At 35.4% G+C, this 72,089-nt stretch overlaps 2 protein-coding genes across 2 annotated transcripts in view; both read left to right on the top strand.

Annotated features, from left to right (window-relative positions):
* Positions 1-466, top strand: part of LOC145679488 (serine protease 3-like) — an 11,925-nt gene extending 11,459 nt beyond the window's left edge. The window contains exon 3 of the mRNA XM_081750067.1: positions 302-466. Coding sequence (XP_081606193.1) covers positions 302-466 — 165 coding nt within the window. The remainder of the gene's footprint in view (positions 1-301) is intronic.
* A 30,419-nt stretch (positions 467-30,885) lies between these two features.
* Positions 30,886-51,405, top strand: LOC145679839 (brachyurin-like). Its single transcript, XM_081750358.1, has 7 exons — positions 30,886-31,144; positions 33,394-33,445; positions 37,091-37,262; positions 40,255-40,427; positions 42,897-42,989; positions 46,678-46,817; positions 49,788-51,405. Exons 1-7 carry the CDS (start codon positions 31,100-31,102, stop codon positions 49,950-49,952), a joined length of 840 nt encoding a protein of 279 aa, XP_081606484.1. The 5' UTR covers positions 30,886-31,099; the 3' UTR covers positions 49,953-51,405.
* Positions 51,406-72,089: the final 20,684 nt, after the last annotated feature.

Here is a 72,089-nt window from a genome sequence, read left to right as displayed (position 1 = left end):
TTAATATTAACTGTTAATTTATGATAAATGCTTAAGTTCTCTTTCATGCAGACAAATAGCTATCGTGAAAAATTAAATTTAAAGCTCTAACGTACCTTGTATTCCTATACTTTCCATGATGTAGATCTCTATGCTTCTCTTCAACATCTACTAAAAGAGTTGTGTAATAGACATTTAGTATCAGCATATAAATTTGAAGTTTTCAGTACTACTAAATATCAAAAGAAGTCTATAGGTATTTGAAATTTTGAGGACTTTTCTTAACACAAAATCAAAAATACTTGTAAATATATATTTGCAGGGAGACAGTGGTGGTCCTCTCCTAGTGAATGAAGGAGATAGATATATTCAAATTGGAGTTTACGCCTGGTATGATGGGAACTGTCCTCCAGTTGCACCTCAGGGCTATATGCGCCTTACTAATTACCTGGACTGGATATCAAACACAACAGGAATACAAGAGTAAAGGAGTGCATTACACCGGACATAATATTACAGCATATTAATATTCTTGTTAAATCAAATGAATAAAGAAACATTTTAATTTACTTCATAGTAGAAAATGAATTATTAATATTTCACTTCAAGGAGCAAAATCTTCATACGAGAGTCACTACGAAAGTTTTGAGATGTGAAATAACTTACATACTTGAAATCAATTTAACACATTTTCTCAAAGTATTCACCATTACACTGTACACACTTTTTCATCCTCGAAAACCACTTTTGGCAGCAGTGTTGCCAGTCTTTTTCTTCAAGTGTTGAAAGATCATTCTCGTAAGCCACTACAGCTTCTTCAGGGCTGCAAAATCTCTTCCCACGCATGCGATCTTTGATCCTGGGGAACAGAAAAAGTCACACAGGGCCAGGTCAGGACTATACGGCGGATGAGTCATAAGTATGACCTCCTTAGATTCTAAAAACTGAATTGTGATGTTGGCCGTGTGTGCGGACGCGTTGTCATGATGAAGCATGATCCCAAGGAATCCAGTTCTTGGACGCCGTTTCCGAAGCTTCTGGAACACTTTTGTTAGGAAAACAGTGGTGTACCACTAAGCAGTAACAGTCTTTGTTCTTCAAGTAGAATAGTTGCAACATGACCAGATTTGGAGGAGAAAGTTGCGACCATCTTCTTCCCCACATTTCGCGGTCGCTTCACTTTCGTGGATGAATTTTCGTCTAGAAAGGTCCAAACTGTAGACTGGCGTTTATTTTCAGGGTCACATTGATAGATCTAAGTCTCATCATCAGTAACAATGTCAAAGACGCATCGAGAATTGCCTCCATCAAATCTTACAAGCATTTCTTCACACCATTCCACACGCATGCGCTTCTGCTGTTCAGTCAAAGTGTGAGGCACCTAATGAGATGAAACATTCCTGAGCCGAAGATGATCATGAAGAACTTTTGTTACTGTTGGCGATCCAATGTTCACTATAGATTCAATGTCCTTGAAAGTTGTTCGAGGATTTTCTCGAATCATTTGTTCCACAGCGGCAATGTTTTCATCTGACACATTTGTTGCCGGACGTCCAGCTCTCTCTTCATCTTTAAGCGATGTCCGGCCTCTTCTGAATTCACCAAACCACCGAAAATTGTAGCACGGAAAGGAGCAAGGTCCCCAAATGCTCCCTGCAAACGGTCAAGGCTTTGTGTCTCGTTCAAACCACCTTTCAAATCGTAAAGGATCATTGCCCGAAAATGTTCCCTTTCGAGCTCCATTCTAGACAGCCAAATACTGCTCACATCAATAAACAAGTGAAGGCGATACAGCCACGCCGATGAGCGAGGGGAGTTGAAACTTGCTTCGCTATTTCGCTCTGGATACCACTACCGATCTCAATTGTTGGAATTCAAATACTATGCCACAACAATGCGTATCTCAAAACATTTGCAGTGACCCTCGTATTAATAGTGCTTACTGTTATATTGGAGGAACGGTCATGCTATATTTCATTTACTATTCCAATGGTTCTCGACCTATTCAGAATCAGAAACCTCATTTTATCACATCCTCTTGCCAGCGACCATCTTCTAGTTTGTAATAAACTTTTGTGGGATTTTTTTATATACTTATTGCGGAGATCTCACGATATCCATCTATTTCTTTAATAGTAGAATCCATTTCTTGTAAATAGTGGATGGAGTAACTTCCCTAAAAGCAAATGGATTAGAATCAAATTTGATTAGTTCATTCATATTAGAAATATCGAATCTGATTTGTCATACTGTTTGAAAATTTGGAAACTTTAAACTCCCATAGTTTTTGGTCGTATGATAAAAAACATAAATAGATTTCTAATTTTGATTTAAAACTAAACTTGGACAATCGTTAAAAAGTTATTTCGTATTTTAAATGAAATTATAATGTGCGTTATGAAGATTGAACCAGACATTGCCGCAGTAGTGAAATCACATCATGCTCAGGTACCTCATTAGCTTTCAATTTTAATTTTGTTTCAGTATACAAGTTTTGTTGCATTTGTACAGTATTTTTCTGGTATATCAATATGCAGTTCTCATTAGTTTCATATCGTACCTCTTTCATTTAAATTGATTTTTAGACAACTATTCACCTGTTGAAAATGTTTAGCAGATGTAGTTTTCGTTGTACTTAATAGTATGCATAAACATAAAAATGTACTTATCAGAACAAAATCCAAATTAATATTTAAAAATATTTTCCGGTATTAGATTCTAATTATATTTATCTATTGCGCTCATCTTCACGATTCTCATGAAACCCTCACGCGATTCCCTAGGTGGTCGCAACCCGCAAGTTGAAAAGCCCTGTCCTATACTAATGTCATATCGTTGAAATCTTATAATTAAGCTTTCGCAATAAATACAACGTATGCTCCATAAAGATTTCTGCTAGTAAATATACCATGAACCAGGGACGTAGCCAGGATTTCGTAATAGGGAGGGTCAGTGACGAAGTTCTGTAGTTATCACAACAGGGGCTCGATAATTCTAAACCATTTTCCTGGCAACATATATTGGTTCGTTTAGCCAGGATTTCGTAATGGATGGGAGGGGGGCGTGACATGGAATTCTGTGGTTACACACCAGGAGCTCGATCAATCTAACCTATTTTAGTGGCAACACCTATATTAGTTTGTTAGGACAACAAAATGAGGATATGTTAGTAAGAATTTTAATAACAAACTATGAAGAAATCTTGAGTAAAAGAGTATTTTAAAAATTATTGAAAAAGATACAGTGTTCTGAGGTCATTCGAGCTTGGTTCTTCTTGTCTTTTTTTCTACTGCTTTATCTTATCTTCGTTTAGTGCCGTCAAGGATAGCAACGAGATCCAATTTGGTAGTAACGACATCCTATAAAATGGATTAGTGTTTCCGCGAAATTGAAACCTTCCATAACATGTGTTACTAGAACCTATGTTGCCAGGCTCATATTATTGGTGATTGTGGGCATTTCTTAAATTCTACCTGAGAATCTATCTGATAGAACCTGTTTATCAATCGTCATTTGTAGTCCATAGATTAGCATAGAGCTAGATGAAATTCGAATGCTCTGTTAGAATAATCTATTTTTAACTTGACCCCCCCCCCCTTTCCTTTCCACAAAGCTCCTCATAAGAAAGAGTAGCCAAACACTTGCTGTAGCTTTTCATTTTTAACACTGATTCTTCTTTTTTCTCGTTTCTTTTTCTTTCATCCTTTCTTAATTTTTCATTTGTGGCTTCGAAGGAGAAGGGAGTCCGGACCTCCGGACCACCCCTTGGCTACGTGCCTGCATGTACTGTATGGATGTAAATTTATAGTCATAGATTCTTGTATCGAATGCTGAAATAATGATGATAACAAACATAGCCACCTTGTAGGAAACCTCAAAAAAAAAAAAACAGTAAACTTAGGGCTCAAATGCTTATTTCTAAAGTTTAAGAGGTAAGAAATGACGGAAAATAAATTTTAAAGATCCGTAACTCTACAACTATAAGAACTAACGTAATCAAGTCAAGGATTTACACATAAACTAATATATGCTCTATCCTAATATCTATGTTGCAGCGTCCTCAGGGAAAATTAAATAAAATGAAATCGTTCAGATTTACGTCCTGCGATTATGACTGTGAATCTAAGGAAGACGATAATTAAGGCAAATGAATGATGATTTCAGAATTGGTGGAATGAGAAAAGGCGAGGAAACGGGAATAACCCGAGAAAACCCACTGTCACGATGTTGCCCACTACAAACTTACTTGACCGGGGATCGAAACAGGATCCTCACACACCAGAGGTAATCTGAGCCACCGTGCCCCCAAAAGGCGCAGGGAATTCTTTAAAGTTAATTGGGGTAAAAAGAGACACTTTTAAGTATTAATTATGCATAAATGACGGTAGTGTTGGAAAATAACACCTAAAAACCACTTCATTTTTCTATTAATAGTCAAAAATGAGTTAATATTTAACTTTCATACAGAAACATATATTATTATCCAGAGTTATACAACCACATGTAATGTATTCAATCACAAGTTGAATGTAACTTTATTCTTAAAATATTCTTTCTTGACTTTATTCCTAACATATTCAATGGAGATATTAATTACTTATTTATGCTATTCATATTTAACTTTTGTCAATTTGTAGGAGTTTTAAAAATAACACATTTGAACAATATCAAGATAGAAAAAGGTCTTTTAATCTGGATCAGTAGAAATAATTTGTTTCTCTTGTAAAAAACAAATATTTTTATTTAAAAAAATAATTTATTTGTTAAAATTTTGATCAGTTGTATGGATTTGTAGGAATAATTCTTGGAAAGCGCTAAAAGAAGAGGTAATGAAAGTACAATTTATTGATGATAGAGTTATGATATTAAGACTTAAAGAGGAAACAAAGGATCTAGTAGTGATACAGACATATGCACCGATAACTTCGCAATGAACAGAAGTAGAGGAAAGTTATGAAAATAGAAGAAACTATAGATAGGGAGAAGAGGGGTGCATACGTAATTGTAATGGGAGATTTCAACGCAGTTGTAAGAGAAAAACAGGAAGGTAGTATCTAGGCAAATATGGTTTAGGCGAAAGAAATGAAAGGGGAGAGAGACTAGTGAATTTCTGTAGGCAGAATTCACTAGTAATTGGAAACACTTGGTTCAATCAGCACAAGAGAAGAAGATATACACGGAAGTGGCTAATAGACAGCAGAAGATATCAGATAGACTATGTTATGATTCAGGATAGGTACCGGAATAGCTTAATGAAGGCGAAGACCCTCTTCGGGGCTGATATTTTCTCTTATCATAATCTTGTGCTGGCCGTAGTAGATATATTCAACTGAAAAATGTAGACAGCAGAAAAGTAGGCAACAAAGTGTTGAATACTAAAAAGTTTAAAAACGAGGAAATAAGACATCTTTTCGTTGAAAAATTCGGAGAAAAATACTCAAACGAGGAAAGAATAGGCGCAGGTGGTAACGCACAGTGGGGACACATTAACCTACAGAAGTAGCAGTAGGTTACCGCGAACAGAAAACGGCTAAGAAACTATGGGTTACAGAGCAGATGTTGCAGAAAATGAGGGAAAGGAAGACGTGGAAACAGGTTGATACAGAAGAGGGCAGAAAGATGTACGGAAAGTTAAATAATGAATTACAGAGAGAAACAGATAGAGAGAGGGAAGAGTTTTACAAAAGAAAATGTGAGGACATAAAAGAATTTAAAAGAATTGGGAAATATGAGGAAATGTACAAGGAGGTGAAATCTATGGAATTTCAGAGGAAAAAGTGGGTATTACGATGGCAGTAGAAAATAAGAATGAGAAGGTAGTCAGCGAGAGAAATGAGGTCATAGAAAGATGGAAAGAATACGTTGAAGACATATATGAGAGTAGGGATAGACCATGTTGTTTAATTTAAAAAAATGAATTGGTGTCAAAATTGCCTATCTATCGATTATGAACCTTGAATGTGTATAGTGGTTAGTATCTTATTACTCAAGTTAACAGCTAAATGATAAATTGGTAGTATACGAAAGAAGAGAAATTCAATGTATATGTTTATTACAAGAGATTTCTATATCATCTATTACAAATGTGCAGACGTGATATTATCAAATATCAAATATTAAGTGAGCTCAAAGGTCTGCAAATATTACAATATTAATTCATTAACAAATGATGAATTTAGCTTTAAGAGCTGTTATACTTGAGGCCATAGCAGGAGACTGCCTGAAGAAATTACTTCTTCTAAGAGACTTGAATTATTCAAAAGGTATTTAACTTACACACAACGTTAGGAGGTCTCTCTCTCAGCTCGATGTTGACCATCATCGTCGAAGCTTCAAAGACGGAGTAGCGAAGACAAAGAATGATGAAGATTGAGATAAATAGTTCCAAAATTTTAAGCTTTTATACTGGTCTGAGAGAGTGACAAACAACTTGTACGTAAGCAGTCCTTGTTACTTATTTTTGTTGTGGGTTTTTTCTTTGAAAGTTGTTTGTCTTATGACGTCTAACGTTATGTTCTTCCGTATAACACTGATGAAATGTTCTTAATTGTACACTCATATACAAAAGTTTCGTTTTTTAATATTTCAATTATTAATTAAACATAACATAGCCTCTTCTGCTAAGATTGTTCTCTTATTTGAATGCAGAGTCATCAAATTTTAAAAGAGAGCAATAAAATTTTTTAATATTTCAATAAGTAGTACGAAGTAGCGAGTGTTCACTGTATATAGTTATTGTAACTTGAAACAGAGACACTGATATTGGGTGGATTTAGTATCACTTTCACTTTCGTGAATCACTACACTAGTGTTTGTAAACATAGTAGCGTGGTGGTTTACTGTGTCATGAAACCAAGTTCATTGTCATAGAGAAAGTTAACCTTGACAGTGTAGATACAGCAAGTGGGTCAAAGGAGAAGGAACGTCTTCCTTGAATGATGAACTGCGACGAGCGATGAGGTGAGAAGATGGAGCATCTTATGAGACGAAACCATGGGCAGGAGTGTACTGATTCATATGGGTGCGCATTCCACAGAATCACACTGATCTGGATCAGGCAGGGGCGACGTAACAGGGAGCATCCTTGTTGAGAGGCCAGCTCTTCGTGGGATGACTGCACTGAACATCATGTCGGATGACGGAAACCCTGGCTGCGAACTGATGTCGTAAGATGTCAATACTGCCGCTGGTCATCTGCAAGTCTGTTTTGGGCACTAGTAACCAAACAGTGATGCTGGAGAGCGAAGATGAACACAAGATGTAACACAAACGATAGTCAAAGACGATAGTTTGTGGCGTCTTGTTGTGAATATAATAAGTGATACACATTGGGTGGGGTGGGAAATTGAACTGGGGTCCATCAGGTGAGACTGGATCACTGGAGGTGACTGGTTCGTATCCATGCTGAGTCCACTTCGATGAGGCATCTACTGGAGAACCACTGGAAACACCTGCTGGAAACTGGAACGTTGACTGCATGGGATGCTGCTGATGACAATTGAAGTATCAGGAATGCTGTGTTGACTGCTGTCTGCGGTTAAACTTGACTGAATGTCCATGGGATGAAGACATCTGTGATCTCTGGAGACGAGATCATCCAGGAGGCTGAAGTCAGCTGAATGCCGCTGGTGACGACATGATGGCGTGGTGCCCTGTAGGATGAGGAGAGATGAGAGAGAGATTAATATCTAATATCAAAATTATATACATAAACGGGAAGGAAATGGTATATAGGGTGGGAAGAAACGCGAATTTAATGGGATAATGGGAAAATGTGTTTGTGTTTTATTACACATATACATATATTCAACATATCCCATAGTGGTTGGCTTGAAAATAATAAACTGCGTACACTTCTTAGAGAGATTTTGATATAAGTATGTAGAGAACCGGAAATGCTTTCTTAAAGTCGAAATATAGAAGTAACAGAATTGAAGTGACTTATGACTGATTTGAAAACTTTTTTTTATAAAGAAAAGAAAAGGAAAAAAAATATATATATAAATGAAATTCCTAAATTCTGAATTATGGGCTGTTGAAAATTTTAATATTTAAGTAAAATTTTGAAAATTCGTAAGAGATTTGAACACGATTATTGTGTTCCGAAGTAAGCACTGAAATATTGTAAGAAAAGAAAGTAATACCTTTCAAAATTCTTTGTGTCAAGAATATTGTATAAATCCTTGAGCGAAATTCGTTTTCAACTTAACACCCATAAACTTGCCAGTCAAACTCTGTTGCCTGAGTCCGAGCGAGTGTGAATCAGACGCAGAGGGAGTGAGTATTATCTCGATATTCGGGTGGTATTTATTGACAGAATGAAGAGGGGAAGGGAAAGAATAGGTGGGTGGGTGACATATATATTAACTTAATCCAAAATAAATAATATTGAAATTTAGACATTTATAGTTATATATTTACAGATATATATATTATCTATATACAAATATAATGCTTATTCTAATAAGTATACACTAAATATCAAAGAAATTATGGTTAATTATCGTGCTTGAAAGAAATGATGCTAAATATTAAAGCAAATACTATATATATATATATATATATATATATATATATATATATATATATATATATATATATATATATATATATATTCTCTCATCTCTGCCTGAAGGAAATGTAAAACATTTCTATGATAAAGAAAGCAATTACTTTGTGTATATATATATAAGAACTATTCGTAGTAAATGAGAAATATCTCTAATATATAGATATGATATTATTTTGGAGCATTGGTAGCCATATATTTACGATATTTGGCCTGAAAGGCAGGATCTGGTGATGTGTCTGGGATGTAGATCTTTAAACGATCTATTGCTACGGGTTGTAATGTGCCATTGATGTCTATGATATATTCATTATTGTGATATGATTTGGCTTTAACTGTATGTGGGCCAGTATATAACTCAGACATTGATGGCGATTCACCCTTTTTCGTGTATAGTTTCTTTACCATCACCTGACTACCTAAAGGATAGTCTCTGGGCTTAGTTTGCGCTTTCGATTTCAATTGTTGAAATACTCTATTCCTATGAAATTGGACCAAGGATCTAAGTTCATCTATTTGCAATAATCTATTATCTTGATCCATTTTCTGTGAAGGAATTTGTAAGATATTGTCTATTGGAAACCTAAATTGCTGCCCATAAAGTAACGTAAATGGAGCTGTACCTGATTGTGTGAGTGGCGTATTATTACAGACGCTTACTGCTTGTGTTACGTATTGGGACCAGAATGAATGATTTAATTTTGAAAGAAAGCGAATAGCCGATTGAATTTTTGAAATTGTTGCTTCAACAGAGCCTATTGAGCGATGTGATGCTGGTAATGCATATTTGGCTTGAATATTGAGGGATTTGAAAAATTCTTGTACTTTGATAGCAGTATGGTTTGGAGCCTTATCCATATGTATAACTTTTGGTGTGCCATATCGCAAAATGATATTCTCATAAATAAATTGTAGGAATGTATCTGTGGTCATATCTTTGACAGGTTGTGCTACCGCAAAGGATGTTACTGCCTCTGTTGCAACGTAAATATAATTGTAACCATTAGAAGTTGGTAGCTTGCCTATGGCGTCTACAAACCAAGTATCAGAAAGTGCCGATGGGGGATGGGTCTGTATATGAATTTCATTTGATCGATAATTACGTTTAAACTTATTGCATTCAATGCATCCATTTATCTTTGTCCTTAGCCAATTTTGAAGGTTAGGAATATAATATCTATCTTTAATGAGAAATTTGATTTTATGAAAGCCAGGATGGGTGTCTGAGTGAAACTCTTGAAAGACTGTGTCCTTCAATGAATCGGGAATGCATAAGCGTAATTTGTTTTCTGCTAGTGTATAAATTATCCTATATAACTTATGATTTTGTATGACATATTGTTTGGACCAAATTGCATACTTGGGATGATTAGTGTCTTGATTTTGTAACACCCTGTATATCTTAGAAAATTTGGGATCTAAACGTTGTAATTCCGCTATGTCGGTGTTGCTATCTAAAACCAAAAAAGCATACGGGTGTTCTTCCGGTTCTATCTCTTCATATTCTTCCGGAGATAATTCCAAAGGATGTCTGGAGAGATAGTCACAAAGAGAATTTTGTTTTGATTTGATGTGCCTAATAGTAAAATCAAAGATTTGAATATAACTTAGCCATCGGACCATTTGTGCAGTAAGATTAGTGGTTTTCTTAACAGCTACTAATGCTAAATTGTCTGTTAAGATGGTGAAATGTCCTCCTATTAAGTATCTGTAAAATTTACGGAGCGCAAAGAAAACAGCAAACAATTCTGCATAATATATAGGATATGCTTTTACTCTAGGTGGGAGAGTAGCACTAGCAAATTGAACAATAGACCAGTGTTTTTCATTCGGTAATTTTTGTAGGAGCGCAGCCGCACAGCCGACAGAACTAGCATCTGTGACTAACATGTGTTCAGCTGAGGGATTATAAATTTGTAATATTGGAGCAGATGTTACCATTTGCTTTAATTTCTCAAAAGTTTCAGTTAGTTCAGGAGTCCACTTTAAATTTTTGTCTTTCGATGCAGCAAATTTATGTAAAGGAGCAGCAACTATTGATAGTTTATTATAAAACATTCTATTGCATTGTAAAGCTGCTAAGAATGCTTTTAATTGTTTTGGGGTGCGTGGTTGTTCGAGGGAAGTTAAAGCTTTAACTTTGTCAGGGTCCTGTGAGATATGGCCCTGATCTACTATATCCTAAGAATTTAAATTTCTGAACACCAAATTGTGTTTTATTGAGACTAAATAAAAGACCAAATTTCTCAGCTGTTTGTAAGGCTTTTTCTAGAACTCTAAGCATACCTTCAAATGTACTATTGAAAAATATTAAGTCATCTACATTAGAAAGAAATTCCTTGGGGGAAAAGTCTCGAAACATATCTTTGACAATTCTATGTAGAATTAGTGTGGATGTACGAAAACCTTGGGAAAAAAATGAATTGGTGTCAAAATTGCCTATCTATCGATTATGAACCTTGAATGTGTATAGTGGTTAGTATCTTATTACTCAAGTTAACAGCTAAATGATAAATTGGTAGTATACGAAAGAAGAGAAATTCAATGTATATGTTTATTACAAGAGATTTCTATATCATCTATTACAAATGTGCAGACGTGATATTATCAAATATCAAATATTAAGTGAGCTCAAAGGTCTGCAAATATTACAATATTAATTCATTAACAAATGATGAATTTAGCTTTAAGAGCTGTTATACTTGAGGCCATAGCAGGAGACTGCCTGAAGAAATTACTTCTTCTAAGAGACTTGAATTATTCAAAAGGTATTTAACTTACACACAACGTTAGGAGGTCTCTCTCTCAGCTCGATGTTGACCATCATCGTCGAAGCTTCAAAGACGGAGTAGCGAAGACAAAGAATGATGAAGATTGAGATAAATAGTTCCAAAATTTTAAGCTTTTATACTGGTCTGAGAGAGTGACAAACAACTTGTACGTAAGCAGTCCTTGTTACTTATTTTTGTTGTGGGTTTTTTCTTTGAAAGTTGTTTGTCTTATGACGTCTAACGTTATGTTCTTCCGTATAACACTGATGAAATGTTCTTAATTGTACACTCATATACAAAAGTTTCGTTTTTTAATATTTCAATTATTAATTAAACATAACATAGCCTCTTCTGCTAAGATTGTTCTCTTATTTGAATGCAGAGTCATCAAATTTTAAAAGAGAGCAATAAAATTTTTTAATATTTCAATAAGTAGTACGAAGTAGCGAGTGTTCACTGTATATAGTTATTGTAACTTGAAACAGAGACACTGATATTGGGTGGATTTAGTATCACTTTCACTTTCGTGAATCACTACACTAGTGTTTGTAAACATAGTAGCGTGGTGGTTTACTGTGTCATGAAACCAAGTTCATTGTCATAGAGAAAGTTAACCTTGACAGTGTAGATACAGCAAGTGGGTCAAAGGAGAAGGAACGTCTTCCTTGAATGATGAACTGCGACGAGCGATGAGGTGAGAAGATGGAGCATCTTATGAGACGAAACCATGGGCAGGAGTGTACTGATTCATATGGGTGCGCATTCCACAGAATCACACTGATCTGGATCAGGCAGGGGCGACGTAACAGGGAGCATCCTTGTTGAGAGGCCAGCTCTTCGTGGGATGACTGCACTGAACATCATGTCGGATGACGGAAACCCTGGCTGCGAACTGATGTCGTAAGATGTCAATACTGCCGCTGGTCATCTGCAAGTCTGTTTTGGGCACTAGTAACCAAACAGTGATGCTGGAGAGCGAAGATGAACACAAGATGTAACACAAACGATAGTCAAAGACGATAGTTTGTGGCGTCTTGTTGTGAATATAATAAGTGATACACATTGGGTGGGGTGGGAAATTGAACTGGGGTCCATCAGGTGAGACTGGATCACTGGAGGTGACTGGTTCGTATCCATGCTGAGTCCACTTCGATGAGGCATCTACTGGAGAACCACTGGAAACACCTGCTGGAAACTGGAACGTTGACTGCATGGGATGCTGCTGATGACAATTGAAGTATCAGGAATGCTGTGTTGTACTGTATGGGGCGGAAACGTGGACATTATGTAAAAGTGATGAAAATCGACTGGAAGCCTCCGAAATGTGGGTGTGGAGAAGAATGGAAATAATTAGTTGGGTCGGGCTGGAAACGAATGAGAGGGTGTTAGAAATAGTGGGTGAGAAAAGAACACTATTAGATATTGTTAAAAAGAGGAAGAGAAAATCTTTAGGACATTGCCTAGGAAGAAATTGAATCATGAAGGACGTCCTAGAGGATATTGTGGCAGGAAAGAGAGGGAGTGGGGGAAGGAACTAAAATTAATGTATGATATAAAGACAAAAAAAATCATATGTGAAGATGAAGAGGTTAGTAAGGGCAGAATGGCAGAATACCTATAATGATGATGATGTATGGATTTGTAATTAAATACATCAGGACTTAGTGCTATTTTTAGTAGAAAAATTGCTCTCTTCCTAATAAAATGTGGATCAATTTTACTACACATAAAAACGCTTTTGTCCTACATGCTAGATAACAAATAAATAACGTATTTAATTTCATATTACCCCCATCTTCCCACTGATAGTTCTGCGTATGGGTTAGGACGATCCGTGGTCAGAAGTTCATGGTGCCCGAGGAAGACTGTTTTGGTACCTGAGGAAATAGACATTCCTTTGTAGACAATGCTTTGTTTCAGAAACACTTAAGAAAAAGTGATTGTAGATATTAAGAATTTGTAATGATGTCATTATAAATTGAGCTAGTTATTACACCTTGCTTTCCATTTATTTATTCATTTAGATCGTTTGGTGACTTTTTGCTGTTACAAATGGGTTATGATACAATTAGCAGGACATATGATCCACTTTAGAAGACATATTGCTTAATATCTAGCTTTAGTATATGTTCGCTGTTTGTTTATTACACATTTATGTTTAACTACCTAGGTAGAAACAAACAAAACTTCTTTTTCAATAAATAATGTTCCTCTCTATCATATCAGTGCAAAATGTCCTTATTTGTATTGTTTTCTTCCGAGTAGCAGCTTTTTCTTTTGAAACTGATCCGGTTTTGAGCACTTGACTATATCTTAATTGACAACACATCAGTAAAATTTAACTATGATTGCACGAAGATGAGAGAAGAAAGTTCGACTAGTGTTGTACTTTTGTATATAGCCTGCTGCAGCAGTATGAAGCTTTCTATGCTTAGCTTGTTACGATAAGTTTAAATCTTTATCGATATGACTTCCCTCACGATCCGTACTACATGGTAAAACACAGTATTATTATAGTAAAGGAACACCATAATTATATGACCGAAACTGATTATAACACCATTATACAATAATATTGTACCCTTTAAACAAAATAGCAATTCTCCGAAATGTTTGAAACATCACAAATAGAAATATTACACTAAGTAAGTCACAGTTCATAATAAATGTTAGAAATCTCATCATTCGTTCTTGTGCAGGCTGTTGCAAGTCGAATTGTGCCATTACAAAAATTGAGTAACTTTCCTAAATTAATGGCGGTGCCACAGGCGTGAAGCTGAGCAATTAAAACTTCATTTGCAGATGTATTTCTGATTCTGCAAATCTTTATTTGATGATGGTCTTAATATGAGATAAAAGAAAACATATAGTGGTGTGAAATCCGGAGACCGCAGTATCCATACTACAGGACAAACCATGGTCTATCAATTTACTTAGGAACTTATTATGAAGGTATTCTTGTGTGAAACCAGTACAAATAACAGGTGCTCCATCATGCTAATACTACATGACACTTCGAACATCAAGGAGTATAACTCAAATAGTTAAGGTAAGACGTGTTGAAGGAAATATAAATATCGGTGTCCTGTCAGACACTGAGGAAGGAGATATGGCCCTACTATGTAATTGCAGATTAAACCTGTCCATACATTTATACTCCACTTATTTGATATATCTTCCTACAAACGTGAAATGACACTAATGTGCACTTGTAACAGAAGGAAAAGCATTTGCACACACCCAACTATGATTAACTGTAATTAGGAGAAGATCCCCCTTATTAAACGGAAATTTCATCACGATCAAAGAATGCAAAGGGTTTACTTCGTTGGTAACATAGACTGGAAGTAAAGTACAGGAATTCAGATAAAGGAAGAGAGAAAGAAATCCAAATTTACAGTCGCTACTTTTCAGTACCAAAGTGACACTACAACTTCTTAGATATGTTTCGACGGAGAGGATACGTTAACACAGTACTGAAGGAATCATACAAACAAAATTTTCACCAGATCAACCACAAATGCGATTGGAACTGACTGCTAAAGCCTAAGCAATTAATTTCCTCGGTTATTGGACAGAGCGACCGCAACAGTTTCTTCCAGTATCTTACAAGACTTTGGTTTAATTTCAGAACCGGACACAGATCCTTGATTATAAACAAAAGTAAAATTAGAAAAGAAAATCAGCAAATTAGAAGAGCCTTACAAAATAGATTCGAAATGTCACCTACAGCTATATACTTTCATAGTAGAAAAGGTAAAATTCTGGTACAAGAAAATATAGCAATAAAATATACCAAAGGATAAGATAAGATCATATATCCTTACTTTAAGATCCTGATAGTCATTTTATTGCCCATGTAACGCACAGAAATGAATCTGCAAAGAATATATTTGACAAAGGGCCATTCCGATTTGGTGTATTTAATTGCTGAAAATGATTGCTAGCACTGGATTCAGCACAAAAAACAGAGAAAAAGAGTTCGTTAAGTGGCAGACCGTATACAGGGTGAATGATAAATGAGGAAAAAGTGCAAAGATAGAACTTTAAAATGTTCAGAAATGACATATTAATTCTGGAACGAGTAGAGGGATTGAGGTCAAATGTTTGATATGTAGAGTACACATAGAGCTCCAATGAATAGGCATAATATAAATATTGTTTAACTGCCAATTGTATGTAACTGGTTGTGAGAAGTCATCAGTAGTATAACCGGCACGCTTTGCTGGAAGGTGTCATTAATATATATATCAGAACCCTGAATGGGACATGTGTCTTTGTGCAAGGTAGCACACCAGTATTCATAGAGTCGAACTATTTCTCATTCCGTTTCCTCGTTCCGTTGCAAACATTCTTGATGATCCGGAATTCGATTCTATCTCTTTCTACACATCGTGCATACAACGTGCCCATGGACCGTACTACACGATCTGTAGTTCCTCATTCACATTGCCATATCATGGAATGCCTCCTGTTACAGAGGTCTCAGACTGTATTGGCCACTATTGATTTCAATAGACGGTGTGCGTCAAGATACATATATCGCAAGGCCTCTTTCCCGTATGTTCCTCTTCAGCTAAGGCCAACATGACGGCTTTTCAGATGTCCCCCATGATTCACATTACGCCTATTCAGTGAAGCTCTAAATGTATTACTGATATCCAACATTTGACCTCAATCCCTCTACTCGTTTTAAATTAACATGGCACTTCTAGACTTTTTCTATATTCTATCTTCGTACTTTGCCCTCATTTATCTCCCACCCTGTATACAGTCTACCACTAAACACCCTTTTTTTCTCTGTTTCATTTTCACCAAATCGGTATGATCCCTTGTAATACTACACTTCCTTATTTAAGTAATCAAGGCTTTTACTTAAATGATTTTGTTCTAATCAGCTGTGATGGCACAGTAACTTATACTGTGTGGAAATTGGCATTATTCATAATATTGAGGTCAAACTGGGAAGACTACTCCAGTAGCTCATTTGTTAATAACATGTTATTGCGTTGCCTCTCACACATTTATTCGAACATCTTAGATGGTTATACTTCAGGCACCAAATCATCTCCTGGAACTATCGGCAAACGATGAAACATATCAATGCAACCCGTAATACTTTACCGAAACCGGACTAGTTGAAATTTGCTACTACTACTTTTAGTTTCAATCCTGATTTCCATAGAAAAAGATTATAAGAGAAGCAGTTTCTTGCAAATGATTCAGTATCCCAAGAATACGTTCTATGTCACACGTTAGCCTTCTATTCAAATCGAAACTGGCTTAAGTTAATTATTTCTTGCTTCAACATTTATCGCCAAAGAACAGAAGCGGTAGTAGATAGCGACAAACTTTTCTGCAATCGACTCAACATCTGAAGATAATATATTATTACAGCTCATAACACTCCATGGAAACCAGACTTGGTTGATATTTAATATTACTTCTGGTTTCAAATCTGATTTTTATAGAGCAAAACACGTAAGAAATATCGAAAATAAGTTTGTTTGTAATCCGTTAAATGTCCTAAGAAAAGGTTATATCTCTTCCCTTAACCCTCTATTCAATCCTTAAGTGGTTTAAATTAACGATTTGAGGTTTCAGTATTTATCGTGATAGAACAAAGATAGTAAGGGATAGCGAGTAAGCCTAATGAATTTTTGATGTGAATCTAGCATCCGAGTAATAGTTTCCATTTTTGACCTTATCACTCTATTGCAACTAGTATTTAGACTATAGATGTACTACTTCAGGCTTGAGTATTGAATTTTCATAGTTTAGAAGCTTACCGTAATTTCACAAGGTCAAACGAAACTCACTCTTTTAAAAGAATTTCATTATTCTTGACTTTCTTATGTCAACATGTCCATGGTTCTTTCTTTCCAAAATCTTTTTAATTTCACAACACTCTTCATAACGAAAAAGTCGTAGTGCTTGTAAGTATCACCTTCTGTGTAGTTTTTAAAGTTTCAGATTTGTTTGTTTTAAACTTTTTCTTAACGTGTGTGCATCTTCGGTGTCTGTGCGGTTTACCGGATTCAAATCGTGCGTATGTTTATTGAATAGAATGTCCGTTACAACTATCTTGTTCTTGATGTAACACTCTACTAAATTTTGTTTTTATTTTCCATTCCCTTAACCGGAGTTTTTCCTTATAGACATTACCGTACAACCACATTTCAAGTTTCAACAGAATAAAATTCCCTGCCTCTTCCGGATATTTCACGATGGTTTCGATATTTTTATATATTTACTGTGCTTTTTGGGCTCCTTTGTGGTTATACAGTTAGCTTACTTGTATTAGACGCTGGAGAGAGGGATTCAATTCTCGGTGAGATATGACGTTGTTTGAATACTATCTTAGAAGTATAATTCCATATCTTACATACCCACGGTGCTGAAGCAGATAATCAGCCAACCAACTTAATCAATTTCTTCTTCACTGTTGCTTATTGAAAGGAGTAGGTTCGCAAAACAACCAACTCGCTTGGTAGGCCATTATACTCGTAAATGAAAATTGGCCATGTTCAGCAAGATGACTACCAATAATTTACTCATCTTTTCAGAAAAAAAATAAAATTTGATTGTGATAAATTGAAGTCAGTCATTAAGAAATGAAATTACTATGACATGTATTATTATAAATGATAGATAATATATTTTGTATTAACATTATTGGCTTTTTTTACTTTCAGATTAGTTTTATTCAAGTTTTATTAATTATCACTTATTATTTGATGAGGAATGTAGCTTTTTATGCAACATAAAATATACTGTCAAAATTGGAAACTTTCGTAGTGAATGCCACAAGGAACGGTCCTAGGGCCAATTACATTTTAAATATTTTAAATATAGGAAAATGATTGATTTTTCGTCTAGTAGCAATTGCGAGAGTTTGGTGAGAAGAGAGTGATTACAAAAAGAAAATTTCGCCCAAAACTTTTCCCGGAGGGAGAGTTCTTAGCATCGCTACTACGTTCCCTCTTTGCACAGCCATACTTATTCTTTGTATAAAATAGAATGAAGCTCCGGTGTCTCCTGTGTTAATGGTTATGCGGTGTCCAACTTCATTAATGAATTTTAGACCTTCCTGACCCCAGGACCCACAAGTTTCAATGGCTATGGTGACGAAGTGGTATTTGTCCAAGAGGTTGTTACATTTTCTTCTCTTTTCATATTCTCTGCGAGTTGCAACCGTCCCAGCTTTTGTGGAAGATGAAGCAAGATTAGAGGGGGCTAGGGTATCGGTACAAGTGAAATCCCATATTAAAGCTTTCCCTCGTTTCCAAGGCACCAAAGACATTCCGTCAGGTCTCTTGCCATCAGAGCAACTACACCCCATTGGCCCTCTCACGGAAGGCGTTCCAGAGGAGATGAGGGCTCTCATAATGAGATCGTTAACAGTGAAGTGTCGAGAATATCTGCCAGCACTGTGAACACATGATAGGCCATGTATACCTTTCTTATCCACTAAACTTCCGCAAGCCGGGCACTGGTGTTGTTCACATACATCTGCTCCCAAACGTAACGCACAACCGATTCGAAAACTATCGTCGGGAATATGCAGCCCTAGGGATGAAGATGGGATAGCTTGTAACCAGGCACCTGCTTCAGGAGAAGAAGTAGCAAGAAGACGTGCCTTATCTTCAGGATTGGTGGAGAACTGAAGAATAGAAGATAATCTGGAGTCTATAAGAGGAGCGCCCCATGAAGTTTGAAAACTTTTCTTATCAAAATCAGGTAGACCGAGTCCGCCGCAAGATATCCACTGGGAAATACAATCATTTACCTCAGCTTCTGAATCCTGATGAATATCCTGGCGAAGAAGAGAAGTAATCAAAATCATAGAGCTATACAAGGATGAAAGGAAAGATGGAGTAGCCAAGTCAAGGGCTCGACGAATTCCTAGACCTCCGTGATCCACAGGGAGAGATGCTTGTAGCCATGAGTTATCTGCGAGAGAGCAGTTGAGAAGAGATTCTAGGCCAAGTCGGATGGATTCATCATATTGTTCCAAAAGATCTGTCTCATGCAAGGCTGGAGAACTACGAAGGAAATATAACAGTCTAGGAATGGCTAATGAGGCCCGTAGGAGATAAAAAGCTTAGTGGGTAGATATCTTAGATAGGCGAGTGAAGAAGAGAGAAGAACGTTATTGGCAGTATCACAAAAGTTTACTTGTGTTTCGGACCAGCATTCTGCCCATGTATTCCTAGAGGAGAATCAATAAACGTTGGTGGAAACCCAATGCATATAATAAGGTAAAGAATAAAGAAATTCTAAAAGATAGTCAACAGAAAATACAACAACGAATGAAGGAAGGAGTTTCTCACAAATTGTCGCACATAAAAACTGCTCTACTTACTACCACAAAGGAAGTACCAGATCACGAATAGAAACTAGGAAAAAGCAATGATTAACCAAGGAAATCCTGCAATTAATGACTGAAGGAAGAACATTAATAGTAGCTAAGCACAAAGATGATAAGATGTAGTGTGAAAGAACAATAAATCATATTAACCGAAAATGTAGACTTGGCATGAAGGAGCGAGTAGGAAAATGTAGACTTGGCATGAAGGAGCGAGTAGGTGATATTGATATAGAGATGACATGAACACAGAAAAAATTAGAAGTAGCTTAGAATAAGTATAAGAATAATTTCAAACTACGATAATCATTGTGCTAACAAGGGACATCACCCAGTTGTCCGGCTCCGATTTCAATGAAATTTCTGTTGCTGATAGAGGACATGTATTCATTACTTGTGATGACAGAAATTTTTGCCATCGTGCATGTTTTCTATTTTTTAATAATTTTTAAAGGTTGTGATGTGGTTAATAGAGATTACTGCAGAAGTCCCTTACTACCCTTTGTAAACGGAGTATTAATGAAAGAACAACCATGTAGATACGTATAGGGCCTAGGGGGAAGTCGTATGGTATGTATGACATTGACGGCAGCCATCTTGAAATCCGCCATTTTGCATTAAGGTCAAGTTTTTTAAATGGGAATAGGGTAATATGACACACAATTTCGAGCTAGAATTTAATCAGGAAGACAATGGTGAAGTTAGTTTTAAGATGCGCTCATTTGGTGAAAAATTACAGGCATATTAATTGTTTATACTTACTATTTGCCTAAGTCCCTTACCTCCGCTTCTAACCCGCGTATCAATGATAATAAGTGGATAAAGGTTTCTGTAATACATATTATGCCTAGAGGGAAGTGATACGATAAAGGTATCATTGACTGCAGCCATCTTGAAATCCGCCATTTTGAATTAAAGTGAATTTTTGAAAACTGAAAACCATAGCATGTGGCACCAAGTTTTAATAGTAAATTTTTCCCAAAAGCCAATCGTATGCTTATTTTTGTTCTATAGTTAACCAGTATGAATTTATGACTCTTCTAATGTACACGAAACGTCCATTATTCGATCTTTCAAATTGGCAACACTCCTAATTTTCATCGCATGTTTTAAGATTCCAACTGGCACTTTGCAATTGTTTCCATGGTTCATTTTTTTCTAAATTTATTACATTTTTAAGAGTGGCGATTTGTCAGTTCATGAATAGTGTTGGGATAAGCATCCAGCAATCTTTCTGAATTTTGAAGACTTGCCATGTAATTATTAGTTTCATAGGCAATATAATTATTTATTTCCTATACTCGCAATTCAAAAACTCGTTTACTGACATGAACCATCGCAGAACGAAATAACTCCAACTTTGCATTCAGGTAATACCGGAGACGTAGCTTGTAATGGATAGTAGATGAGACGAGAAATAAGTTGAAAATTCACTTCAAAAAAGGAACCGAAATATGATTGTTGTGTAAATCAATGGTCTTTTGTTTTGTTTTATATTTATTTGTTTATTGTATATTTATTTATTTCTTTATTTATTTTCTATGGCAATATTTTAGCTAGTCAGACAAAAAAGTCATTCGTTTTCTAGTGATTGTTGTCGATGGTTCATGTTTGTAAGATTTATAATCAGTATTGATCGGGAACTCAATTAAGTTACACCTTATTATAAACAAGTTACCTGTTTTCATATTTTGTTCATGGTACAAACAGCGTGTGGGGAACAGTCATATTACGTCTCTTTGAGATTTTCTATCATTGCTGCTGTTCCTTTAAAGTTGTAAAGTTGTATTTATTTTTTTAAAAAAAAATACTGTTCGTCATTTGAGCCAAATGTAGGCTACATTTCATGATAATTGTGAGTTCGTGTTACACCAATTTCTTATAATTTCATTTGTATTTCTTTACATCACATAGGCCCATAAGTTCCTCATGTACTCTGGATTAAAATAAATAATTACACTGCCTAGGAAATTAATAATTACATGGCAAGTCTTCAAAATTCAGAAAGATTGCTGGATGCTTATCCCAACACTATTCATGAACTGACAAATCGCCACTCTTAAAAAAATGTAATAAATCTAGAAAACATGAGCCATGGAAACAATTGCAAAGTGCCAGTTGGAATCTTAAAACATGCGATGAAAATTAGGAGTGTTGCCAATTTGAAAGATCGAATAATGGACGTTTCGTGTACATTAGAAGAGTCATAAATTCATACTGGTTAACTATAGAACAAAAATAAGCATACGATTGGCTTTTGGGAAAAATTTACTATTAAAATTTGGTGCCACATGCTATGGTTTTCAGTTTTCAAAAATTCACTTTAATTCAAAATGGCGGATTTCAAGATGGCTGCCATCAATGATACCCTTATCGTATCACTTCCCTCTACGCATAATATGTATTACAGAAACCTTTATCCACTTATTATCATTAATACGCGGGTTAGAAGCGGAGCTAAGCTACTTAGGCACTTAGTAAGTATAAACAATTAATATGCCTGTAACTTTTCACCAAATGAGCGCATCTTAAAACTAACTTCACCATTGTCTTCCTGATTAAATTCTAGCCCGAAATTATGTATCATATTACCCTATTCCCATTTAAAAAACCTGACCTTAATTCAAAATGGCGGATTTTAAGATGGCTGCCATCAATGTCATACATACCATACGACTTCCCCCTAGGCCCTATACGTATCTACATGGTTGTTCTTTCATTAATACTCCGTTTACAAAGGGTAGTAAGAGACTTCTGCAGTAATCTCTATTAACCACATCACAACTTTAAAAATTATTTAAAAAATAGAAAACTTGAACGATGGCAAAAATTTCTGTCATCACAAGTAATGAATACATGTCCTCTATCAGCAACAGAAATTTCATTGAAATCGGAGCCGGACAACTGGGTGATGTCCCTTGTAAGAAAATATGAAGTCTATAACTGAAACTAAAAATAAAGTGTAAACGTGGAGAGAATACTTGAAAAAGCTTCATTGAAGCGATAAGAAATTAGAATTGGAAAATATAGAAGAAGAAGTAAGAATATATTTTGCACTTACATCCAAGTTCGAGAATACATTACAATATTTAAAATTGAACGTTAGAATGGGACTCTAGTAAAGGTCACACATTGGGTGGTTAGGGAATCTAGAATTAACTGATTAAATTAATAAATACTAATTATAAAGAATGAGAGCTGCTTCGAGACTTTCAGATAAGCAAGATTTTGGAATTTGGTAATACCAAGAAGAGCAGGCGCTGACAAATGTAAGAATTGCAGTACAATATTTTTTGGCGCTTACATAAAAATAATCGTAATTAATCTATAGGGGACGAAAATCCAAATATAAGTAATAAATTGGTTTCATAAAGACTACAAAGACGCTAAGATTAATACATCCATTGGGAGGATTGAAGAAATAATTCGAGCTAGATAGGTCAATCATTTGTAGATTTGTAGATTTAGAGAACTAGAAAGCAACAAAATATGCAATATTCTAAAGGAATCACAAAGAAACAATAAGAAGTGGAAAATAATACAAACGTATAATTTCTACTAAAAAAGAAGACAACAACGAAAGTAGAAAGAGTGAAAGGAAAAAGAACAGTTCAGATGTGTATCAGGCAAAGATACTTATGTTCAAACACTTTGTTCAGCCTCTGCTGTAAAGAAACAATAAAAGAAATAACTCATTACCACACCCTAGAAGCAATTGGTCACATTCAGAAGATATATACAGGACTAATAACTGAACTGCTAGAAGACAATTAGAAAAATTAAAAGCAGGTCTAACTATAGTGCATAAATTGTTTAGCTGCTAATTTTATATGATAACAAGTTTCTATTCCTATTTCAACTATCTAAAAGATAAGATTTTGTATATCAAGGAAACACCTTTTTAAATAACATGTAAATTATTTAATCCCTGGAATTCCTCTTTAGACTGCTCAAAAATTATAAATATTCACTTTTGGCAACTTTCCTGTTGGTTAGTCTCGGAAGGATACAATCATACTAAATTTCATCATTTTAATCCTGCCAGAAGTGCCTAATTATTTTGGGGTGTAGAGAATATCCCATATAAATAACACGGGGCAAATTTTTCAGTTCCTCATAAAAAAAATTCTATAGTTTTATTTATTTTTTACTGGTTTATTTAAATAACGCTAACGAAAACGTACAAGGATATCAAATTTCAAGTTTGTACTCCAATTACAAGTGCCTAAAATATGAGATTAGAGGTAAAAAAAGAAAGGCCGATTTAAATAATATGGGGTCCTTCTTCATCTTCCCTTTAGACCACATAAAAATTAAAAATACTCACTTTTGGCAATTTTTCTGTGGGTTAGTCTCGAGAAGCTACAATCATGTTAAATTTTAATCATTGTAGCCCTACAGGAAGTGCTCAATAATTTTAGGTGTAAAAGTATAACATAAAAAACATGGGGAAGATCTTTCAGTTCCCCATAAAACCACTCTAAAGTTGGAAATTTTTATTTTCGACGATTTACTTAGGTAACGCTAACGCAAACGTACAAGCAAAACGAATCTCAAGTTTTTATTCTAATTCCAAGTACCTAAAACATGAGATTATAGGTCCCAAGAAAGACTCATTTAAATAACATGGGAAAATTCTTCTTCTCCCCCTTTAGAGCCTCTAAAAATTAAAAATTTCACTTTTAGCAATTTCCCTGTCAGTTAGTCCCAGAAAGCTACCAACATCCCAAATTTCAGCTTTCCACGTCAACCGGAAGTACCCTTTTAATTTATATAAGTTCATGTAGTTTTTATATACTTAGGATTTTGTAAGTGTAACGAACAGCAATGGATGCGAACAAAATGTAAAATTTAAAGAAAACCAAAAAGAGTAGAGTATTTGAAGAAAAGCAAAATACTCTGACCGTAAATATCAATATACAACTAAAGAAAAAATAAACAAAAGAATACGTACAGAGTACGGTGTTGTACGGATTTGCAACATTGATTTTAGTAGAGGAAGAAAACTAAAAATGAAAGTTTTCCAAATACGACTTTATAGAAGAATGGTTTAAATTAAATAGATGGCAAAGGTATACTAATGAAAGCGAAAATGGGAAATGGTAAGAGAAAAAGGAGTACTGAAGGCGATTTTGAGAACAAGAAATAGAGTACTTAGACATAATGTAAGACACGGATAAATCACATAAATTGATTACGTAGAGAAAGATTGAGGTTGAAATACACAGATCAAAAAACAAGATGCAGAGAAGAAAAATAGCTATAAATAAATTGAAAATCTAGCTCCGTAAACAGAAAACTGCGTCAAACTAATCCCGAAACTCCTGACGAAAGAAGATTAAAGAACGTACACAGGAAGTCCTTCCTCAGAATCGAAAATAGAACCGTTATTTTTACCAAAGAAGCACTAAACTGGATCATTTATAAAGTATGTATACTATTTCTAAGGCTTTGATATCCTCTTTGATTGATTTTCATTTCTTTTTCTTCCATTATTTTCCTCCTTATTTAAGGTATTTCAATATTTTCGGGGTTCGGTAACTCAATATTTATAGATATTCCGGTCTTCAATTTTCCTTAAACATTAGGTGCTACAAATTTTTAGTAGATTTATGCCTTTCTGTATAGAAAATAATCAAGCCTAAATTATAACATTGATCATTATTTTATCATTATAATAGGCTAGGAAAACCGGTGTTCAATTCCTGACGAATCTTATGTGCTTCAACTATATGTCCACATTTCGTACAGTCTCGATGCTAAAACAGACGTTAAACTCTAATCCAATCCATTTTTTTTTATTATTGGCATTGGGATCCTGTACCTTTTTCCAAGACGTACATATACATTATATCCAGTAATTTCTTAACACGGGATTACTCAATTACCTGGAATACCGTATGTTCTACCCGTTCTTCAACCCATCACAGACGTTCAATGTGATAAGGAAGCATTGGTACTTACATTGGACAATCCTGGGAAAGGAGCGAGTTTTGCCTACAATGTTACCAAGTAGTATAAACTGTTATGTTTCTCGCCTTAACATTTTTAACTTTGAGCATTATATGATAGATAGGTCGATAAATGGTTGAGACTAGAGTGGGATACTTGTATAGGATCCATATTTTTGACGAAAGGGAGCATTGAATTCTACATACTTTATTAACAAACACTTATTTGGTATTACACATAGGGGAGTTCACAGAAAGTCAGGGACATGCCATAGATCATAAGAAATATGTTAGTTTTTAGTTCAGTAAATGAGAAAGCAAATTATCATTTCTCTTTCCTTCAAGGTGATTGATAGAAACAAGATAAATACCTTATTTTTATAATATCAAAATATTAAAACCTATTTGAGAATATAAAAACATCGTAATACTTTCTCTAATCTTAATCGTAAGATTTTTAAATGATAAAGTACTAAATCAGGACAGCTCAGTATATTGTCATTGTAATTCTGTTTTTCAATAAAATTACATCGAGAAACAAATATATATATATATATATATATATATATATATATATATATATATATATAGAGAGAGAGAGAGAGAGAGAGAGAGAGAAAGAGATAAATAGATAGATAGATAGATAGATAGATAGATAGATAGATAGATAGATAGATAGATAGATAGATAGATAGATAGATAGATAGATAGATAGATATACAGGGTGTTTTGAAAGTTCCTTACAACCCGTTTTAAAATCCGTACGGATGTGTTTATGTTGAACTTGATCTAGGAAATATACAATAAGGCTAGAAGAAAATCTTTTGAATGATGGTTCATGGATGGCAGCCATCTTAAGTTTCAATTTTTTTTTCATACGATAGATGAGTTATGTGATACATGACCTAAGGCTAGAATTTGCTCAGAATGTCAAATCTGAAATCGAATTTCATGGATCTTTATTCGGTGAGAAGTTATGGGCAACAACAATTGATGTTTACCTGTTACACAATGTGCTCCGTGCTGGCTAATGCACTATCCAGACGCCTCCCCCAATTGCTATGAACACGGAAAGGGCAGCTGGGGAAACTTTATCACAGAAAATCGTGATACGTTGCTCAGGATCACGAAAATCGGGAATTTTCACACCATGCACCATAGCCTTAATGAGTCACCAACGATAGAAGTCGATTGAAGTGAGGTCTGGCGATCGAACAGGCCATTTAACTGGCCCACGGACCACCAATAAATGCCCCAAGAAATTTTTCATTCAGGTACTGACGCACCTGGATGCCAAAGTGGGGAGGCTTGTTGAAAAACTGGGAAGTGTACTATCTTCTAACAGCAAACCTGGCAGTATCTGTTCCAGTAACATCCTCAGGTATCGTTCCGCAGTTAAAGTGTCATGAATGAAAAAAAAAAAGGATAGACAATTCATGTTTCGAATATAACCACCCACACCAGAACCTTCTCTGCAGCGATCATTTTGGAGGGATCCGTTCATGCAGGGTCCTCAGGCAACCAATAGCGTATGTTTTCCCTATCCACCTCCCCATTTACGAAGAAATTTGGCTTCATCGAAATGGAGTGTCTCCATTGCGAAGTTTAGATTTAGCCGTAATTGCTCGATTGCCCATTCGCAAAACTGCACGCGGCAATCTGGATCGTCCTTGAATAAGTGTTGCTACATATGCACCTTATAGATGCCACTTGCACCTTGTCTCTGTAGCACCTTGTATCCTGAACTGGGAATCACATCACATTCCATGGAGAGACAACGTGTGCTTCGCTGTGGTGACATCGAGAAGGAGGCCAGCATTGCCTTAGCTGTTGCGTCATCCGTTTTTGTACACGGTTGTCCACTACGTGGTCTGTAAGCGACCGTGCGTCTCTCCTCAAATTTCGTTAGTATTTATAACTGTGGCAGTGCAACATGCGACACAGTGTGACATTGTGGATGACGCTGGTTGAAATCACCTGCTACTGCATTTCTCCCACCTCACAGTTTGACGATCTGAATAAGCAAATTCTAGCCTAAAAAGTTCACGTATCACATGGCCCACCTATCGTTCGAAATAAAAAAAAATCAAATTCAAGACGGCGGCCGTCCGCAAAATATCATCCAAAAAGTTTGTCCCTTGTCATATTGTATATTTTCTGCATCAAGTTCAATATAAATATATCCATACGGATTTTAAAAGTTGTGGTAGTAAGTAACTTTCGAAACAACTGTACACTGGATATATTATTTTACAAGTGAAATGCAGGGTATTTCTACCATTTTAACTCCAGAAGATGTAACAAAAAGAGTAGATAGGTTTTTTATCATTGAAAATAATAAATAATATCGTTAATTATTTTATAAATATGTTGAATTCTTTGAATTTTATTAAGCTGATAGATTTTCAACAGCCAAATTGAAGCAAAACACTAAAATTCCAAATTTACTTTCACCCTTAGGGAGGACTGACAGCCTTTCTTGAGAGATGAAAAAATGGGTATCCTACAAGGATTCAAACCTAAGATGATTGGATACTGAGTTATTTGTTTCACAAAAATTAAATGCAAATGAAGCTTATAAAATACACTTATCCTCTTTGTCGAGATGTTGTGTTTATATACTACACACATCCTTAACGAAACGAGTGATTTTGTGTTTATATAAAACACACATCCTTAACGAAACGAGTGATTTTGTGTTAGTATATCTACCACACAAATCCTCAACGGAACGAGTGATTTGTGTTTATATACCAAAATCGCCCTCAACGTAACAAGCTATTTTGTGTTTATATACTACACCCAACCCCAACGAAACAATCATTTTTGGTTTTATACCACAACCATCCCCAGTGGAGCGAGTGACTTTGTGTTTATATACCACACCAATGTCAACGGAACAAGCTATTTTGTGTTTATATCCCACACCTCTCTAAAGGGTTAGAGATTGTCCTTGTATTAAGATAACGATGAAATAACAATACGCTTGATTTTAGTAGACAAAGAACGATGTCTTTGTTAAACATCATACTGTAGTAAGATACACAACACTAACTAATGTACGTGCGTAAGTTTTTGCATATACATAGATATTTAAGTGTTGTTTTGCTATGTGTATGTCTATATGAGTAATTATTCCTCTTCTGCAGGTGTTACTTGATACATTGATTTTTTCCTAACAGACAGGCGGAAAACAAAATTGTACCTTTTAGAGAGAAATAGAGCTTTGTTCGTTAGTGTTCAATTTCCTCTGTAATTTTTAATATGTATTTTCTGTTAGGACCATGATACTTTAAATTAAAATATGGGAAGCAAGATTTAAATGTAAGTCACGGCTAAAAATATGTTTGGTCATACTTCATCTTTCGCACGAGAGGTCCATGTTTCGATCCCAGGCCATGTGATTTGGTCGTGAACAATATCATATCCATGGCTTTTATCCTATTTACGCAGAACCTCATTCCACCAATTATTTTACAGCCATTCACTTTTACTAATGATCCGTCTCCTTTTGAATGAAGAGTATAACAGTAGGACGTTCAATTAAAGACTTCATGTTCAATATATAAAGAAATCTCATATGTATTTTAATTCCCAATTCTGAATTCCATTTTATATACTTAAACATTTTATTTAATAACTTTAGTTACCTTGAAAAATTTCTTCCGACACAAAGCCCTTATATCCCGCATGACAAATACTCCAGTGGCGGATATAGCCCGGGGCCGGGGTCCTGGGCCCTGAGTATTTGGAGTGACAAAAATATTTGAAGCTGTTATTTATATATTTTTGACAGTTTAAGTAAACTCTTGATATACATATCATAGTCTGTTGTTCAAACAGGAACACAAGAACGGAGGTTATTAGAACTTATCATAATACATACATTAACGTAACAAAGTGCAACCATAAGTCAACACATTTAGTGTCAAATCATTGATTTTACAAATGTGTTATAAGGACACTTGAATGAAAGACGTGACGGCCATTAGGTCTAGAAAGATCCTGATACGCCGGTTGCTGACAGGGCAATCCAGCGCGCTGACCACGTGCTCGCCTTTAGACGTAGTCCAGTTGGTCGCTGGCAGATGGCGTTGAAGCGGCTCAGGCCCTCAAGGTAGGCTGTTACGCCGAGTGTTTCTTTTTTTTTTAATGATTTAGTAGGAAGTAGCTCTTTAAAAAAAAAAAAACAAGCACGGGAGCTAGATTTTCCTGGTCTCATTTACTAAAGCATGTCATAAAGCAATTTCAGAAACATTGAAAAAAGAAGTATTTGTGATAAATAAAAATTCCAACTAAGAATACGAAACAAGAAAAAAATACGTTTACACCATTCATCCGTATTCGCTACTTAATTCCAAAGAGAGTATAGATTTGTATAATGACTTTGGGCACAGAGAGAGAAAACGAAAGGAAAAAGGAAAAAAAAATGAAATGAAATCTTTAAGTTTAACGTCCGACGCCTATGCCGGTTAGGCTAAAGGAGACGGTGATAATGAGAGATGAGTGAAATGGTGGAATGGAAAAAGTGGGAGGAAACGGGGGAACCTCGAGAAAACCCATGAGCACGGTGTTTGTCCACCACAAAGTCCACACGGCGCGAGCTGGGATCGAACCAGGGGCCCCAAGCACCGGAAGTGAACACTCTACCACTGAGCCACCGCGCGAAAGGAAAAATGAAATAGCTCGTCACTTTTGTATGCATTGAAGTAGACAATCATGGCAAGACAAGCATGTTCCTTGCCTCTTCTAGAAATTATGAGAGATGATTGTCCCCTTTTTTATACTTGTAAAGAGGTAACTTAGAACGAAAATCAGGAGTAGATCCCATACGCATTACGCTATCGTAAGAACAGCAAACACACTCAAGCATTGATAACAGTGGGTTTAAAATCTAGCATTCTGCTGACAATCAATCATCAATCGGAAACTAAGTATAAATGTGATACATCTAAACTCAGTGTTTCAATGCCTCTAATGAAGGAAATTGTATATGTCAACAGCTACACATTAATGCACGCATTTGTGTTTTGGTCGAAGATAACGTGTTCGTGCATGAGACGTGCATAGATGAAGGGCAATCAAGACCACTATAAGGATATTAACATTGAACTAATTAATTCTCGCATATCTCTGCGTCATACTTAGTGCGATGAACTATGCACCCTATAGATCTTGAATATTTCAGCAGTTGCTTCTATCTCAAAATTGTGCTACTTCATGTTGTTACCTATGATTTGTGCTACGTTGGCTCAGAAAGATATTACTATCTGTAGGTGATGGTAAATCCAGGGATTTCCATAAACAATAGCACTGACTAAAAAGGATTTAAATAAAGAATGTGATGAAATTGTAATCTCTAACGTGATTCGCAATTTATTTTAATATTAGTTTGCTCAGTTGAAAACGTATAAATAGCAAAATAAAATCGGAAAAATCGCTGTTCCTATTATAACTTAACATGGAATGCCGATACTTTGTATTTCTTTTGTTTACAGCGGCTCAGGTAAGTTAAGAAATATATTTTATTTTATTTTTACTAGTTTCTAGCTTAGGTTCCATTTTTCGACCTTTGGGCATATCGGACTTTGATATTACGAAAATAGAGCTCGGATCTTCTGCGGCAAATACACCAAGGTTGACCTTGCTAGTATTTTGTCTCTTGTATATCATTAGTATGGTGTTACTTAAACCTTCAAAATAGTGTGTTAAAATGCGAAGTTAACAATCCAATGTTTTGTTTTACAAACCCCTATCTTCCGTCCAGTACTTTCGGATATTTCGATCTCAATTCGTGTTTGATTTATTTATCTCGTTACATAAAGATAATTATTGTCATGGTTTAACATAATTCTAATTTTTAAAGAATTTGATCTACTAAAAATTTCTTTATAGCTTATATTTACTCTGTGTCTCACTATGTTCAGAAGATTCAACATATCAAGAACTACTGGATAGATTACGATCAATTTCTTCCAGAATGTAAACCGTCAAAAGTTAGGAATCAAGTTATTTGATGGACGTAATCTATCCACTTGATTTCATGAAATGGGCAATCAAAAACCATGTACTACTTTGGAAGTAATTATGGATATAATTCTTCCATGATAAACTATCTGCAGTGTAGTTGAGATTAGTGAGTTAATATAGTGCTTAAGGTGCAAATTACTAACCTGTTTGTGTTATATAACGTTAAAATGACATGAAAAGGAAACTGAATGACTTTCTACTCGACAAATGAAGAGTGTAAAATATTTTCTATTTTCAAATATTAATCCACCTTAAAGTATATTTTATTTAACTTAAGGTAAAATGCTATAATATTTAAGCCTAACTTTGGTAAGATTTAGCTTCTTATTAAGTTTGGTTTAGCAAAAACCAAACTAAACTTCTTCACGGAGTGTATTCTATCACACTACTACCTCTCAATTAATGTGATATAAACAAAATAATTGGTCTTACTAACTACTTCCTAAATCTAAAATCTATTCAATTAAAATTCAAACCTGGCCCTCCTCTGCTTACAATGAAGGAAAATGATTTTAGATTGTAACTTCCAGGATAATTTGTTTGTTCAAGTCTAGCGTTTATTTTTCTGCGCCAAGGCTACATGAGATATAGATCTACAGTTTAAAGTAGAATGCCATACACCGCGATGGGATTAATTATGTTAAGTGTTCTTCCACTGAGAACTGAACCTTCCACAATATGGTACAAAGGAACAAGCGCTAGCTACTTTTAATGTATTTTTTTTTGTTTGTTTGTTATGTTTTTTGTTTTTGTTTTTCTCATTTGCCCCAACTGAAATGCATGTCTTCATGGTATTCTAATTACTCTTACTCAGCTTTCTACTAGGTACAATGAAGGAGAGATACGAACAGAGGCATTTAGAGGACAGTTAAAAATGCCTATATTCTCCAGAGGAACTAGAGCCCCAAAGGGTTTAACCTCAGAACGCCAAACTAACATCTCAGACCCTTCCAAAACACCAAACCGGCTACTAGAGCAAAATGAAATGAAATGAAATCTTTAACTTTTCCGTCCTACAGTTATGCCGGCTAGGCTAAAGGGGACAATGATAAAATGAATGAAATAGTGGAATGAAGAAAGTGGGAGGAAACGGGAGAACTCCGAGAAAACCCATACACACGGTGTTTGTCTACCACGAAGCTCACTTGACGCGAGCTAGGATCGAACCAAGGACACCATCACCAGAGGTGAACACTCTACCACTGAGCCACAACGGCCCGGCTACTAGAACAGAATGGAAAGTTCTTACAGAATAGGATCGATGGTAATTGAAATTTTAGTGTATCTAAATTAAGATTTTACTTTCAAACTTTAGCGTCGAAACTTTAACTCGAAAAGAATACTAATATTTCCCCGTACTTCTATATCAAATTCGACCTGGCATCCCTCCGTTAGGTATTATCTGCAAGTCCTCTTTATTTCTGGTAAAAGAAAAGAAAGACACTTTTGGTTTGTCCTTACTAGTATGTCACATACTAAATTAAAATGCATATTAACCCAATATTTTATTAAAGAATTTTATTTTGTAATTGTTAAGGGCAATTATTTATTATTTTAAATACTTAATATAGGGATGAACTTAAGTTATTTTTACTCATAATATGATCGCTACTTAGAAAATTACCTTCATATAATACTCAGTTGAATATTAACATTATTTGTTATACAATCATATGAATGTAATATAAACATTTACTTCTTCATTTATTTATTGTTTATTTCCAGGCGCTGGAACTTCATAAACCATTCAGATTCTCTGCCAATACAACAATAAATAGTAAGTAAATAGAAAACAAATGTAGTAGTTTAGTAGTGAATTTCGTTGTTTAAATACTGAAAATCTGGAACAGCATCACTTGGAATGAGGTAGAGAAACGGAGGGAGTCTGAGTGATTAAACTTTAAATATTATGTTAATAATCGCATTGATGTCTTTTTTTAATATTCCTTCTATTTATCTTAATCGCTTAATCTCTTCATATAAGAACGATATATTTAACCGTATCATTAAAATCGTTAGGCTTCTTAACAAAATAATAATAATAATAATCAATCGTAAAATACTCATATTCACTTTAGAGCAAATTTTGTGTGTTTCACACCACAAAAGTGTCCTATGCATAATTATGCAAATATAACATAATTAAGGAATTTCGTATGCTACAAAAACACTCTGCATCACAAGAATAAAGTAGTTGGTTATACTCAGGGGACAACTGCCACCTCAGAAGGTTGAAATAACGCAATTTGAATGTTTCTACCACTCTCATTTGCAAGAACGGGGTACCAGAAACTGCTAAGTGGGTTTCGTAGTGGACAAACAGCACGTGTGGGTTTTCTCGGGGTTCTTCCGTTTTCTCTCACTTCCATCATTCCACCATTATCATCCGTCTCATTATCGCCGTCTCCCTTAGTCTCGGTGTATAATAGTCGGACGTTAAACTATTAAAATTTTATAGTTGGATATGAATACTTTCTTGCAATGCTGAATTCGCATCAGAAAAGCTGCTTTTCCCTATATATTACCGTTTCTTTTCGTTTGCGAGCAATATTGAAAAGAAAATCGTAGTTTTCCGTCACTTTTAGTTTAAGTATTGAAAGATCAAGTTGTCTCTTAATATTAGGACCCAGTAAAAATTCTATTTGTGGCTATTGTTTGCCATTTTTGCTCTTTGGAGATCCATTTTGAAACCGGGTGTGCAATTGTTAATCTACCACTGTGTTATTAGAGAGAGAAGTGTGTAAACAATGTCTGTTTTGGGGACATTAGATTGAATTAAAAAAAAAAAACGCTTCTCTTTATCCATGACCATTTACCTCTACGGCGATTCACGTTGAAATAGAAGGCTTTCAATTACAATAGATGCATACCACTTTTGGTTTGAATGCATAGTCAGTAGAGGAGTAGAGGAGTAGAGGAGATGAAGCCTGTTGTTGAGATTTTGAATCGATTCTTAACTACGCTTGTCTCTATCTTTTACTGATTTCACTCTGATCCCTGTTGACAGATGGACTAAAGAACATAACCATTTTAGGACTTCCCATACTTGCGCATAGCATAGTTTGGACGTCTAATAATACCTTTTATTTTAAAGGCGAGTCTTGTTTGGGAAGCCAGTTGTAAGTTCCTTGCAAAAAAAAAAAAAAAAAAAAAAAAATAATAATAATAATAATAATAATAATAATAATAATAATAATAAAATAAATAAGAAAATAAAAGTTATATTCCTGTCGGTTATGTTCGGAGGAACTCGTGTAGTACTAGAACGACTGTCTAGCCTACCTGCAATAATGTCTACCTTATTTTTCTCTAAGGAATCTCTCCTGGAATTCATTATAGACTTCCTAAAGTTGCCTCAACGAATTTCTGCCCCAAAGCAGTAAACACATTTCACTCGCTACTACGATATTTGAAACTACGTTTTAGAATATTCTACACAAGTGAATCTCAATCTTTTCATAAAAGAGCGCCCCTTTGGGTGAATGCGCTCGCATTATCTCAACCCAATCAATGTATCGGGTGTCTAAAAATGGTGCCCACGAAGAACAGAGCGCTATTATTCAGGTCCAAATGAAGCGAATGTGCTATATCATGATATACTCTCCGGCGCCTCCTTCAGACGTTACGGGGAATCTAAATTCCACTATGTGGCAATGTCGTAGATTAACTTGAGTCATTAGCATTGCTCCTCAAATCCATCAAGCTATAACACCAATTGTTAATATATAACAAGTAGTGCATACGTCAACGTCTATCGACTTTGACTGCCATCTGGAAAGAACTGATGTAACTATTTAGTGGATTGGTAGCTCTTCTGTGAGGTTCTTTATCTGCGACGTTGCCACATATGCAATTCACATCTCCGGACAAGGACTCGCACGATATACATTTTTCGCTTTATTTTGACTTGTAGAATAATACTCTGTAGTCCGTAGACGTCATTTTGAGAGCACCTGGTTTATAGCCAGTAGACCAACATAGAGGGCTACTGTTGATTGGAAAATATTATTATTATTATTATTATTATTATTATTATTATTATTATTATTATTATTATTATTATTATTATTATTATTATTATTATTATTATTATTATTATTATTATTACTGTTACTTGTAAAAAAGGACTAAACTTACGATAACTTGCAAAATGCATAACGACTTTCGTCCAATAATAAGGAAACAGACACACAAAACCTCAGACGCTCCTAAATGCTCTATTGCCTCGGCCTAACTTCTCATTTTTGTTCAAGTGTCTTCCTTTGGAAATGACAACGCCTCCTAAGTGCGTTTAAAATAGAAAAAGGAAAGAAAAAATGAAACAAAAGAAGAGTTGAGAAGCTGTTTCATTTATTTTCGCTATGGTAAAGTGTACTGGGTAAACATTTAATTTTTGTACAAAACTGTACCAAGTAGCTTTGCCAAGAGCATCCCTCTATATCAATTCTCGCTTTGATGTTTTATAACTCATTAACACATGTGTCCGGCTTCCACAAAATATTGATGCACAATATTTGAAAATAAAGAGATAACTAAATAATAATAATAATAATAATAATAATAATAATAATAATAATAATAATAATAATAATAATAATAATAATAATAACCACAAGGAATGCCTTAGGCGTTCCCGTGCCAATTCCCAAGCCAACTGATAAGCATGTTCTTGATTAAACTTGGGATTAAGTGCAATCGCAACTGTTACCAATCATTTCAGCGACCGCCAAAACTAATGATTCGACACTAATCTCGGTCACTTTAGACATAATATTTTTCATCCTATCTCAACTCCCATGCTGAAGAAGTTGGATTGGGACTTATATGACATTAAGAGTGTTACTATTCATCTTAGCGATCGTTTTCGACTACTTTTGTGTCACTTGTTTCCTTGTTCTTCAGGGTTGTCTTACTCGCGCAGTTTTTTAAAGATTGTAAATCATATGTGTATGTTTTTATTTTTTTAATGATCTTACACACCATACTTTATCTTTCTTAACACACTTTATCTTACTTTCTTAACATACTTTCTTAACATACTTTATCTTACTTAACACAAAGGACTTGTGAGCTACTCTCTTTCTATCATAAATTTTAAACCACCTGTCCAAATGTTCAATACGTTTTAGATAACCTGATATAATATTATTACAAGTGCTAACATGTTATTAGTATTATTCATTTTATCAATCTGTTATAATTTCCAGTAGGTCTAAGCTTTGAGGGGTGATGCCTTATTTTTCTCTTTCGTTTTCTCTCTCTCTCTCTCTCTCTCTCTCTCTCTCTCTTTCTTTCTTTCTTTCTTGCTTTCTTTCTTTCTTTCTTTCTTTCTTCCTTTCTTTCTTTCTTTCAAAATACAATATTCGCCTCAGAATCACAGATTATGACTCTCCAATTCGCAATTACTCTGTTTTCTTTCCAGAACATGACTTAAGTACTAAACAACTGACCCGTCTTCATGGACTTAGTGTTGCTCGATATCAATTTCCATTCATGGCCACTGTGTGGTACTATCATTACACAGGAGGAGGTTCAGCCTGCACTGCAAGCATAATCAGTGATGAATGGATTTTAACAGCTGGACATTGTGTTGAGTAAGTAGTCTTGTTTTATTCTAATAGTCCAGTATTTTGCACAATGTACATTATTTGTATTCAAATAGAGTTCAATGCATGAATTACTTTGTAGTTATTAAGAATCTCGAACGGCATAGAATGAGCTTTTTCTAATGAGCCACGTGACTTACAGTTTTTGACACCAGTTCTGTACACACAGACAATATATAGTTTAGAGTAGTGCTATTCAACCGGGGGTACGCGAAGATGTTTCTGTGATTTGCTGGAAATGTGTCTTGACAGTTCACTGCAAATGAAATTCGATAACTTGTCATTCTGTGACTTTTGTATTTATGCTCGAAAAGAGTACAATGAAATTAGTGACAGTGCTATTTCACAATTTCTTCCATTTCCATCAACATATTTGTGTGAACATGGCTTCTCTACATTAACAGAAAAAATAACCAACCCCCAAAATTGCTTGAATCCAGAATCAGCTCTGATTCTCGCACTCTCGAAAATTCGACCGAGAATCGAGGAGTTGGCGTCCAAGTAACAAGCTAAGACATTCCACTAACAGGTTAGTTCTAAAGTTACTGTTAGTTTTTGAATTTGTAACAGTCCTCAGGGTACGAATTATCAGAGAAGATGAGGGGAAAATCCTCCTCAGTATAACTGGATGTCTCCTATGTGTTTTGAAATTTTCCATTTATTTTTTTCAGATGTGCACTTTATCCCCCTGTAAATAGTCTTTTGATTGGCAAACTGATTGTCCTTTTGTCGGGTCTCTATTTGTTCCCCTCTTTAACCAACAGAACATATGTATTAAGTTTAATAAGTTCATTTCGATTTATTTTCTTTTAAAAAGCTTCAGTGGTACACAATTGGATGGCGAACTGTGTCTAGGGGTGCGAGGAAAAAAAGGTTGAATAGCATTGATTTAGAGTTCAACATTGTGCAACGCAGAGTTCAGATCTCGTTAAAACTATTAGTTTTGAATGTAACTTAAAAGGTTTGTACAGTATAAATATTACAACATTCAACAGGTCAACTGTGTCAGGTATCTGTAAAAATTGATACTTAAGGAGCTTTTGAAAACATTGAGTGCTAGGTTGTCCAAACGAATTTACTCTTGGAAGCTATTTTTGAAAACGTATAACGTGCGAAAGGGCCACGGTGGCTCAGTGATACAGCGTTCATCTTTGGTGCATGGGGTTCTTAGTTCGACCCCACCTTGCGCCAAGTGAGAATTGTGAAAGACAAACACCGTATTTTGGGTCGCGGTAGCTCAGTGGCAGAGCGTTCATCTCTGGTGTATGAGGTCCTGGGTTCAAACCCTGCTCCCGCCAAGTGAAATTTATGGTGGAGAAATATCGTGTGCGTGGGTTTGATCGGGGTTCTCCCTTTTCCTCCCACTTTCTTCATTCCACTATTTAATTCATTATTCATCATCACCGTCTCCTTTAGTCTAGCCGGCATAACATGGGACGTAAAACTTAACTACGTCATTTCATTGTTTTTCGTATAACGTGCGATTGACACAGCCTTTAGCCATCATTTGCCATGAGCTCCAGACCTAGGCGGAAGTGCTGCTTCAATAAGAATAGTGCGCAACTATCTATTAGTATTGGCATAACACCAACAACTACAATTTAGCACTGACTTTCCAATTATACTTTTATTATCAAATCTGACACCCCAAGCGATGGGAGTGATTAGCTTGTGACGGGAATTAAAGTACGTTTCCAACGTGATGCAAGTATTTGGTTATTACATTTCCTAGGAGAACGCCTACTTTAACAATGTTTAATTGGTACTTCTAACAAGTAGTGGTGAATTAATAGTTTGGAGTTACTTTTCTTGATATTTTATATTCATAGCAAATTAATGCCAAACTTACCGTAACACGTTAGATAATAAAATTGTTCGAAGAAAGCTAAGGTTTCAGTTGTTAGTTACAAAGTGATAGTACCAGGCGTATTGTCACTTCAGGTACTAAGCAGTGGTTTATTGATAACGATGTTCTTTAACTAGATTAGCCCACTCAGAGGTACGTAATATCAATTATAAATTGATTGCTTGTTTAATTTGATTTTAGTGTCCCTTTCAGCAGCGAGACTCTATGAGACGTGGATCTACTGATTAACGTGAAATCCGAAGCACATAAGCTCCCGCCGTGATTCAAACTCGGATCTTTCACGCCGAAGGTGCGTACGCTAACTGCTTAGCCACGAGGGGGCCCTATCACTTATGAAAATATAATAAGACGAGAAGAAATACATTATACGGGAATAAATAAATAAATAAATAATACAAGTATTAATTCTTTCTTTAGGACACTCAAAAATGTAAACCCTCCTTCTGGCCACTTTTACTCTGCTATATATTCAAGAGTTTCGACAATTTTCCATTCCTAAAGTAGCAAGAAGCTCAAGGTATTTTATATGAGAAAGGATTCAAGTAATCATTTGTGCAGAAGCAGGTCTGAAAATATTACAACTCCCATTTGTAAAAAATGCAGTCAGATGAAGCATTCATTAAGAATCAGTAGATAATATACTACAATGGATACATCCTGTAGGTTAATTAGAGACAAATGATTAGTTCAAGTAAATGATTATGGAACAAATAGTGGAATGAGCAGGTGGAAGATAAAGGCCTTTGAACACAATGTGATCGCTATACTACTGTCCAGCTGCATCTAAATATCAGCTTAATAATCCATGACTATTCTATTGTGATATAAAGTATAGATCTAAGTTTATGACCAAAACTCTCATTAAAACTAATGAAGATTTTGGTCGTTTCTTTTTGTCCCGTACTTTACATAATCTTATTAGTGATTATTACTGATCCCTGATCTTCAACCATGTATTTGCTGAGCTCAAATCTTTGGACAGAAAACTTACATCATTTAATATTTATCTAACTAGATGGTCAACATTTTCACCTATAATTGCTAGGTTGGAATCTGATCTAGAGTTAAAGCAAGATTACATCGAAAAATAAAATTTTATTTCACTCTTTCCAGTGGTGACCCTGGATATTACATTGTAACCGTTGGTGTACTCAACCCTTATGACCTAACTAATGAACCTGAAGCAAATGTAATCGAAGGGACAGAACTATACATACATCATACCTACACCTGGCCAGATCATGATATTGCGCTATTAAGATTACCCACTAAACTTCAATTTACAGGTATATATTTTCAAACTAGGTATTTCTTATTATTGTGTCAACATTTAAATCCTTACGTACATGTACAAACTGAATGTAGTATAATTCTCTTGAATCATTGAATTAACGAAAAACCGAATGAAATTAAGAGAAAAAATAGATAGACGTATAAATGAATGGCAGAACATGCTTTGTAACATAATAATTGCAACTTACTACATATGTATTTACCACATTATTGCTATAGTCAGCGAATAGAGGCGTTTCAAAATTGAAAAATTTGTTAGTGGAAACCGTGTGATAATGATTGCCTCTTACAGTTGGGCATGCTGTTTACGCACTTTTACATATTAATTGAATCCTGGCTTTACAAGAAGTTCGAGAAGCACCTTTCAAAACAGAGTCCTCCTTGATCCTTGAATTGTGTCGATACTAGCTACGACAATTATTAATACTACACCTCGTACTATTGCAATTTCTAGGAATGTGCTTCACAGCAGATTTGTAAAATATTACATTATTTTCTTCATATGATAATATGTACTCCAAAGTTATTGTTTTACTTTATTTTATGCATAGTAACTATAGATATGCAAAAAAAAGTTACAAAGTTTGTTTCTCCTTCCCTAAATTCATGAAACAGCCTACGAAATAGGAGCAAGGATTTTTCATTCTTCTTTATCCGTGACTCGACCCCTAAATTGACTTGACACTTTCTCTCAGAAAAGCATCGTCCGTTTTTAAATTTATTGAAGATTCTGACCTCCAATCTCCAACACCCCTTCCCGGCTCAGAAAATCTTCGTTACAGACCCGATTACCATGATTGGTTACAGTTGCATGATAATCATATTATCTTGTATGAATTACACCTTTGTTTTCATAAAAAAGTGTTTCCATAAGTTTTCACTCCATCCCTTATAATATCAATGACTCAATTTAAGTTATGATCCCTCTTGTGAGCACCATGTTTAAATTCCTACTTTTATAAAATTTATCAAAACAAACTTCGCTTCTTGTGGTAATCAGAATAGATAATAATTGGAGTGCATTTTTTTTTAATTTCCCTTCCTCAATGTAAAGAATAAATGCTGGTTGTATGGGCTTCGCGTTGTATTTTGAAGCATACACTCATGAATAATTGAAGGGTAAAGGGGAAAAAGAAGGAATGTCTCAAAACTGCATTTTCGAGGAAACGACGTTTTAATATTGAAAACTGCGTAGAAAATGAATTAGTTTAGTCAAATCTTTTGCCCCTTTTACATGGACATTTCTACATCTACTTATGCATGGCATATGCAGTCAAATAGTACCAAGAGTCATCAACAAATAGGGCAAAGCATCCGTTAAAGCACACACATGGACATTCCTTGTTTTTCCCGTTACCCTTCAATTGTGGTTACAAGCAAAGTATAATAGGATGGAGGATTGTTGGCAGAAAAAAAGTGTAATCTAATAAAGAAATCTGTAAATAGTCCCCCTATGAATATTATCCATATACGACTAGAATTCGCAAGTAAGAAAGAGTCAATAATATAAAAATCTATTGGGAATATTTGGATAATTAGATATAGCAAGTTCAAATGCAGTACTAATAATATAAATTTCAAAATTGGTATTTTGTGAATAAGTAGTAGAAAATATGGTTTAAGGGATAAGAAAAAAATGGTTACATGATATATTTAAAAATATGTTGATCTATTACTACACATTTTGAGAATCATCGTACGGTGAATGATCGTTTGATATATTATAATATTTTGGTATAAGTAGCTACCGAGACATTAATGATAAAGATAATAACTTACATTGTAACATCCATAATCAGGAATGCAGGAACTACTTCAAATTATAATCAATACTTCTTAGGATATATCCAGAAAGTATTCACAGAAAATTTATACGTAGTTCGTAATTGATTTCAATACTTGAAATAAGCTTACCAGAAAAGTGAAGTCGGGAACATTTCTCAATGAAATTCACTGCAATATCATTATTATAAAATAAAAATAACTGATCCATAAGTCATATTACTATTGCTGGAATTGAACATGATTCTCTATTCTATTTATTTGCATAATTAAGAAGTTACAAGGTACTTATTTCGTTGCAAATTGAATTTATCTGTACAAAATGTAGTTGTTGATCAAAAATTTATTTTTTTGTGAAATATTTGTTTCTGTTTTAAGGATTAGATGTGATGAATACAAAACCAACTTCCATTATAAATTTAGATAATATTTATTTTGAAAATCAGTTGTGACGAATACAAACCAAAGTGTTACTTACTTTAAGAACTCAGGTTAATTATTTACGTACAATATTTTAGAAAGAATATGAAATAAATGGTAAGGTAATTAGTTGCTTACATTATAAATTTTAAAACTATGAACTTCGTATTTTGTTATGCAATTTATTTTACCCATATGTAGAACAAGCTTGTTAAAAGCCAGCGAATTTTTTATAACATTTCTTTATTTACTTCCAACAGAAGCTATTCAGCCTATTGCTTTACCCTCAAGAAATGCAGGTGATTTTACTCATAGGCCAGTGATAGCAGCTGGATGGGGTTTGGATTCAGATGGTAAAATCTTTATTTTGTTTCATATTTTACATCTTTAATAATTTTTTGCCCCAATATATATAAGTAAAGCACATAACATTTTCTTAAGATTTAACAAATAGTATTATAGTTTTTATATTTTTTTACAGAATAATTTATAACAGTTTAAACATCATTCATAAAATAGTAATTCGTAGACGAAGATAGGTTGAATGACTGTACCAACAACGTGAGGAACAAAAATTAACTTTCTGTTTGTAAAAGAAAAAAGTGTGTTATAATGTTTAGTCATTTATAAGTAAATATTCTATGAAACATATTTCCTTTCATGGTTCTTATTTTGAAAGTAATGCGTGATACGTGTATTTTAGAAATATGTATTTCTTCATACTTCATTTACGTAACATTGGTAAAGGTATTTAAGTATACTAAGTTTTCACTATATAAATTACTACAATAAAATAATTCTGTATAACATGTAGTATGTTAATTCAAATAATGTTATCCGTTTCCATAAAGCACAATGTATGGTTCATTCTCTGTTTTTCATACAAATTTTGACTATTATCACAATACAGAATTAGTGATACTACATCCTGCATAGTTATGATATAGCTAACATTACGTGCTTTCTCCATCTGGAATGTTAATTTTAACATCATGGTCAAATCCTCCTAACTTAATTTGTTTCACTATTGTAAAGGTGTTAACCAAAATTAAACTCAGAGTACACTATAGAATGGAAAATCATTGTAGACGATGATTGATAACACTCTCAAACTAGAATTTGTAGCACTTGGATCAAGACCTGTGTTTCATAAAAGGAAAATTAATTATAACGAAAGAGATTACCGACACGATGGTAAATGAGTAATAAGCAAAAAATGACATAACTTACAGGATATGTATATCAGTAGAACACAGTATCTAGCTCGAACCAATAATCCTAGGGACAGTGTTGCCAATTTGGAGGGAAAGTCACTAAATCTAGGGGATTCGACTTTCAGAATAGCGACAAAAATAATTTTTCTGATTAGCGACTTTTTTGGTGATTATTGAATGACAATTTGGCGACATACTTACAAATCTAGCAATTTTAATGATTTGAACAACTTACCTTGTAATCAAGTACTATTAGCTCGAATCAGTTCAGATATGTGTTTATTTTCTTTTTGCTTATTTGAATCAGCGCAAGTGTTGACGAGCCGGAAAAGTACTTAGGACATATATCCAAATTTGTGCTTTGATTGCTTTTATGTCTTTCCCTTTAATAGGGATCAACTCAACCTTTAATGTCCTTTAGTTTGCACAGCTCCCGTTTAGAGCTCAAATAATATATTTCCTATAGCAAGCTGATAATCTGTAGAAGCATAAGTAAAAGGGAATAGGATGTAAGATTTCTCTGTGTACACTTTTACGTTTTCTAAACTCATTTTTGATTTCGTTGAAGTGAACTTGATCATTATATATATAAATATATATATATATATATATATATATATATATATATATATATATATATATATATATATATATATATATATATATAGAGAGAGAGAGAGAGAGAGAGAGAGAGAGAGAGAGAGAGAGATACCTAGGTATATAGATGTATATTGTATTAAAAGTGAAATTATTGTTAGTTACATATTGTAGCGTAGACGGTATTATGGCTTGAATTGATCACATGTTCCTACCTGACGTATACATATATATATGAGAGAAAGATGGAATTCAACGAATAAGTTTTTAGCGACTTTTCCCCCCAAATTGGAATCATTTCGTCTCAGATTTAGCGACTTTTTATATCAACTTGTTGGCAATACTGCCTACGGGTATCTATCCATCTCATTCATAGGCTTGGCAAATATCAATAACCTGACGTGATGGCTCTGGTAGGTAGAACAGGCAACGACTCCCCAATTGAACTCATGACGCTTGTCACGTCCAGGATGAAATTGTAATATGTAAATGACCAAAAGCACTTAAAGCACTAACTAGGTTCTGGTATACTCTCTCTTAGAACTTCTTCGACACATTAATTTGACTAATATTGGGGCGATAATTTACACTTGTAGTTCACACAAAAGAATGTCATATTGGGGAGTAACAATACAGATCAACACAGATCAACACTTTAGATCTTTACTAATGTCATTTAGATTAATGCCATTACATTTCTCAGTGATGACACTCACCTTCAGTATTTCAATTACTCGGAAGACAGGCCGTTGCTGACATCAAAGAGAATAGACATTGTATTTGTAGGTAAACGAACTTCATCATACGATTATTGGGATGCGGCAGGAAGGAATGGCGCCAGTTAGTTTAATTCCATAAAAATGTGAAGCTGAAACAATGATGAATAAAATAACATACATATTTCTATGTCTCAAATCGCACGCAATAACACTATATTTCTGAAGTATTTATCAATGATTAGATTTATAATACAATTCAAGACAGTCTGCACATGGGAATCACATTGATGCTCAAGAATACCAGAACTCTCACTCGAATGAAAATGACACCCCGAACTGACCCACGAAATCATTATCATCACCTTATGCAAGGATCAATTGTTGTCCAAATTCTTTATCTAAAACAAAAAGAAAAACGATTGTATCAAACATTCCAAAGTGTATTTACCCATGTTCATGGCCGGATTTAGGGGGTGCAAAGGTGCACGTGCAGCCCCCTTCGTTGTAAATATACATTACCTAAAGTGAGAAGCTAGCAGAGAGTTTTGCAAAAGCAATAGTTTAAATCAATTTTCTGAAGGTTGAAGAAAAAGAATTGATGGAGAGCAGACACTTAGCATTTCCAAACGAATTCCTCATTCAAGTCACAGATGCATAAAAGCATTTTAAAAACTCAAATTTAATTCAATTGTACTGGTAGTTATTGGTGCACCTCCACTCAGAAAAATCCTGAATCCGGTCCTGTTTCACGATTTGTTTACGAATGAGATATACTTGAACAAGTGTTTCTATAGCCAAGATCGCGAATAGTTGTTTCCACTTCACTGTGATCTCAATCAGTCATAGCATACGACTTCTGAACGATCACACGACGATTGAAAAAAAAACTAATGTTGTATTCAATCTTTCACTCTTCATTTGTCACTGCTGTCTACCACTTGAACGTTTGGTGACCAACGAGGTTTCCTCCTCGTGAGACGTCTCATTCCACCTTAGTACGCCTGTAAAAGTCCTGTGTGTATCGAGCCAAACTTCTGTGGCTTTCCACGATCTCTTTCAAATCTCTTTTATTGTTTTCGTTTTGAATGTATGAATAGTTTTATTAGTTACCTACAAATAAAAAGTATGAATATTAGATACGGAGTAACATATTGCATTACGTATATATGAACTTTAATGGCAATGAACTTTAAACATGTAGCAAGAGTTATTAAGGTGGGATCATTACTTTCAAGATGATCTTTGTTAATGTAGAAAAAATATTATTCGCAGTAATATTTCAAAGACAGCACTCGAATCATTCAATCGGTCCGAAATCACATAAAATAGATAAAATATTAAGTGTTAAGGTAGGGTCTATTTGTTAACTTGCTCGTACATGTTCATCATCTTATTTTTACACCTATAGTTAATTTCCACGCCTTGTAATAATAATAATAATAATATTAATATTAATAACATTTGTAATTAGATATGCTTGTTTCAAAGTTTTATCTTTAATTTGTTGGTAGGTCTTGATCACAATAACAAGTTCCTGAAATGGACTTTGAAAACAGTTATGTCGAATGAAGAATGTGCAGCAGCCACTGGATGGATTATGGATGACGGAGGACTTTGTGCCTCAATTCATGGAAATACAGGCGGATGTAGCGTACGTAAATTTACGTTAATCTCATTACGTTTTCATTTCTCTTATTAGTAAGGCTATTAATGAATCAATAATTCAGTTTAAAGTTTAAGTCAGAACACATATGCAGTGACTTGGACTCGAGCTCAGGGCTCTTCGTTCAACTGGTGAAATAAACAGGAGGGATAAGAGAATGAAAAACTATGTTACTTTATATAATTTGCGACGATTATGACCATTAATCGAAAGTGCTGAGGAAATTACGTTTCTTTTTATTCAGTCAGGAGATGGCGATAGTAAACATATACAAATATGAACATAATTGAATTAGTTACTAGATTGACTTCAATTCAGAATATATAGATTCAATGACTAACAAAATCAATCTTGTTTAATTCTCACATAAAAATGAAACTTAATTACGTATTAGGATAACCAAGACCGAATGAATATGGTAGTGACCCTGTGATGTTTAATATATTGTTCATAATTGTACGAAAAACAATCAACGATTTTGCTGTTTTCTCTTCCTAAGAAAGTGTGATTATCAAGATTTATATTGCAGAGATAATGACAATTAGGTAAAAATGAATAATTCGTTTTATGAATCACTTTCATTTTCATGCAGATACGTTACTCACTTTCCCTATCTTTAAAGCTCCCTCATGGCTATGTGGATAGAATATGCGCCTTTGACGTGGAAGTCCCAGATTTGATTCTCAATAAGAGTTCATGTGGTTCGGATCCACGTTAAGCTGTTGGTCCACGTTTCATATAGCTTCGGTCCTGAAAGGGACGATAAACTTAAAAATCAAATCGAATCAACTTTCATATCTTTGATCAATTGATCATTTCAGAAATATTTTGGAATATCATTTTTTTTCTAATTCCCATAAAATAATAAGGAAATACTTAATTTCACAATGAGAACAAAATATTTCACTTTATCCTGTCAGTTACAAATGTTTAGAAAGTAAATGCCTCTTCTTCTTTAGGTAAACATTTCGTATCTTCAAATTGATATTAATTTTGAACAAAATACGTTTGAAATAAAATAAGATTCTTTATAACACTTTTGAACCTAATAGGTATGTACATCATGATTATCGATGACCTGTGCGCTGTGCCTTGTGTACGTGTATGTTATTGTGTTCAAAAATTAATGTTGTCATCGACACTAGACGAGGTATAAGATAAGACGGAACTCTTTCAATTGAAACAGTTATATCTTCACGACCCGCAACTTTATTTGTGTTTTACCTTTTCCGACAAGGCAGCCTTATCCGTGTTTTTTAACCTAAAGGCATAACGGTAGGACGTTAAACTAAAAAGAAGTTTATCAAATCACATCTATCGACAATTATAAAGTTTAGATTCTCACTGTCATAATGGATTATGAAGATCCGATGACAAAGCACTCTTCTCAGTTTATAAGAGTCGTTGGTTCGGTTCTAGCCCATGACATGTAAATTTGTTGTGAACAACAAAGCTTCCGTGGATTTTAGTTCTATTTCTTTCTGCTTTCTCATTTCACAGTTTCTTTCACAATTTATTCATTCTCTTTACTCATCATTCGTCACGTTTAGGATTTAAGGGATATTTGTGAATGTAAACTAAAGATTGAATTTCATTTCACTGAAAGATTGGAGCTTCCGCATGGTTATAGGGTTAGCGTAGGCACTTTCGACGTGGAGAACCTGATTCGACTCTCGACGGAAGATCGTGTGGCTTGGATTCTATGTTAAGCTATAAGCCCACATCTCATGTAGCCTCGGTGCTGAAAATGGACACTAAACTGCAACTCAACCAACCAATCAAATTAATGATGTAGTCTGTTGTATTTGCAAAATCACATTTCATTCTTCACACTTTGGACACTGATAAAACTTACTTCAGAGTAAAATAAATCCTTTCATATGTAAACTCATTATAACGGATAATAAGATACTAGGTATGAATGCTATCATTTCTTTTCCCCAGAAATAAATTGAAGGGTTTTTTCTCCTCTCTATTTCAAAACACTCAACTTAATAATCACTGGACTGCTTTGGACAGACGTCTGCCTGCAGACTAGGCCTACAAGCACTGGTCTTTCTATTGAGTTACACCACTTGAACAGAGTTAAATATACTTTCCCCTACTCGTTTGGTTTGAACGAAAAATTCTTTATTTTGTTTCTGTACCTATGTATCAATAAAGTGCTCATAAATATCCTACAAATAATTTGCTGGTATAATAAACAAGAAGTATTGCAATAACATGCACATAAATAATAATGCATTTAACATTTATTTTAGTTAAATACTTTGGAAAGGTAAATCTTAAAATATGTGGCATCCAGATAACAAATATGATACAGTTGCATGTATAAATGTTGTCTACAATTTAATGGAACGAATCTTTTCAACTGCAATTCATTTAAGTATTTATGTCAGTCTAGAAATCTTCCGAGAATTTGAAATTAATAACTTTATTTCCTTCTTAGTGAACATAATATCTAAAAAAAAAAAATGCTATCCTGTTAAGATAAAACTGCGTTAATTATGTCGAAACACAGATAATAAGAAATAAGATTAAAATTATGTTTAATTTATTAAAGCTCTGGCTGACAGCTTTTTCAACGATCGTCAAAATTGGTGAAGCATTACTTAAGTAATAAAGAATGATTATTTAGTTGAAAGTAGATGACTGTCAGGAAATTGCCAGACCAAGAATGTGAGAAGAAATAGGAAAACCCCGAGAAAATCCACAGATATAATGTTGTCCAAAACAAACTCGTATGGTTTGGGATCGATTTAGGGACTTCTACCATCAGAGGTGAGCGCTCTATCACTGATCCACCGTGTCCATATAATGAAGTGTCCACATAATGATTCGATAAACGATTTAATATAGTCCTTTGTAACCATAATTAAAGAAATGGTTATTTTTCAGTGAAACGTGTAAAGTGCTCAACCTACTAATTTGAATCTTTTTTTATTATTTTTTTAATAGGGAGACAGTGGAAGCCCACTGATAGCCGTTGAAGAGACTGGTTTCGTGGCCATTGGAGTTTATTCTTGGTACGATGGTCAATGTCCGCCGAAGCTGCCAGCAGGGTATACAAGACTCACATCTTACTTGGATTGGATTGCAAATATTACAGGATTACCAGTTTAATCATTTATTTTTAATAAATAAAATTTGCTGCTTACGTTTTCAAGTATATAATATTTTTTCGACTATTTCAAAATATTGTATAAATAAAAGACCAGTCTTTCAGCTTCCCATCTTAATTTCGTGTGTTTGCTGTTTACTAACTTTCAAGAGTGCTCTTTACTGTTGAACAAATTCTTTACGAGGAACCATGACATTACGGGTAACAGAAACCCAAAATATCGAGCTAAAACATGTTAGTAATATTCCATATATCTCAGGCAGAAATATAGGTGCACAGAGGTTGTTTGAAAGTGCACATTTCAAGTGTTTCATAGAATTCTTGAAACCTGCAGTAACCACAACAAAGTAATATAAATAATACTAACAGTTCTTCTAAATCTCTTACCCAATGCTTTTTATTCTAGGGACTCTATCTGTTTCAATTCACATTTCCTTCACCAAATCTGAATTCGTAACTATTCTTTCAGAATAATACTTTTGAAAACTACCCAAATGTTTCTTTCTTCATCTTGGAAAGTGTTGCAAAGGATCGAGAGTCTAGGAAATTTCGGTTTGAAAGGAGATAGCTTCAGCAAATGTATAAATCACAATGACCAAATTAATCGCACTAACAGTTGTTAATATTTGATGAACTATCGAGTTCGTACTAATGAAAATACTGATAGTAATCTTCATATAATTTCTTTATTAATTGCCTTACCTTGGTTATCAAGATAAATAATAACAAAAAATATTCACTTACAGAATACAAGATTATTAGAGTGTTTTAATTCAATACGCTGTTTTTTGACAATAATAATAGTACTATATGTCAACGAGAACACATTCCCATATAAACTAATGCATTCCATCATTAGGGTAACATATACAGTGTTAAAATTTTGTAGAAAAGAAAGATAAAAGTGGACTCGCAAAAAATTTGACTTGTTTTCTATCTATGTCTTCTAAAATTCCGCTCACCTGTGTATACTGAAATAAAATATTTACCGTGATGTAACAATTAAATTATTAAATTGATTCGGTTCACCATATCCTCTTGATAACTCTCCCACGTGGCTGACAAAACTTGTAAACAAAAATATTATGTTGCAACTTTGCCGCATGATAGGTAAACCAAAAGAGTAATATATAGAACTAGACGATTACCATACACTTTTAATACTATTCCTTGCAACACACTTATAAGTATTAGAGGCATGGAAGATCTTTGAGGGTAGTTATCTAAAGTTTCAGTGCAACATGAAACGTAGAAGTCTTAAATGCTTAGAGGACGCATAGAAATACTGACTAAAACTTTGGTGATAGCTGTGATATTAAACAAAATTTGTCGAAACTTAAATTTGCTTTAGTACAATCCTTCTTAATAGAATGCAACACCAAATTATACATTATTGTTTAACACGAAAACAATTCTGCTAAACATTCATATTAGATGCACTTTCTTTGCATGTATTTAAATGTACCTGAGTGTCAATAAATGATATTATAAAATCGCTGTTTTTAATTAATTGTATTATCCCTTCGCTTTAGCATCAAATTGGCTGAGTGATTCAGCATGCATCCTTAATATGCTAAATGACGTAAAAGGAAGCTCCTTGAACTTGGGCTTTCGTGTCACTGATACAACGACCTATAATGAAACTTCTCAATAACGGATACTACAGGGAAATGATTATTTCTCCATATATTAAAGGTGTCCGTTACAGAGATGTTATACAAATTAAGATTACTCACAACTCATGTGGTAATCGTACACAGTGAATACATTAGTTATAAATGTAAATATAGGTTAATATAGAAATCGTATACAGTGTTCGAATTAGTGCTGTCGAAATCGGTTTTTAAGAAAAACGAAAACCGGTTTCTAAAAAAGTGAAATTTTATAAAATCGAAATGTCGGTTTTGAAAACCGCTTTTGCGGTTTAGGTTTTGGAAACCACATTTGCAGTTTCGGTTTTGAAAACTGTTTTTGCGGTTTCGCTTTCCAAAACCGCATTTGTGGTTTCGGTTTTCAAAAAACAGTTTTCTGAAAAACCGAAAAATGTCATAAAAATTCGACAGCACTAATTTCAAGTAACGACGAGAAAACAGCAAAGAATCTTTCCCCACTTCGGCTCACAGTTGCCAGATGGAGGGAAATTTCCCTCGGTGTAAGGAAAAAATGTTCAAAATTTGCAGAGGGGAAAGAAGGTATTTTTTTCTTAAAATGTATTAAAGTGTTGCCATCTTACCCGATTTTAGCGGGTACCATCCGATTTTCAGGTTCTATATTCGTCCCCGCTTAAACATATCTTAATTACGAAAAACCACTCACTTTTTGGGATTGGAGAACTATCTAAGACGACTTAGTTGATAAAGTGTTGGTATATTCAACGTAAACCGCTACACCTCTGTCAATCTCAATCGCGATTGAGTTAAATCTGGACTCGCGCTCAGGCTCAGGCTGTGGGCTATTTGAGCAGCGCGCGTGCGTAGGGTCATTTGCTAATAAGAGATCTGTTCTAATACACAATGGTTTTCTTTGTGTAGTTCATGCATTCTTAATCTAAATCTAACGAATTGGTGGTTCTATACGAATGAATATTTATTTGTAGATGTTATGACAACCATACTTCAATTATTCATGCCTTCATAAGCTACAAAAATGCCGAACGACAATTTCAACTGTAACTTTAAAGACTCTTATACAAGCGAATTTTCATTTGCTAGCCAGGGAAGAACTCAGTTTGAAGCAAAATGTACACTCTTGTCTTTAAAGTTACAGCAAAATGTACACTCTTGCCTGGAAAACTCAGTTTCGTTTGGAAAGTAGGCTGCAGGGAAGCAAACTGGACCCCACCTGATTTTTATATACTTTGTAAATTTAACCACGAGGAACACGAATCTGAAGGAATTTTGACATTCCAAATTTCGGAACTCGAGATATTCGAACATAAAATGACCACGGAGGTAAGTCGGACCCCACCTGATGATTATATATTTTGTAAACTAGATCACGAGGAACACGAATCTGAATTAGTTTTGACATTCCGATTTCAGGAACTCGAGATATTAAAATTTAAATTTAATATAGACGCTATGTATCTATATGAAGAAACACAATATTCTCTATACGAAACATACTGTATTATGTCCTATGAGATATATAAAGATAATCAAGAAAGTTCTGTCGCTTTTTGTGAAGGTCTGTGTTCAATTGGCCCTCACATCGTGAGTTGAATGCGAATGGAGATAAGGCGAAGGTCAGTTGTTGGTGTGGGTATATCCAACATTCTACCTGGTTTTGGTAGTTCAGTTACGACGTGAACTTGTGTAAGTACAGAGTGAATATGTAACCTCCACAGAGCGTCATAAGGGTGTGTATGCTATACGAGTTCAAACTTGGGTCAAACGCCACTGCAGCGGGGCGGAGGATTTCTCAGGTCTTTTGTGAGGGTGTCGTGATTACGCAGACAGTGCAAGGGTGGTTTAGCAAGTTTAGGGACGGTGACGAAATACTCAAGAAAAACGCATCAAGTGCCGGAAGACCAACACATGTACAAAACGAAGATCTTCAGGTAGCAATTGAGGCGAACAGTGGACAGACATACGAGAACTGGGGCTAACATTCAATGTGAGTGGAGAAACCATTCGGCAGCACCATCAACATGGAGAGAAACCATCAACTTGGGAAGCATTACAAGTTGGGTCTATGGGTCCAAAATGATTTGACTCCGGGCCAGAAGGCTACTAGGGTAGGTCGTTTTGCCACTTTTTTTCGGAACGAAATGTAATACCTGGCAAAAGTGGCCCACCCACATGGACATTACAAGTATAGATTTTTTTTAAAATCAGATAATATCTTCTGTGAGAACTATTGCCTCAAAGTTTCAAAATTTCACTGAAAATTACAAAAAATACCAAAATTGTTCATGAATTTTAGTTATGTTAAAGTAAACATATTTTTGGATTTATATCTGCCAGATGCTATGAAAACTGACATTCAAGTCTCAAAATGCCAGTTATATGCCCCAGAGGTGGGATAGGGGTGCCTCCTCTGGGGCCCGAAAAAGGGGGCAAATTCAGTACAATCAAGCGTTTCTACAGCTATTTTCGTCCTTGCTTTTTCCTTCTACTGGTGGTTCATAGTGGTAGCAGAGCATCGTTATTTTTCACCATGACGCTCCCACCCCTCCACCTCACAATACTGCAACGCCCTTCTGTCCCGATCTGCGTAACTCAGCGTCACTATCAGGAACGAGCCGGATACGCTTCAAATTGGGCGCCATTTCTCAAGCGCTATATTTGGTTACTGTTGCCTTCAGCTTATATGAATTGGCCGTTACAGATAATAGTTTGCTAAACACTATTTTCACAGAAAATTCTGTATTTCTTTTTTAAGACAGTCAATATTATTTATTATATCACAAAAATGACTTCAGTGACAATGAAGCAGACCTTGAAGAGAAAGCAGAGGAAAGCTCTTCTGAAGAAGAGACCAAACCCAGAGACAGAACATCTAAACCGAAGCTAGATTTGACTGAAACTGCTATGATTGCTCAGAGATACAATGTAAACGAAAGGGCTGCGGCACATATAACATCAACTGTGCTTCAGTTAGCTTTAAAGACTGGAATTATAACTTTTCAACAATCTAGCAACATAACTCTGCTTTTATTGTGGACAGGAGCAAAATAAGGCATGCGAAACTTAAAGTTGCTCGGAATTTAAAAGAACATTCTAGAAATGTTGATCCCATTAAAAGCCTATACTTTGATGGTCAAAGGGAAGACACTAAAACACACGCAGGCATCGTTACAGAAGAGCACTTATCACTTGTGGCTGAACCTAACTCTCAATACGTTGGTGACGTGACACCATCCTCTGGCTTTGGCCATGACGAGACCGCGGCTATTTTCGAGTACATCATGAACCAAATCGAAGGTGGCTTTGATGAAGTTGAGGTTCTTGGATGTGATGGAACAAACACTAATACTGGTTGGAAGCTAGGTATTCGTCGAAAATTAAAGGAACTAACAGGCTATTTGTTTCTTGCATTTTAATGAACTGCCTTTCCGAGCTCTGTTCACGAATATTGGCGCAAATTCATGCCCCTATTCTTACACAGGTCCCATAGGTTCAAACCTATCTGACTGTGAAAAGCTTCCCATGGTGTAATTGAAACCAATAAAATGTGACTTACCTCATCATAGTCAGAAGAGCTCAGAAAACTCAGTAAAGACCTTTGATACTTATCTCAAGTCTCCTATTGCTAATGGTCCTTGTCACGTCTTTGAGAACTTTCACAGGTCTAGATACTTACCAAATGAATACCAGGCTGTAATCCGTTCATCCATTCAGACGAATGCATTTCTCGCACTCCCAGAGAATGTTCTTTTCGCCATGATAACTGATGGTCTACTTGCTGTCCGACAAGATGTATTACATAAGATTCTTAGTGCTCGAAAACACGAAGCAGAGAATCTTCATAACACTATTAGATATAACATCATTCCCAGACTGAATTTTGAGGCGAAAGATAACACTGAAATGATCTTTTGGGAAAGCACTGATGTTTCAATAACTGTACCAACAGTTCTAAAGACGGTATCAAACAAATAGCCCATGGACAAACTTTCACTTTCTAACAACACTGTGCCAGAATAGTCCTCCACCCGCACGATGGCAGTAGAACGGATAGTGAAATTAGTCACTGAAGCAGCCTCCCGAGTATGTGGCAATGATGCTAGAGACGGGATGATCAGGTCAACCTTACTTTCTAGGCAAGCTGTGTCTAAATTGCAATCAAAGTCCCAATTTGTGAAAATTGTTCCTGACAGTGACGAATTGGTTAGTTCATCCATCCCTATATATGATTGGTTGGTTGGGTAGGGCTGGCGGAGGAGCCTTAGGTGCAGCCACATCCACGTGGTAGACGCTTGAACAGGCTATATGACCAGGTGAGCGAGGACCTGCAAAACCGCTTTAATGTACTGAATTTGCCCCCTTTGCGGGCCCCAGAGGAGGCACCCCTATCCCACCTCTGGGGCATATAACTGGCATTTTGAGACTTGAATGTCAGTTTTCATAGCATCTGGCATATATAAATCGAAAAATATGTTTATTTTAACATAACTAAAATTCATGAACAATTTTGGTATTTTTTGTAATTTTCAGCGAAATTTTGAAACTTTGAGGCATTAGTTCTCACAGAAGATATTATCTGATTTAAAAAAAAATCTATACCTGTAATGTCCATGTGGGTGGGCCACTTTTGCCAGGTATTACATTTCGTTCCGAAAAAAAAGTGGTAAAACGCTGCACCCTAGAAGGCTACGCGAGCACACACCGGTGTTTCTTTGCTGTCTCGTCTGAGGGAGGAGTAATTTCTGGACAGGATGTTGACATGTGATGAGAAGTGGGTCCTGTATGAAGCTCCACGGCGTCGTCATCATTGGTTAAAATCCCATGAACCGGTTCCAAAACAGTTGAAACTAGTAATGCAGCAGAAAGTCCTCCTGTGTGTTTGGTGGACTGCTCGCGAAATCGTGCATCGGGAACTGCTACCGGCTGATCAGAGCAAGACATCAATGCAACTGTCTACTGTCAGCAGTTGAGCAGTGTTCAAGAAAAACTCAAAACCCTGGAGCCAGCACTTCTCAATCGCTAAGGGGTTCTCCCGTTACGGGACAACGCTAAGCTCCACATGGCTAGAATGACCCGAGACACCATCCTACGCCTTGGATGGGAAACACTATTGTATCCGCCATAGTGTACATTGCACCGTCCGATTAACACCAATTCCATTCCTTGGACGCTCACCTTAGAGGACTCAAGTTCAACTCCGTAGTAGAGGTGCAAAATGTACGTGATACTTTCTTCGCATCACAGCAAACCAAGTTTTACCGCGAAGGAATTCTTGCCCATCCCGAACGTTGGCAGAAGGTCGTTGATACTGTTGGGTACTATTTTTTATTTTCCAGGTACGTCTTAGGTAACATATCGATGCTCTAAGGTAATAGGTCAAAAAAGCGACAGAACTTTCTTCGTAATTTTTATATATACTACCTAGGTATATAAGACTACTGTATAAGTTCTAGTATCTCGAGTTCAGGAAGTCGGAATGTCAAAATTGCTTCAATGTATTGCTCATTTTGGTCTAGTTTACAAAATATATAAAAAATCAAATGGTGTCCTCTTTGCTTCCGTGGTCACTTTATCTTCGAATAACTCTAGCTCCGACATTCGAAATGTCAAAATTCCTTCAGATTCGTGTTCCTCGTGGTCTAATTTACACAGTATATGAAAATCAGGTGGGGTCCAATTTGCTTCCCTGCAACCGAAAAGGTTACATTGGAAGTGTCATCAAAGAAATAACTGGAAAAAAAAGTGCGAAAGATCCCAGGTCAGTATTTGTAGCACCCAAGTTCACATCAGTACTTACAATTGAAAACCCCCCACTTTTCTGATTTTAAAATATGGCAACCCTAATTTAGCTGTGACTTGTACAAGCAACGAACTATTCCTTTTGCACAGTGCTGCACATATTACCATAATATTCTTGGAGCAACTAAAAAGGTTAAAACACACATATAAATCAATACAATTGCCTCGATTGATAGATGCTTTCACAATTATTAAAAGGTGTAATTAAAAACAGCAAACATTGTTTCAGCTTTGAAAAGGTTAAACATGGTTTCGCTTATAAAACCGCAAACACTTCGGTTTCGCTTTGAAAAGGTTAAACATAGTTTCGGACTGCCTTCGCTTTCGAAAAGAGCTTTTGCGGTTCCCGTTTGGAAATCCGCTTTTGCGGTTTCGGTTTCGAAAACCACCTTTGCGATTTCGGTTTCGAAACCCGCTTTTGCGGTTTCGTTTTTGAAAACCGCACTTGCAGTTTCGGTTTTGAAAATCGCTTTTGCGGTTTCGATTTTGAAAACCGAACTTGCAGTATGGGTTCTGAAAAACAGAAAACCGGAAAAGTCAAGAAAATTCGACAGCACTAGTTCGAATACTAGAGGAACGAAAAAAATCTTTCCCGTAAAGTAATAAAAGTATCACCCGGGGTTATTGTAAAATGCTTGTGTAATAATTTTCTTCTCAAATACAAGTCATATCTGCACTTCCTTAATTCGTTTAATTATTATTATTATTATACTGAATAACCAATAATGACAGTTTAGAATTTGTTTGGTGAAACTTTTGCAATACTTTATAATAGCAAGATTGTTTTTGCACAAGAAACTTCTGCAATATAATAGAAAGATTAGCGTGCAGGTAGAACATATTCTTCGGACACTTAATTGGTTGCAATAAATATCTTTTCGCTATCCGTTACCGTTTTTATATACCAGTCAACAACATAATTGGAAGTGGTAGACTTCTTCCATTTTTTGTTTTAGTAGAGAGAGTAGCCTGGAGACTGAATACACTCTTGGAATGCTTAATTGATTCTAGAAAACAGTTTCTTGCTATCTATTTCCCGCTTAATTCTATAGGAATCAACATTAAAATCAAAGGTGGTTGATTTTCTGTCACTTCAAGCTTAATAAAGAGATTACACTTTAGAAAATAGGATGTATTTTAGAAACTATTAATTAATTATAGAAAATCGCTTCTCCCTTTATGTTAGCATTTTTCATCGTCTGAGATTTAATACCGCATAAGTAACATTTCACCAATTTTACAGGAGAGACAAAAAAACTGTTTAGAAACTAGCTTCAGCCTCGTTATACTCGGTATTACTTTGAGGGAGTAACAGAGTCATTTGTGGTGATACAGGTGTACTACTTAACCAGAATGTGCGCCATCTTATACTAATTCTAGTGGTATTAAATACTCAAATTCGCCAAAGTTAAAGATACGCTGTATTGAATCTCAGGCGACGTTTTGCTGTACGAAACGATCAGTGTTAAAGTCGGAAGTGATTGTTCATTTCCAATTTTAGCATAGCGTTAACGAAGAAGGTAAAATGTATTCTCGAAATGTTTAATCAATCGCAGAAAACTGATTCTCGCTAGTTACTACCCTTGATCAATGTACTGATCAATCTAAACATTGGAAATTGTTGAGTTCTATAACTTTCGATCTGAGTTGATTTTGAGTTTAACGTCTCTTTAAGCAGCGAGGCTATATGAGACAAGACCTACTAATTAACTTGGAATCCAAACCACATGAGCTCCCACTGTGAATCGAACCCGGATCTTCTACGCCAAAAGGCGTACGCTAACCGCTTAATCTCGAAGGAGTTCAACTTCCGATCTGAACATCGCCTCCAGCAACACACTCGATTTCTAACTTTAGACCCTATACATACTGATGAAACTTGATGGTTAATTTTATCAAGTTGTTTTTTAGTTTATTTTTGTCCCGGACGGATGGACACACACACAGGGTAAATACATAAAGGAGATTTGGTAATTAAAACTCCTTAAAAATAGGACAAGGCCATGATTATACTTAGAATTGAGAATTAATAGTTGAGTAACGACAAGTTAGGTGAAAGACAAACTAATAGACTGGACTGTTACCTTATTTCAAGAACATTACTAATAACGAACATATAGAATATTAATAATACTCTGTTTGTTGCCACGTTTTTGAGTCTTTAAGAATCCTTTTACTTTCCTCGTTACCACATTATATCACATTGATCTTCGTCCTTAACTTTGTAATGTATTGCAATATTATAAATTGATGCAATGAATAGGGGAGACAGGGAACAATTTTATCGCGGGTCAATTGTAACACTGGCCATTATTTGTAAAAGTGAGTTTCGAAATATCGTTTGTACATGTCATTGGAGTCACTCGTGCAAGGTATATGTGGGAAGAAAAAGAGAGCGTCGATAGTAAAGAATGGAAGATTAGACAACGAGAAACATTATTTTGACAGAAGTAAGTAAATTTTTAACAGACTTGTTTTTATTTTATTTGATGGATATGCCTTTACTCTAAACAAATACCCTGTGCGTGTGTAATCTATGTTCTTTCCTTGACAACTTGGATATTGTGTTTAATGCTTTGTCCCTAATGTAATTATGAGAAATCAACGTCCGAGAAGTTGGCCCCCCCATTGAAGCACTAATGATCTCTTCTAGTGCAATCGTTAGTGCTTCGTTAGTGCTTCCTAGAAAACCAACTCCCAACATTAGTGCTTCAATAGTCTGGACGCTAGAAGCAAAAAACTTTGGGGAGGGGGCCAACTTCACGTTAGCCCCTCCCCAGAAAGCACTAACGACTAAACCTAGTGCAATCGTTAGTGCATCGTTAGTGCTTCCAGAAAACACTAATAGTTTCGTTAGTGCTTCAATATTAGTGTAGATATGGCCAAATACATGTAACGAAAAGCCCATAAGGAATACATGGGGAATTTTTCATTGGGTCAAATTCCCGCCAAATTCAAAAGCGCTAATGATATCTTCTAGTGCAATCGTTAGTGCTTCGTTAGTGCTTCTTAGAACACAATCTCCCAACATTAGTGCTTCAATAGTCTGGATTCTAGAAGCAAAAACTTTTGGGGGGTCCAACTTCACGCTAGCCCGCCCCAGAAAGCACTAACGACTAAATCTAGTGCAATCGTTAGTGCTTCGTTAGTGCTTCTTAGAACACCAACTCCCAACATTAATGCTTCAATAGTTTGGACCCTAGAAACAAAAAACTTTGGGGGGGCAACTTCACGTTAGCCCCCCCCCAGAAAGCACTAACGACTAAACCTAGTGCAATCGTTAGTGCATCGTTAGTGCTTCCAGAAAACACTAATAGTTTCGTTAGTGCTTCAATATTAGTGTAGATATGGCCAAATACATGTAACGAAAAGCCCATAAGGAATACATGGGGAATTTTTCATTGGGTCAAATTCCCGCTAAATTCAAAAGCGCTAATGATATCTTCTAGTGCAATCGTTAGTGCTTCGTTAGTGCTTCTTAGAACACAAACTCACAACATTAATGCTTCAATAGTCTGGACGCTAGAAGCAAAAAACTTTTGGGGGGGCCGAAATGAGTTTATGAGCTGAGGTCGAAATGAGTTTGTGAGCGTGAGTTTGAGTGAGATTAGGTCAAAGTGATCACCTCTGGTTACGAAACTCCCATAAATACATGGGAATATTTCATTGGGTCAAATTCCCTACAAATTCAAAAGCGCTAATGATATCTTTAATACAATCGTTAGTGCTTCGTTAGTGCTTCCTAGAGCAGTAACTCTTAACATTAGTGCTGCAATAGTTTGGATACTAGAAACAAAAAAACTTGGACAAACGTGAAGTTAGCTCCCCAGGAAGCACTAACAATCAAACCTAGTGCAATTGATAGTACATTGTTGGTGCTTCTAGAAAACAAATAGTTTCGTTAGTGCTTCATTATTAGTGAGGAAACTCACGTAAGAAAAACATTGGGAATTTTTCGTTGAGTTAAACTTCCGCCCAATTCAAAAGCCCTAATGATCTCTTTTAGTGCAATCGTAAATACTTCTTAGACCACAAAATCCGAACATTAATGCTTCAATAGTTTTGATGCTAGGAGCACAAAAAAAAGAGGGCTAACTTCACGTTAGTTCCCCAGAAAGCACTAACGACAAAATCTAGTGCAATCGATAGTGCATCGTCAGGACTTGTAGAAAACAGTAATGATTTTGTTTGTGTTTCTATTAGTTCAGTTTTGGGAGATGAATTTCATTATGTTTCTAATTTTTTCGTATGAAAATGTAATCTTTCTTCCTTGGTTCATATATAAACAGTCATTTTATTATTTTATTATTTATAAATGTATCAACGGTGATATGTATACACGACTCCAAAAGTGCATTACCACCTGCAATTCTCCTTTCCCTGCAATAGCAGGCAACCCATAAAGCTTAGCGGTTGGGTTGGTTGCAAATTCGAAAGGCGTTGGACTAAACCTCAAGTTTGTCACAAATATATCAGTGTGGCAAACTGCAAATAAGAGAATAAAAAATTGGTAAGAATAACAATTCTATTATTCTGACGGAGTTGGATGATATGAAAAGTGAAAAAATGACTTACTTAAGCAGTTCAAACAAGATGAATGGTGAGAAACCGATATAAGAAGAAAGCATTTCTCTCTTTTCCCCCACCCCACCCTAAAAAAGAAACTCACAAAAAGAAAAAGTTATAAAATATAAAGGTTTCATATAAAAGCGTAACAGCACAAAAACAAATAACTAAACGAAACGAAAAAGAGACAAACACAGAATAGGGGACACCAGTGGCGTAGCAGACTTGCGATCCTCCCATTCAAGATAAAGAGATGGGACCCTAGTTGTAAACCTCATTGTTATAATAATAATAATAATAATAATTATTATTATTATTATTATTATTATTATTATTATTATTATTATTATTATTATTATTATTATTATTATTATTATTATTATGATTAGAAATTCGTTTCCTTTTCAAAATCTCTTGATCTGCCTAAGAGCATGAGTGCATATAGCGATGATGTGTGCACGTTTTGTCAAACGACCAGTCCCAAAGGCCAAAAGGGATGGAAATTTCCAAGAGAGAGAAATAAAAAACATTCATATGGTAAATTCTAGTTCAAAGTTCGAAGCACTTGCTTTTGCACGTGATTTGTTGTTTCTTTTTTCAAGGAACAGAAAAGTTCTGGCGTCCAAGAAATTATATCACATAATATTGCAAATTTGCAAGTGGATGTATTGACATTGCAATTTGTGGTAATAAAGATATGATTAGAAAACAATATTGTAAAAAGTAAGTTTAATTTCTTCATCCATCGCAAGTCTTATGGGTCCCTTATAACTCGCCGCCCCCGCCCCGAATAACGATATCGAAAATTTAGAATGATATATTCATGTCCATATATTTGCGATATCGAATGTTGATATATAATAATATAGATATCGACGATAGCGACGTATCAACATAACACAGGCCCAGGTACGAGAAGTGATGCTTGAAATATAATGGAATCAACAATCAAATTCTAAATAAGTTGACGCATAACGGATAATATCCAGCTGACGGATAATATCCGGATGACAGATATTATCCGGATAACGGATACTATACGGATGACGGATGACGGATAACGGATAATATCCGGATAAGGATGACGGATAAGATCTGGATAACGAATGATATCCGCATAACGAATATATCCGGATAACGGATATATCCGAATGACGGATAATATCCAGATAATGGATTTATCCGAATAATTTATAAAATTAAGATAACGGATAATATCCGGATAATAGACCATTCGGATAAGTGATTACATCTGGATGACGAATAATGGATAATATCCGAATAACGTATATGGTTTTAAAAAGATCACATAAGAGAGGAACATATGTCTATTCTGCTCATAGAGTTATTGAAAGATGATCATCAGGCAGTGGTCTTTACCTTTGAAATATATTGCTTCTTAAAATGTTTCCTAGTAAATTCCAATTTTCTGATTTTTGTTGTGGGGCGCAGTGGCTCAATGATAGAGCGCTTCCTGTGGTGCGTGGGATCCTTATTATTTCGATCCCCGGCCAAGTAAGTTTGTGTTGGACAATATCGTATTCGTGGGTTTTCTCAGGGTACTTCCGTTTCTTCGCACTTTTCATTCCACCAATTCCTCTATTATCATTGACTGCTTTAATTATTTGGCGCGGTGGCTCTGTGGTAGAGCTCTTCCGCTGGTGCGTGGGGTCCTTACTGTTTCGATATCTGAATTATTAAGTTTGTGGTGGAAAAGGTCGTATCCGTGGGTTTCTCAGGGTACTCCGCTTCCTCCCACATTTCATTCCACCAATTCTTCTATTATCATTGACTTGCTTTAATCATTGGAGAGATTCTTCGTCCCTTAAACTTTGCAGTGATGTCGGGAGAGAGAAGTTAGTATCTAATATTTCTTTACAATTTTATGCAGAAGTAATGGGAAATGAAAATGAAATAAGCGAAAAATAGAAATGAATAGCAACTTCATCTCCTACCAACAAAATAGTGCAAAGTCCTTATATGCTAATTAACTCAGGATTTTACGTCCAAATTAGATAAAATAAAATCTTTAAGTTTTACGTTCCACGTTTATGCCGACTAGACTAAAAGAGACTGTGATGATGAGAAATGAAGAAAGTGGTGGAATGAAGAATGTGGAGGAAACGGGAGTACCCCCGAGAAAACCCATACACACGATGATTATCTACCACAAAGTTCACTTGGGCGAGTTGTGATCGAACCAAGAACCCCATGCACCAGAAAGCTCTATCACTGAGCCACCGCGGCCCTCTACATCCAAATTAAGTTGCAATATAACAATTCTCGTTAAAAAACCCAAATCGGCAATGTGAATTGAAGATTAGCTATACTTTAGATAGCATGAAAAAGTGTAAAGAGCATAACCTAACTATGTGGCCGAGTGGGTGTCCACCCTGCTGGTCTACTGGCTAGCACGTCAGCCTTTGGTATACGGGGTCCCGGGTTCGATTCTGTGTAGAAGAGCTTTCGAAATTTAACTTTCATCGATGTGTGCGTGTTCCAGTCCTTCTAGGATTCGGACAAAATCACGTTAAATAAGTAAAAAGCGAGTAAAAGTAAGTAGAAACGTACTAATAAGTACATAAGCAAATTAATGAGGCACGTTCGGTGCAACAGTTAACTTTAGAAAAAACTGGATTGCGAGACAGGTTTTTAAATTACATGTTTCTACGCGGCAGTTCGAGACAACCGTAATCCTTTCAGTATTTTTCTTTTTAAACAAATCCATCTTTCTAAATATTAGTTCACACGACATGGGTAACAATTTAAATTATGATAGCCTATACCATGACCTTTAAAAGAAAAAGTGCAATCACTCATTAATTATTAGGTAGTAAGTTTTCAATAGGTTCAGTGCTCTATCGTGCCGTCTGTGAATGTTATGAAATATATTTTTTTTTATTTTATGATGATCAAGGATGCGAATATGTGTGGTCACAACTTGCGCTTCCAGAAGCTTCAAGTTCACACGCAATAAAATAGCATTTCTGCATTACGCACCCTTTTCAACATCTTGCAATAGGTTTATTTATGATGAGAGAAATCCTCCACGAAATGTTTGCTCTATTGGATACTGTACTTTTGACGATGCTTCCATTACCAGATATGTAGTTTCGTTCAACGTAGAATTTCATACGCCAAAACAGTTGTAAACTTTATCATTCTTTAACTTTACTTGAGTTGAGTTGATTTTGAGTATAACGTCTCTTTCATCAGGGAGGCTATATGAGACGTGGACCTACCGATTAACGTAGGATCCGAATCGCATGAGGTCCCACTGGGAATCGAACTCGGACCCAAACGCTCTTAAGCAGATTTAAGATAGTGCACTTACTACCGAAGAGTTTTTCAATGAATGCATTTTTACTAATTATACTAATTTTTCTTTTAGAAAGGTGCAATCAATACGTTTGTTTATTTAATACGTAGTCATGGTTGAACAAAGTTCTCATTTTTGTATCTGGCAATAAGATCCCCTCTCTTCTGTGTCTAGACCCAGTCATATTACTTATAATAAAGGCCAAATTACGATTTTTATCAACAAAGAGAAGCTGTTCTACTAACTCTGGTAAATAATAATAATAATATAAATAATAATAATTATTATTATTATTATATTAGTAATAAAGAATCTGAATAATAAAGATATTTTCCACCCTTTAAAATTTCTGTGTTCTTCTCTGAATCTGTATATGTTGTTTTATAATGTATAATGTAGAAAGACTTCAAAACACTAATCTGGCAAAAATTATTTGTGTAAAAGACACAAACGTCTTATCAGTTGTTCTACAAAGAACTAAACAACTTACGTTGTTTCTGTTTGCCTTTTAACACAATGTTACGATTTACAAGGCACAGACAAAAGTAGAGAGCCACGTGATATTTCGCTTAAAGGCAGGTTCGCTGCTAAACTGAAGACTGGCATTCTGTCAATATATTGCATAGATACTTTGACTTTTCCTTTCTGTCCTTTTATTTTTAACCTATAAGAGAAAGATCTTTTTGTTTTTATGCTACGCTGGTTATTTTACCAAGCTGCTTGGACAGACCATTGCAACAGCCAAAAGCAATCGTTATGTATTCCTTATCAAATAAGAGACGCTCTCAAGAGGCTTATTTTAAACCTGCTGTTAAATTTGGCAAAACTACCTTGTTTACAAATACATTTGGAGAGTAATTATGAAAAAAGCATGGAGTCAATTCTCCTACGTTAGAGGGACCATGCTACACATGGAGTTGGTGGTCGCGGGAGGTAGCGTTGGAAAGGTCCGGTTCCTCTAAGGGCAGTAGTAAGGTCAGAAATTAGATCTAGGCCACGTAGCTCAAGGAATGGGGTCCTGACGTTATGGGCACGGGTCACTTCTATTCACCTATTAAACATTAAGTTGTTTGACGGAGTTGGTGGCATTTGAAAGGCTTTGATCCGTTGAGTATAATTGTGATGTCAGAAATCGATTCCTAGCCTTGAACCGCAAGAAACGGGGTCCCGAAATTTTAGACGCGGGTCCTTTCTATTCCCCTTTTAAACATGGGGTTGTTGGACACGGATGGAAAGATTAAAAAGATCCTACTCGTTTGAGCACAGGGTAATGTCTGAAATCGGTTCCTGGCTTCAAGGCTACAGAAATGAGGTCACGAATTGGCTCAATCCCAAAACCTGGATGCGCAAGATAGAACAATATTTATAGCTGTATTAATGGTTTTATCTCACGTAATCAAATACTGAGATTGAACCACAGCAAATGTTTACAATCACAACCCAAAATGTTTGGGACCTCGATCTGATTTCCGACAACACTGCAATGCTTAAGGGACGAAGACTCTCTCCAATGATTAAAGCAAGTCAATGACATTAGAAGAATTGGTGGAATGAAATGTAGGAGGAAGCGGGAGTACCCTGAGAAAACCCCCGAATACGATATTGTCCAACACAAACTTACTTGGCCGGGGATCGAAATAATAAGGATCCCACGCACCACAGGAAGCGCTCTATCATTGAGCCACTGCGCCCCACAACAAAAATCAGAAAATTGGAATTTACTAGGAAACATTTTAAGAAGCAGTATATTTCAAAGGTAAAGACCACTGCCCGATGATCATCTTTCAATAACTCCATGAGCAGAATAGACATATGTTCCTCTCTTATGTGATCTTTTTAAAACCATATACGTTATTCGGATATTATCCATTATTCGTCATCCAGATGTAATCACTTATCCGAATGGTCTATTATCCGGATATTATCCGTTATCTTAATTTTATAAATTATTCGGATAAATCCATTATCTGGATATTATCCGTCATTCGGATATATCCCTTATCCGGATATTATCCGTCATCCGGATATATTCGTTATGCGTACATCATTCGTTATCCAGATCTTATCCGTCATCCATTATCCGGATGTTATCCGTTATCCGTCATCCGAATATTATCCGTTATCCGTCATCCGTATAGTATCCGTTATCCGGATATTATCTGTCATCCGAATATTATCCGTCAGCTGGATATTATCCGTTATGCGTCAACTTATTTAGAATTTGATTGTTGATTCCATTATATTTCAAGCATCACTTCTCGTACCTGGGCCTGTGTTATGTTGATACGTCGCTATTGTCGATATCTATATTATCATATATCAACATTCGATATCGCAAATATATGGACATGAATATATCATTCTAAATTTTCGATATCGTTATTCGGGGCGGGGGCGGCGAGTTATAAGGGACCCATAAGACTTGCGATGGATGAAGAAATTAAACTTACTTTTTACAATATTGTTTTCTAATCATAATATCTTTATTACTACAAATTGCAATGTCAATACATCCACTTGCAAATTTGCAATATTATGTGATATAATTTCTTAGACGCCAGAACTTTTCTGTTCCTTGAAAAAAGAAACAACAAATCACGTGCAAAAGCAAGTGCTTCGAACTTTGAACTAGAATTTACCATAAGAATGTTTTTTATTTCTCTCTCTTGGAAATTTCCATCCCTTTTGGCCTTTGGGACTGGTCGTTTGACAAAACGTGCACACATCATCGCTATATGCACTCATGCTCTTAGGCAGATCAAGAGATTTTGAAAAGGAAACGAATTTCTAATCATAATTATAATAATAATAATAATAATAATTATTATTATTATTATTATTATTATTATTATAACAATGAGGTTTACAACTAGGGTCCCATCTCTTTATCTTGAATGGGAGGATCGCAAGTCTGCTACGCCACTGGTGTCCCCTATTCTGTGTTTGTCTCTTTTTCGTTTCGTTTAGTTATTTGTTTTTGTGCTGTTACGCTTTTATATGAAACCTTTATATTTTATAACTTTTTCTTTTTGTGAGTTTCTTTTTTAGGGTGGGGTGGGGGGAAAGAGAGAAATGCTTTCTTCTTATATCGGTTTCTCACCATTCATCTTGTTTGAACTGCTTAAGTAAGTCATTTTTTCACTTTTCATATCATCCAACTCCGTCAGAATAATAGAATTGTTATTCTTACCAATTTTTTATTCTCTTATTTGCAGTTTGCCACACTGATATATTTGTGACAAACTTGAGGTTTAGTCCAACGCCTTTCGAATTTGCAACCAACCCAACCGCTAAGCTTTATGGGTTGCCTGCTATTGCAGGGAAAGGAGAATTGCAGGTGGTAATGCACTTTTGGAGTCGTGTATACATATCACCGTTGATACATTTATAAATAATAAAATAATAAAATGACTGTTTATATATGAACCAAGGAAGAAAGATTACATTTTCATACGAAAAAATTAGGAACATAATGAAATTCATCTCCCAAAACTGAACTAATAGAAACACAAACAAAATCATTACTGTTTTCTACAAGTCCTGACGATGCACTATCGATTGCACTAGATTTTGTCGTTAGTGCTTTCTGGGGAACTAACGTGAAGTTAGCCCTCTTTTTTTTTGTGCTCCTAGCATCAAAACTATTGAAGCATTAATGTTCGGATTTTGTGGTCTAAGAAGTATTTACGATTGCACTAAAAGAGATCATTAGGGCTTTTGAATTGGGCGGAAGTTTAACTCAACGAAAAATTCCCAATGTTTTTCTTACGTGAGTTTCCTCACTAATAATGAAGCACTAACGAAACTATTTGTTTTCTAGAAGCACCAACAATGTACTATCAATTGCACTAGGTTTGATTGTTAGTGCTTCCTGGGGAGCTAACTTCACGTTTGTCCAAGTTTTTTTTGTTTCTAGTATCCAAACTATTGCAGCACTAATGTTAAGAGTTACTGCTCTAGGAAGCACTAACGAAGCACTAACGATTGTATTAAAGATATCATTAGCGCTTTTGAATTTGTAGGGAATTTGACCCAATGAAATATTCCCATGTATTTATGGGAGTTTCGTAACCAGAGGTGATCACTTTGACCTAATCTCACTCAAACTCACGCTCACAAACTCATTTCGACCTCAGCTCATAAACTCATTTCGGCCCCCCCAAAAGTTTTTTGCTTCTAGCGTCCAGACTATTGAAGCATTAATGTTGTGAGTTTGTGTTCTAAGAAGCACTAACGAAGCACTAACGATTGCACTAGAAGATATCATTAGCGCTTTTGAATTTAGCGGGAATTTGACCCAATGAAAAATTCCCCATGTATTCCTTATGGGCTTTTCGTTACATGTATTTGGCCATATCTACACTAATATTGAAGCACTAACGAAACTATTAGTGTTTTCTGGAAGCACTAACGATGCACTAACGATCGCAGTAGGTTTAGTCGTTAGTGCTTTCTGGGGGGGGCTAACGTGAAGTTGCCCCCCCCCCAAAGTTTTTTGTTTCTAGGGTCCAAACTATTGAAGCACTAATGTTGGGAGTTGGTGTTCTAAGAAGCACTAACGAAGCACTAACGATTCCACTAGATTTAGTCGTTAGTGCTTTCTGGGGCGGGCTAACGTGAAGTTGGACCCCCCAAAAGTTTTTGCTTCTAGCATCCAGACTATTGAAGCACTAACGTTGGGAGTTTGTGTTCTAAGAAGCACTAACGAAGCACTAACGATTGCACTAGAAGATATCATTAGCGCTTTTGAATTTGGCGGGAATTTGACCCAATGAAAAATTCCCCATGTATTCCTTATGGGCTTTTCGTTACATGTAATTGGCCATATCTACACTAATATTGAAGCACTAACGAAACTATTAGTGTTTTCTGGAAGCACTAACGATGCACTAAAGATTGCACTAGGTTTAAACGTTAGTGCTTTCTGGGGGGGGCTAACGTGAAGTTGGCCCCCTCCCCAAAGTTTTTTGCTTCTAGCGTCCAGACTATTGAAGCACTAATGTTGGGAGTTGGTTTTCTAGGAAGCACTAACGAAGCACTAACGATTGCACTAGAAGAGATCATTAGTGCTTCAATGGGGGGGGCCAACTTCTCGGACGTGAGAAATCATAGTATTTATCACTATGAACAGGTACAAATGTAACATGGCGATCAGAGACGATTGTAACACGTTACAATCGTCTCAGACAAAGTCATACTAAACCATTATAAAAATAAAATAGATATGACCAAAGATAATACAGTTGATGTAATTAATAAAACAATGTACTATTAAGTATGCTTTTCCGGGGCCACAAGTGCCAAGGGGAAGCACGACCCCCAAAAAGTATTTGCCGGCCTTAGTGTATAATATATCGCTGGGGTTAAAAATAGGGAAAGAAACTACTTTCACCCCATATTTCATTATGGAGTTGCCCCAAATTTCTTTCACTAACGTTTGTGGTTGGCAGCGGATCACTGCTTTTTTGTTTTATATCAGAATAGGTTAATGTTTCAGTATGTTCCTTCCTTGTGATGTCTTTAAATAGCCTATAAGATTTTAGAAACTCATTTGTCAAATTGGCACCCTTTTTGATTCATCAGAAATAATTAACAACGTAACTTTACACTTGTTTTACTTAATCTCTTTCTCTCAGTAGCGCATTCTCTGTTCCCGTTGTTGAGTTAGGGATATGTATAGGGCTTACAAATGCAGTATCGGTGTCTATTAGTACAATATCATTAGGACTTGAAGCAGTGGCATAACAATAGGGTAGGCAGGGTAGGCATTGCCTAGTAGCGTAGTGCGCTTGGCCACATTAAGGGGTATGAGGGCGCCACTACGGATTTTGCATTAGGATGTCAAATGCCATTGTTACGTCATTGACTTGAATTTTTATGTTACGTGATATTCTAATTTTGGTTTGCTTGTCCACGCAAGTTATTTCGAGCTAATGTGGCACGGTACCGGTAATAAGTAACTCACCATTCATGCATCTTGCTGAAGCGCGGAAGAGGATATTAGTCTATACACTACTAGCTTGTTGTACCCATACGTTGTTTAGCCTATCAGTATTATTATTAGTAGTAGTATCAGTATCATTTAACCATAAATATTGTTTTGTCATGCCATATATATTGTACTTTTCATCAAAAGCATCAGGTTACAATTCTCCCAAAACTCATTTCATATTCACCCGGGCACGGGGACGTTTGTAACAAGACAGATGCTGTCATAAAATGCTTCGTAACTATCTGTTTTAGAAATTTTCATGTATGAAAATAATTGAATAGAGCAACAAAGCTTCACTTAAGATATTGTATAATTTTCAGACTTGTTGGAACATAAACAGATGAGAAAAAAATAACATGTAAAATTTAATACAATTACCCGTGGTCTCCTCTACGTTGTAGAGTACATGAGGCAGATAGCACTATCACCACTTGCAGTGGTAAAGTATTTATGTTCTAGCGGAGTAACTATACTTTTCTTTAATTTTCCGAATTGAACTTTAATTGTGTAATGAACAGACGTCATGTTTCAATGCTCTGAAACATTATTGACTTGTCTTGTAAGTCTAGTATCAGACACTGCTAACATTTTCGTTCATTATTTTAAATACAATTCCTAAATACTAAATTTCATTTGAGTAAACGTAGGAAATTCAAAGATATGGGCATATCAGTATTGATTTACTCCAATTTTTTCTTACCTTTGGTTCTTATACTTTGCGTAATTTTGGCTAATATGGGCAGGTCTAAGGTTTTCATAGTATTACTCATACCAAATTAGTCAACTGAACTGATTAATTGATAACATTGTTGGAGCAGTTAAAAGCTGAATGTGA

Source organism: Thermobia domestica, chromosome 2 (assembly GCF_964235325.1).
Source record: "Thermobia domestica chromosome 2, izTheDome1.hap1.1, whole genome shotgun sequence".
NCBI classification, from domain to species: Eukaryota; Metazoa; Arthropoda; class Insecta; order Zygentoma; family Lepismatidae; genus Thermobia; species Thermobia domestica.
The sequence above is the reverse complement of the archived record's forward strand: the minus strand, read 5'-3'. Positions and strand labels throughout refer to the sequence as shown.

What these genes read in the sequence shown, in the direction of transcription:
- LOC145679839 (XM_081750358.1), top strand. Translation starts at nt 31,100, where the DNA reads ATGGAATGCCGATACTTTGTATTTCTTTTGTTTACAGCGGCTCAG. An exon ending in ATGGGGTTTGGATTCAGATG is followed by an intron (nt 42,990 to 46,677) that starts GTAAAATCTTTA and finishes ATTTGTTGGTAG; the next exon opens with GTCTTGATCACAATAACAAG. An exon ending in GAAATACAGGCGGATGTAGC is followed by an intron (nt 46,818 to 49,787) that starts GTACGTAAATTT and finishes TTTTTTTAATAG; the next exon opens with GGAGACAGTGGAAGCCCACT.